We start from the raw sequence: 72089 nt of genomic DNA, 5'->3' as shown, positions 1-72089 counted from the left end.
CTCCTCTCTCTCTCTCTCTCTCTCTCTCTCTCTCTCTCTCTCTCTCTCTCTCGCTGTGTGTGTGTGTTTTATGTTGCTGCTGTAGTTGTCATCATATACCGGCCTCGGTGGCGTCGTGGTTAGGCCATCGGTCTACAGGCTGGTAGGTACTGGGTCCGGATCCCAGTCGAGGTATGGGATTTTTAATCCAGATATCGACTCCAAACCCTGAGAGTGCTTCGCAAGGCTCAGTGGATAGGTGTAAACCACTTGCACCGACCAGTGATCCATAACTGGTTCAACAAAGGCCATGGTTTGTGCTATCCTGCCTGTGGGAAGTGCAAATAAAAGATCCCTTGCTGCTAATCGGAAAGAGTAGCCCATGTAGTGGCGACAGCGGGTTTCCTCTCAAAATCTGTGTGGTCCTTAACAATATGTCTGACGCCATATAACCGTAAATAAAATGTGTTGAGTGCGTCGTTAAATAAAACATTTCTTTCTTTCTTTCTTTTTGTCATTTTAATACCAATGGTCGCAACTGCAACCGCTATTCTGACCTTTTAACAATAATGGACGAAATTCAACCATTATTGTAACTCATGAGAAATAGTCGTCGCAACTGCAACCACTGTTGACAGTGGGTTGCAATAGTGGTTGCTTTTATAGATGTAGCAAATCATAAACAACAGTTACGCCCATTAGACTAAGTGTTCATCTCGGTGATATTAGCGATTGCGATTTTACCCCGTAGTGTTCAAATAGCCGCTAATGTAATAATGACCACTTATCAGTTGCAGTGTTCACTCTTAATGTAACAATATTGACACTAGGCCTAATGGATAACAATGCAATCGTTCGTTGGCATTTTATATTGGTCGGACACCCACATTGGAGGCTGTGAGGTGTGGTGGGGTAACCACACTGTCTGTGGGTTGTGTGTTAAGGCCCATTTTGTAATAAATGACCCATTTTGTAATAGAAAACCCACCTATTGTGTAATAAGTACCAATTTTGTAATACAAAACGACCCATTCTGTAATAAAACTAGGTGCCTATCCTGTAATAACGCTGGGCTCATTGAGAGGTGTTAAATATTTAGTACGTTAAGAATTATAAATAATTTTCCCGTTCCAACCAGTGCTCCACGACATAAAAACAAGGTCGGCTATGTACTCTTTGTCAGTGGGAAAGACATTTTGTGTGTAGTCTTTGTGTTATAATTACCGTGGCAGCTGATTAATAATGCTGAGGCATACGGCAATTATATAATTGAATATATTTATACCGGTATCTGCTAAAATGGACTGCTGACTAAGAGTTTTCCCAACGAAAACATGGGGGAGGGGATAGCCCAGTGGTAAGGCGCTCTCCTGATGCAAGGTCTGTCTCGGATCGGACCCCATCGTTGGAGCCACTGGACTATTTCTCGTTCCAACCAGTGCTCCACAACTGGTAATACAAAGTCCATGGTGTGTACTATTTCTTGCTGCAGCCAGTGCACCAGGACTGACATATCAAAGGCCGTGGTGTGTGTTATCCTGTCTATGAGATGGTGCATATAGAAGATCCCTTGCTGTTAATCGAAAAGAGTAGCCCATGAAGTGGCGACAACGTGTTTTCTCCCTCAACATCTGTGTGGTCCTTAACCATATGTCCGACACCATATAACCGTAAATAAAATGTGTTGAATGTGTCGTTAAATAAACCATTTCCTTTCATCCTAAGACTTCGTGTGAAAACATATGAAATGTTTGACATCCAGTAAGTGATTTATTATTAATCTCTAGTTGTGTCGTTAAACAAAACAAACTATCTCATAATTAAAAAATTTGCAGCCTAATTGCGTCTATAAAGAAGCTTTAGTGCATACAAAATGTCACCCATGCCCATTTCAGAACACATTATTAACGTTTTCAGATATATACCGATTAAATGTAACAACAAAATAAATCATTTCATTTCTTCTGCCAGGCATATAAAATAAACTAACATTACGTGTGTGATGTTACATTCCTAACCTTCCAAAAACGAACTCGTATCTAAGCCACAGCACATGAAACTTTATGGAATACCATTCACTATGAATGGTATGGTACATTTATAATGGAAATTTGTATTAATTAAATATTTTTAAAAATTATTAACAAACTTGCAGGTTTGTTAAAAAAAAAATGAAGTAAAAGCTCAATGAACACATGCAGTTTGCATGGTAACAAACGATGAAACCAAAACTTATAACTCTTCTGAGCTGTTGTTTTTACAAAATGCACTTTATCAGTACGATGAAAATATTCACGAACCCACTTGTTTACTACGGGTAAATGTTATGGATAGTTCAGAAAGAAATGTTTTATTTAACGACGCACTCAACACATTTTATTTACGGTTATATGGCGTCAGACATATGGTTAAGGACCACACAGATATTGAGAGAGGAAACCCGATATCGCCACTTCATGGGCTACTCTTTTCGATTAGCAGCAAGGGATCTTTTATATGCACCATCCACAGACAGGGTAGTACATACCACAGCCTTTGATATACCAGTCGTGGTGCATTGGCTGGAACGAGAAATAGCCCAATGGGCCCACCGACAGGGATCGATCCCACACCGACCGCGCATCGAGCGAGCCAAACGTGAAATGAGTAATTTGTTTGTTCAACCATTTATGGAAGTGAAATTGTGGCATTTGTCGTGAAAATGAAATATGTCAATTTTGTGATATTTGTGGGCATTATGTACAACCCTATACATGCATAACCAAACATAAACTACTAATTAACAATGCGTGTGTGCTTAAGATAATTTTATTTCTATCCTGTTGTTTATATGTCAATTCCTGTGCGTTACCAAAGGGTGTTCACGTCCGGACAGTTGTCAATGATCCACAGCATGGTTATCATCATCCATTGCTCACGACATTGCACATGGCAGTCTGCATTCATTTTCTAAAATAATAATAATAATAATAATAATAATAACAAAACCAAACTTAACGTCACTGACGCTAGTTTGTCATAAATTCACCTTTTCTCTTTTCTACCAGTGGGCGGGATTTAGCTTAGTCGGTTGAGTGCTTGCTTGAGGTTTTTGCGTCGCAGGATCAAACCACCTCGGTGGATCCATTCAACTGATTGGGTTTTTATCGTTCCAACCAGTGCACCACAACTGAACAAAGGCCGTGGTATGTCCTTTTCTGTCTGTGAAAAAGTGCATATAAAAGATCCCTTGCTGCATTAAGAAAAAAATGTAGCGGGTTTCCTCTGATGACTACGAGTCAGAATTATCAAATGTTTGATATCCAATAGCCGATGATTAATTAATCAATGTGCTCCAGTGGTGTCGTTAAACAAAACAAACTTTTTCCTACCAAAGAATGATAGAAATGTTTTATTTAATGACTCACTCAACAACTTTTATTTATGGTTACATGGCATTGGATATAGAGTTAACGACCACAGAGATAACTCGAGAAGAAACACGCTGCAACAGTACCATGGGCTACCTTTTTCGATGAGTAACCATGGGTATTTTGCACCATCCCACACAGACAGGATTGTACATACTACGGTCTATGTAATAACAGTTGTGGAGCACTGGCTCCACCGAGAAATAGTCCAATGGGTCTATCAACAGGAATCGATCCTAGGTCACGTCCCACCCCACCCGCTATTTCGTATCATTTTCAAAACGTTACGCCGCACTGGTCTTCTAGGGAAAAGTACTGCCTCCCTCAGCCGATTACGAACTATCTGGTCAGAAATTCTGCGTAGTCCAGAGATTTGTGTGGCTGTGGTTGTTGCTTTTGTGGTTCGATTTCGAAGATGAAACACCCGGATGTATCGATCTTGAGCGGCGGTAGTTACTCTGGGACGACCTGACCATGCAGGGCTGTAGTTAGCGGAGGGGGGGGGGGGGGCAAAAAATCCGGTAAGCATTATAGAAACTTAAAGAAAATTCTTTTCTTAACTGTTTAAGGAGTTTTAGACTATTAACTACTGAGTTGCGCCCTCCCCCCTCCCCCCCCCCCCCAACAAAAAATCCTAGCTACGGCCCTGCCTTGGCCTGTCATTAACACTTTGAGTGGTGTTGTACCGTGTCCATAAAGCAGAGATGGTCTGTCTGGAGACGCCAAAGTCCTTGCCACAGCTTGTTGAGTTGCCCCTGCTTGCAATCTCCCAATGGCATTATTGCGTTGAGCTGACGTCAATCTTGACATTAATGCGTTACCTACAGTGTCGTTATACGGTCTGTTTGAATCACTGCTGATGTGGCCTTTCATGCCCCACCAACGGAGGGTTCGGCATATAAAATTACAGATCTTCACGATGCACGTGCTTCCCCGAGGGTTGCGCTTTTGCGTTTCAGTACAAACGTTGACTGGCTACGTTTATGCGAATCAAACGTGTTTTATAATGTTTTTGCATCACCATTCACTCACTTACTTCATTCTCTTTACGTCTTTACGATGTCTTTGATTTGTAAAAATAATCTCTCTCTCTCTCTCTCTCTCTCTCTCTCTCTCTCTCTCTCTCTCTCTCTCTCTCTCTCTCTCTCTCTGTATCTCTCTGTATCTCTCTCTCTCTCTCTCTCTCTCTCTCTCTCTCTCTCTCTCTCTCTCTCTCTCTCTCTCTCTCTCTCTCTCTCTCTCTCTCTCTCTCTCTCTCTCTATGTTTCATTACCGGCCATTAAGTTATTTATTGTGACGTATTTGTTAGTAATGTAATTTGCTCGCGTTGTGCTTTGAACTTTTTACGGGTATTTGTTGGCGGCCATATTGGTAAGCACGGCTGTATGGATATTTTCGTAAATATGCAGATAATGCGTTATGTTTATTTGTATATACAATTATAAAGTTTAATTAACTTTTCTGACATTTATTTATTTGCAAGTTGCGAGGTGTAGGGAAATCCGTGATAATTCGGCTGTCAAACCAACTGTTAAATTTCCATTTGGGATATTCACGTTTGTAATAGGGGCTGTTGCGGAACTTAATTGCTACATGAGAGAATTGTAATTTCAAACCAATTTTTATTTTCCAATAGGGATTATGTAAATTGTCATATGAGTTGTGTTCTAAATTACCGATGTTATAGGTTTTCCATGTAGGCATGTGTTTTATATGGTAGGCAATGTTCAGATAATTATAAATGTCAGAAATCTCTGGGTATTAATATTGAAGTAAAATGAATTTTAGGTCAAATTGTTAAATGGGTAGGGTTTTAGGGTGGTACAATCTGACAAATGTTAACTGTAGTTTGTCAAGGGAGCTCTTTGTGTTTGCCTTAAATACATGTTTTAAAACTGTCTGGTATTTTGTTAACTTTGTGGCGGGTGTCATTTGATTATTTGTACAGATTGTATTAAGTATTAGATTGTAGGACATTTTGGGAAGTCCACAACCGAAAGGGTGACCGGACCTCGCGTGGGAATTATATTCTCATTGGGAGTAAACACCGTAACCGATTTCAAACCGATTTCATACGGCTACGGAGACGTCGAGTCAGGTTATAGGCATCCATGGTCGCCCAGTGTATCCACGAACGGTTGTGGGAGTTTAACGTAAAGCCACGACGTCCCTACGTCCGCAAAGTACACCCAGGCGACGTCAACGTCGATTGTAATGGCTGTGTGCACCTGCACCAAATCGGTTTCACTTGGGCCACTGGAGACATGTATTATTTACTGACGAGTCTCTGTCCTCGCTTTACAGGTCAGATGAACGACAACGTGTCTATCAACGTCCAGGTGAGCGATATTCAGACGCGTACGTTAAGGAAAACGAGAGATTTTGGGGGATGGTCTGTTATGGTTGGGCGGTGTTGGGGGGTGGGGGGTGGGAGAGATTTCTCATGGCGTGAGATATCGGGATCAGGTCATCAGGCCTCATGTCCTTCCACTTATCCATGCGCATATCCTTACGTTGCAGCAGGATAATGCATGACCGCACGTTGCGACAGTTTGTCTTAACTTCCTCAACCAAAACAATGCCCCAGTGCTCGATTGGCCACCCTACAGTCCAGATTTGAACCCGATCGAGCATTTCTGGGACGAGGTGGACAGGAGGGTCAGGAAGCGCGTCGACGTCCTAAACAACGTCGTTCAGTTCACGCAGGCCCTTCTTCATGAGTCCACAAAGGACCATAAACAAGTTGATTGGGGCAATGGTAAGAAGAGTTGGAGCGGCGACTGAAGCCAGGTGTGCACACACACGCTATGAACACAACAAAACTTGTCAAAATGAAGAAATAACCTAAAAATGCAAACAATGAAATAATCATCAATAAAACGAAATATTTACCACCGAAAACAAACTTCCGTTAATTTTTTTCCGTCAGTATATATCCTAGAATTTGTACCCAGCACCGGATATTATATATATATACATATATAATATCCGGTGTTGGGGACAAATTCTAGGATATATACTGACGGAAATGATTAATTATCCTCATTTACTGGGGGGGGGGGGGGGGGGGGGGGGGGGACTAACACAATGCTATCGTATGTACTACTTTCCTGATCAAGCGCTTGTTCCTAATGTAAATAAACATTTGCCCTGGTTTGCATCACAGATTTTTTGGGAACCAGCTGTAGTAAACGAACTTATTTAACCTTGTCTTATAAAGTCTGGTTTCCAACAAATTTGTAACAACGCAGGTCGACGCAGACAGATGGATGCATTGTTGAACAGGGTATATAATACGACAAACACGAACATATATCCTGTACTCCTGACTTTGGGGTGCACCCCTACTCCCGCAAACACTGAGTCCCTGTTCCTTAGAGCCTGAACAGTGAGCAATGTTGAACACAGTATGTCACTCATTGACATTGGGTGGGTTGGGTGGGTGGTGTGGTGTGGGTGTCTAACTGAGATCGAGGACGCAAAGCAAAGTTTATAGGATATAATCACCCGTAAAATGTTGAAAACTAGAAATCCAGAAATGCAACTTCCTGCATTCTACAAGTCTTTAGATTTACTACCAATAATATTTTTTATTGAAAATTATTGAGGATGAGGGGCTAGAGCACCCCCCCCCCCCACACACACACACAAACTCCCCACCCATCAAGCCCCCTTCCTCGCTGTGCCTGATTATGGAGTGCTAATTATTATTACCTCTTGAACAAAACAAATGTCGCATGCTTTGTGACAATCATCTCTCCATGGAAAATCTTTCAGCTTCACCTCGTTAGACGACTCGACGACGGTAAGTCCGACAACGACGACGACGACGACGACAAGAACATAGCACACTTTTCCTAACATTGCAGCATCAGATGTATCTCTGAAAGAAACACGTCGTCTTACTAACTGTCAAAGTGCTTATAGGTGTCAAACAATAAACAATGTTATTAGGTGTCTTTATATACTCGTACCAAAAGAATCATTGGGGGAAAAATACGATCACTCCAGATATTTATGATCATCACGAAGGGCGGGGTGTAGCTCAGTCGTAGAGAGCTCGCCCGAGGTTTACGATTGGTCGTACGATAGATCAGCCTCGGTAGATTGCCCTGTTGTTGTTTGACTTTGTTTTTCAGAGGCGGATCTAGGGGGTGGGGGCCCAGCCCCCCCCCTAAATTTTGCGACAGTTATAATTTTATTATATATTAATTTTCATTTTTTTTATGATCCCCTTCCAACACCCCCTCAAAGTTCCCTTGACATCCCGCCTCGTGTCATTGCCCCCACACACCCATGCATTTTCTGGATCCGCCACTGTTTTTGTTTTTGTTTGTTTTGTTTTTGTTTTCGTTTCTCACCCAATCAGTTCCCTGCGACAGGCACATTAAAGGTAACGTGTTTCTTAAATATACAAAACGGGTTCTGAGAGACTTTCTTTTTATTCCTAATATATACCATACTGTCGATACCGAAACACACGAGATTAATAACCTCATCTAATTTCAAGCTTAACACAAAGTCCTTTTTATTCAGTGAGCGAAGGCTGAAATTTGTGGTCAAGGTGAACCCTTCTGCTATACTTTATCATCTCAGAAGGTACAAAATGGTGGTCTGCTCTGCGAAATCCATTGCGAATTTTATATAGAGCATGGGCGTAATTCACTAAACTCTCGCAACTTTGCGATCTCGCAGTGCAATACTAAAAGACTTGCAAAGGGGATGCTTTGTTGTCTGGCAGAGCCTAAGAGACCTTTGTGAATTAGGCCCCATATGTTTAATGGGCACCCTTGAATTTTCTAAAGCTTGTTTTTATAAAACGTTTCGAATTTGTTTATGAAAAGTTGTATCACAAATGATTCAAAATAATAAAATATAATGTTTCAGAGTAGATAAACCATGAGAAAAAAGGTGTTTTGTCTTAACATAGGTAAAAAGCAAAATATACTAGTATATATTATATTTCCGGCGACGTCGGCGACGCTGCCAACGTTTACATTTAGCTCGAACGTTAAATTTACGTTCAGCTCTTTTTCTCGAAAACTATTAGTACTACTTTATTGAAACTTGGTTTATAGTTGTGCCTATGTATGTTTATCACAAGGCAGGTTTAATACATTATTTCAAAGATTTAGATTTTAATTCAAGTACTATTAATTAGCGTTTAGCGCAATGTCACGTTAGCAATATATTTAATTCCGAGGAATTTTAGTATTTTATTGTTGTGTAGATGTCAAGACTGAAATGTACCATTTGTTTAAGAAACGCGTCATGTGTGTTATTAAGGGTGGGACAAATAGTACATTTCAGAAAAAAACAACAAATGTATACGAAAGTGATGCAGCTGTATAAATATGTATTAGGTCTACTGCTTGAAATAATAGTCATGCATCAGCTGTTATTGTTATTATATACGCTTATTCATTATATAACTCAAATATTTTAATATTTTGATAATATTCAAGCAGCCATTCTATGAGTTAACATATATGTAAGTGACGGTGGTGTGGTGGGGGTGGAGGCATGCCTATTTTTACCCAAATAAAAAGAAATGGTCGGATATGGACAACAATGTTTATTCATATTTGTATGACTACCAAACAGCTATGTATGTAGGGTTTCACTTCATATTTTTACATGGCTTCGAACTAACGTTATGAGTAAAATGGTGGAAATACTTAATGGAAGGTTGATGAGTGAACATGCTTGCTCTTGATAACTTGGGGAGGGGGTAAATATCTAGCCACGTTTACTTGGTCGCCTTAAAAGGCACAATGCCGGATAATTCATGGTTTACAACTATTGAGTATTGTGCTAAGCAACATATCTGTTAAGAGTTTTAATATCCACGCCACTCTTGTTTTAGTATGTATTAGTTGTTGTACCTATCCAACTGCCGATGATTAATAAATCAATGTGCTCTACTGGTATCATTAAAAAAAAACAAACGTTTTGTTATACCTACTCTTTCCAATGTGAATGCATCCATACCATATGCAAGTTTGTGGTGTTGTTGGAAATTTGAGGCATCAGTCAAGGAGACCTTATGACCAAATCTGTAGTGATACTGATATATACATGTACAGTGAAACTCCTCTAAACCGGACACCCTCTGGACCAAGTAAAACGTCCGGTTTTAAGAGGTATCCGGTTTAGAGAGGTTCTCTTCTGCACATATATTTAAAAAGGGATGTTGAAAAATGTCCGGTTTAGGGGAATTCCGGTTTACAGAGGTTCCTGTTTTGAGATGTTTCACTGTACATGAAATGTGGGTACTCCCTATTTTAGGTCAAGTCCATTGTGATAAATATCCCTTGTGTACAAGATATGATTCTCAATGTGTTGCTGGACGCTGAACCTATTTATTTCACACATGCAATCATACATTGATGTATCCATGTATGTTAAGAGTTGTACTGGTATATATATATATATATATATATATATATATATATATATATATATATATATATATATATATATATATGTCTTATAAGGATAAACTATAACTAACTTAACACAAAAGCTAGGTGTATCCATGGGGTATAAGCGACACTACTGTGAATAGGCACGAATTTATCAAATGATTAAAATCACAGTTTTTGACGCCTGATATCTGGACACTGTAGTGTCTACTATATGTACGGGGTAGTACTAATCCAAATAACGTACGGCTGAATCAAATTTCGAGGTGCAGCCATCTTTTGGTTGAGGAATTAATACCACAGGTCCTGTCATTGGTGAGTGTGTTTGTTGTAAAAATATTAGTGTCACATGGGCAAAACATTTATGCAATTATATTTCATCTAGTACCACTGTGTCATGCTTGAAATGTATGGGATACCTGTAAAAAAAAGTACTAATATTTTGTGCGGAACTAGGGTAGTCATAGACGCTACCCGTTATCTCTGAAATGAGCAGCTTGACCACCAAGTTTTTTTAAATTATCTTTAAGGGCGAGGGGTGGTAGTATTTATATCACTGGCGTATATGTCGATTGATACGGTGCAGGTATGCGTTTTATCCTCATGTTACTATTGTCGTCTATGGTGGTATACACCCTATAGGCATTCATGTTGTAGCCTACAATACCAAATCACATTCAAGTTCCATCACATAGTGACTGTCCAGCTGCAACTAAGTGTGTTAACTTGTTTTCTGTTTAAATCGCATGGTTTGCCAGATACCTGCTCTTTCAAAGTAGATGAGCACCGTCAGATTGGTAACCATGTATCTGTATCTTAATCAAGAAGTCTGCCATAGGGTTGTTACAACACACACACACACACACACACACACACACACACACACACACACACACACAGATATATATATATATATATATATATATATATATATATATATAACAAATCTGTGCTTTTTACTTTGTTCTTCCTCGCCAAAATATCAATATGACGATTTGAAAACACCTCCAGATCTAAAGTTTCTGGTAATATAATCATGATAGCTCTAAATAGTGCAATGCACGCCATACTCTGTGTATTCAGTGTTAAGTAATAGTTCTCCCAGAAAGATTATATTTAAAAATTCTTGTAGGCAAACCTGTGCATGAGCACGAATATATTCTATGTCGCTTAATCATATGAATAATCATATTGCACACTGCAAATTTCGTTTGAAGGTAAAATAGTATAACTGTTCAAGACACGTATGACGAAGTGATAATACTATTTCATAAATGACTTGGTCACACGTCATAGCAGCTTTGTCTTGCTCAACGTCCTTTGATATCTTAGGCAGTAATCCAGTGGTGTTGTCATTACCTTAAGATTAGTAGGCAATTTGAGGAATATTAGCTCAAATGATTTTACTGTTAAAAACAAATTTAAACTGATTAATACACTTCATGTTGGAGGTGTAATTCCAAATCAGAACCATTTATAATCTATGTGAGAGCTATCTTCATTAAATGCTATGGCAAACTTAGTGGAAAATGGAATAACCAATTTCAATACCCGTGTCAATTTTGTTTGCCTAATAATTTATGTTCTCATGGAAACCTAAATTCGTTTTTGCCGATCATTGGCCATGGCTATTTGGATTACACTAAAATAACAAAACTTCAGATATTTTAGATGATTAACTAAATATGAAATTTATTTGAGTTTGGGTTTGTTATTATGTATGCCTACAGAAAATATTAAGTTTAAAATCACCAAAATCATAGGGCTTGTCATTATTGTTGAATATGAGAATGGTCTTCCCAACTGGAATGAAAAAATGAATTTTAGAATAAAATGTGACACAATATCTTCATCATACTATATTTAATAAACAGTATTTATTTTTAATCATTATATATTTATATCATCTGTTTACATCTTCATTGTTATAATTGTTCATGTTCATACACAGACCAGTGGAACACAAATTTATTAAAATATACAATTTTAATATTATCAAATGTCAATTAAGAAAATATGCCGCAGAAAAATAGGCTCCACAGCCTTTTCCGTGGCAGTTTTGAGGTTAATGTATAAGAGAGCAGTTTAATTTGTGAGTATTACAAAAACAAAATATATTATGAAAAGTGGCATTCATTTTTTTGAAGTTTCACGGCAAATGCCGTGGACAAATGAAAACACCACGGCAATATTGACGGCATTGTCGATTGCCGCTATTAATTGCAAGGGTTGCTATCATAATATTTACTTTAACACAGAAAAGCTGTATTAAATAAAGAGGATTAAAAATAAGATTAAAAAGTTTTAAATGTAAAGACTTGACATAAAGCATTGAAACTTGCCAATGATAATGCATGCAAAATATAGGAGGGGATGTGTTGTGATATGTCACATGACCTGTACAGGTATTTTTTTGTTGGTCCTCTTATTACATTTTATTCTGCTTGAGATAAACTAACATCATGCAAATCTGCTATAACATGTTTTTATAAATTTCTTATTTATAGCTAAAACAGACCAGCATAAGATTACATTTTTATATATTAAAAGCGACCATCTTGTAAAATGGCCGCATTTGCTAGTACACAATATATATTTTTTAATTACTTTTAATTTTAAAGTGCTCCCTATACTATATGCTATGTGTGTTTCAACTTAATATTAAAATTAAAATGTGAAACATATATGGTCTACATGTCTCCAGTTACTATAAGATAACTTCTTTTCGCAATAGAAATTGACTTGTAGTCAGGGGGTCAGGAGCTGAACCTGGAAAGTTGTTCCAAAGTTGTTTTTTCGGTGTTTTCATGTTATATAGGTATTGTTCTTTATGAAACTGCATGATGGCATTCTCCCACCATTGAGCATTTTCATAAATATGCAAATTAGCGACCGCCATTACTGAAAAATCCCTTTTCTACAATATCTCTGTAACAAGGCAAGCAAAGTTGACGTATGAGGGCTCTATACATATGTTTCGAGGGTCAAAGAATATGATTAAGCCATTTTAATAGTGCTCATTGCTATGGTTAAGCGGCTACGAGCATGTACCCTGTTTTGGTGACCATTCATGTTTCCAGGAATCGGTTCGGCACGTGTTTGTTCGAAAAAAAACTTTGGAACAACTTTCCAGGTCCAGCTCCTGACCCTCTGACTAATAATGATACAGTAAGGAGTCTAATGTTTTGTTATACGATCTCATGAACTCAATACTGACCAACTAAATGCTACTCTATGAATACACAATATTTATTGATTTCTTTACGAATTTATATTCAAAGATGACATCAAATCTGGCTACGTAAATGATCTGTATATGATGTACCTACACATAAGTCACTAAACCAGAGTAAGTATACATATCTCTGTGTTTGGTTTTAAAATATTTCTTATAACAAACATCGACAACCATCTGTGTTACTGTCATCATCACTATCTTCCCCTTCTGCACTTATTTCATCATCACTGTCAGGTAATAGATACAAATAAGTCTATAGATATTGGCACACACACGGTTTTTGATACAAGCCTAATCTACAGTCATGCCATATGTCTGCAGGCCAATAACAGGGATATAGACATTTGACGACATGATGTCCCATGAATTGGCTCCACTGCCAACAGCTCTATTTGCAGACTCTGGTGATATGCGGATTTCAGCATCAAAATCCGTCTTGAAAAGAGATATAAAAATTGAGGTGTCATCAAGAGTAGCCCATGTAGAAATTGAAGTCATTGTCATTGATGATTGTGCCCTTCTCTGGATACCTACTTGGCCTGCTGTTGGAAATGTGCAGACATACATTGATGCCTTCAAGCATAAAACAGCAGAGAAGCTCTCCAAATTTGATGTCTATCTAGTCTTTGATAGGTACAACCATTTCAGCACCAAAGAGTCAACACGATTAGCCAGGGGTACTGGCAGGGTGTATCAGTTGACGCCCTCAACACCAATTCCCGCCCAGAAAGAAGTGTTGACTGTTACAGGCAATAAGAAGCAGCTCATCAAACTGATATGTGAGGGTTTGCAAACTGATGAAGGCTTTGTCCAGCACCATACACAGGAGCACACACTTTTTATAACAGGACAGGAGGACACTGTCGCAATTAGCAAGGGCGTTGTTATAGAGAGACAAGAATTGTACACCAGTCATGAGGAAGATGACAATATTATAGTGCAGCAGGCATTTATAGCAGCTTCAGAGGGGGCATCCGGTGTAGCTGTGATGGCTGATGATACAGATGTGTGGGCCCTCCTGCTGCACCACTATCTGGAGCAGAATATTGACATCCCAATTATAATGCAATCTCCTATACATGGAAGAAGTGCCATAGACATCAAGGCAACTGCTGCCAAATATGCAAAAATCATTCCAAACCTGCTTGCAGGACATTCCTTATTTGGATGTGATACTGTGGCAGGAACACCATAAAACAACACTCACTAGGTATGCTTGGAGAAATTGAGGCCCCCTGGCCTGAAATAGTGAAGCAGGCAACTCAATTTGCTGTTGCTACTTATGGTCAGGAAAGCTGCCATTCTCTCTGTGAGGCTAGAGTAAAGATATGGAAAACCAGAATAGGCAAGCGGGGCAGCTCAATGCCAAAACTCTGTTCACTGCCAGCAACTGATGCTGCTTTCCATGAAAATCTGAGAAGAGCACATTTACAAATTTTCTTGTGGTAGAATGCCTTGAAGGTTGAGCCTCAGAAGTTAGACCTGTTAGAGTATGGATGGAGCAAAGATGGGGATAAGCTCTGCCCAACTATAGTTCCTGCAGGGACACAAATGGTCCCTGAGTACATGTACATCAAAGAGATCATCAATTGTGGCTGCTCCAGTGACATGCCATGTGAAAGTAATCACTGTGGATGTAACAAAGCAGGAATGGCATGCTCAGTTTTCTGTGCCTGTCAGCAACAGGATGCAGCGTCAATATGTCACAACAGGATGAATATTCTATTACCTGACAGTGATGATGAAACAAGTGCAGAAGGGGAAGATAGTGATGATGTCAATAACACAGATGATTGACGATGTTTGTTATAAGAAATATTTTAAAACCAAACACAGAAATATGTATACTTACTCTGGTTTAGTGACTTGTGTATAGGTACATGATATACAGATCATTAACGTGGCCAGATTTGATGTCATCTTTGAATATAAATTCGTAAAGAATCAATAAATATTGTGTATTCATAGAGTAGCATTTAGTTGGTCAGTATTGAGTTCATGAGATCTTATAACAAAACATTAGACTCCTTACTGTATCATTATTAGTCAGAGGGTCAGGAGCTGAACCTGGAAAGTTGTTCCAAAGGGTTTTTGTTTTCGAACAACAACGTACCGAACCGATTCCTGGAAACATGAATGGTCACCAAAACAGAGTAAACGCTCGTAGCCGCTTAACCATAGCAATGAGCACTATTAAAATGTCTTAATCATATTCTTTGACCCTCGAAACATATGTATAGAGCCCTCATACGTCAACATTGCTTGCCTGGTTACAGATACATTGCAGAAAAGGGATTTTTCAGTAATGGCTGTCACTAATTTGCATATTAATGAACATGCTCAATGGTGGGAGAATGTCATCACGTAGTTTCATAGAGTACGATACCTATATAAGATGAAAACACAGAGAAAAAACCTTTAGAACCACTTTCCAGGTTAGGCCAAAATATGCATTTGACCCCCTGACTATTGCAGACCAATCAATCCTTCATCCAAAATATCACCAGTTGTTGGCGTTTATAAACAGGAATGTTGGTGTGCTATACCAGCTAATTGATCGTTGTAGTATGATGAGCATAGTTATTGAATGGGTCCGATAGTTCATACAGTTGTAATATTTAGCCTTTTCAGTCATCATTGCGACATCATTTTCATTCTTTTTTTTCAATAAATACTTCAATATTTTAGTAATTTCTTTTCCCAAATCTAGTTTGTTACACTTATTTGTAAATCTGGTGACTCGAGTAAACAAACCCATATTTTGTGAAATGCAACGAAAATTCAGACGTGGCAACACACACACAAACAAACAAACAAACAAACAAACACACACACACACACACACACACAAACACACAGAGAGAGAGAGAGAGAGAGAGAGAGAGAGAGAGAGAGAGAGAGAGAGAGAGAGAGAGAGAGAGAGAGACAGACAGACAGACAGACAGACAGACACACGTAATACTAACGTTTGTTTTGTTTAACGACACCACTGGACACACGTAATGCATAATAACGAAACAAACAAACTAAAATACCAGTGCAGTCATCATGTGCATTATGCCGACTATGACTGGCATAGCTGTTTATGATAAAACAAAATATGAATATACGTAATACAAAAATATACAACAGTTAGAAAATTGCATAATCTGTTAAGATATATATTATGACAATTTTATTGGAATGATTTCAGAATGGTAGGCTGTTATTTAGTAGCCAGTCATCGGATCTCATACAGTTAGTTATTAACATTGTATTCAATTCAGATTATCAGTCACACGAGTATCATAAATTATTCTTACACAACGCAATGCGGACTAAAATGCTGGCCATTAGAAAAACAATGTCTAGGTAGTTAAAATAAAGCAAACAATAACAGAATCGAAACTTACCGACGTAGTAGTGTTTTCTGTAGGTATATAGCTGATATGGCCTCTGACTTATAGCTGATATGGCCTCTCACTTATAGCTGATATGGCCTCTCACTTATAGCTGATATGGCCTCTCACTTATAGCTGATATGGCCTCTCACTTATAGCTGATATTCACTTACTTAATTTTGCAGGCTCTTATATAGTATGCCTAGCTAGTGTTCAGAGACGATGGTGTTAGTCATTCACAACACGAGCACTGTTCAGATTGTTAAACAAGAGTGTCACAGATTGTTCAAACTGAACTTCATGCGGAATTCTAATTCTAATAACGTACTTCGAAAGAGCTCACCCAGTGTTTGTTCTGGTATCTTTGTGTGTGGTTTCTTTCTAATGAGGGCGTCTCTATTTACGAACACAATAACAGCCATACATGCATTTAATCAACGTCTAGCGGATAGCAAACGTATGGTAATTAAAACTGTCTAAAGAATACAAAATATACCAGCTGCCAGTACGTAGGAAATTCTTACCAATTACCAGTAAGTGATCTTTTATGTATATTCGTTCTTCCAAAGAGGGAATGGAATAGAATATAATAGAATAGAATAGATGTTTAAGGACACCAAGCACGAAAACTACATTGGCTAGTGGGTGTTCCAAAGAGGGAGAAATGCATACAACAACATTTGATAAGGTGCGGAACAGCAGTTGGATTGAGTAACAATGGTGGCCATTTTCAAATATAATGCCAGCTGTAGTTTCTGAACATTTTACCAAGTTTGAAGACAGAAAAACGTGTATAATGTTCGTTGATCAAGCGGGTAGTATCAGAAACTCGTAATATATATATATATATAAATATATATATATATATATATATATATATATATATGAGAGAGAGAGAGAGAGAGAGAGAGAGAGAGAGAGAGAGAGAGAGAGAGAGAGAGAGAGAGAGAGAGAGAGAGAGAGAGACACACACACACACACACACACACACACACACACACGTATAACATACTTTGATTGCACTGAAAATGTACATATTTATCATATAATATCTTACGTTTTCAGTGCAATCAAAGTACACTTATGTCACCTTAGTCTGCGCGGCACAAAAGTCTACGCACGTTAATTACGTTACGTTACGTCTTGAAACAAATGTTGGGGTATGTTTCTAAACAAACAAAAAAACGTTAATTTAATTCATAAAACCGTTGTTAAAACAACACATCTTGATTGTGAATATATGTATAAAACTGGCTGATAACAATTTGATGGAAAAAAACACAACTCTGGATTAATGCACTAAAAGTATACTTTTGCCAGCCTCGATCAACGTGTTTTTGTATTACCTGTCAACACGTGTCTGTCAACGCTTTAATGACCAACCTTGTACATCAACTTACATAAGTTTACATAGAAGCCTCAATACATACCTTATTGTAATTTATGAATCAATAAATGACATGAATGTTTTATTTTATCTGTTGACGTAAACATCCAAACATACTTTGAATTTCTCTCCGAGTGACACAATGCAAAATGGCTGCACACAGACTTTGAAGCTTGCACTTACAGCATAGCCTATTTTAGCTACAGTCTGTTTCAAAATTTCAAAATTATCATTGATTGTCCTATATGTCTAACGAACACTATTTGTGCTCATTTAATAATAGTTAATAACAGACAACGTCTTTGAATAATGGTCAAAGGTTTGGCTTTTTTATATTGCCATTTTGTGTAGTCCAAACTAAGGAGCATGGAACACCATTTATATTTATCTCATTTGCATAATCTGAATTTGTCTGAAACAGACTATAACAGGAAGTGTTTGTTGTTTAGAACTTACAAAAATTCGGATCCATTATTTGTTGCTGTTTATGTAAATATTAGCGACAGAAGTGATTGTTTTAATGTTTGCTGTTTGAATATTTCGAATAGCAAATTAGCGAGCGAATATATATATATATATATATATATATATATATATATATATATATATATATATATATATGTGTGTGTGTGTGTGTGTGTGTGTGTGTGTGTGTGTGTGTGTGTGTTTTATGTGTGTGTGTGTGTGTAATAGTAATATATGAAAGCGAAACTAACAAATTAAAATACATTCTGCTGCCAACATGATGTACTGTTGGTTGGCATTTCTTCTCATTTCCTTCATTATTACCATACATGTTTTCCTAGACAGTGACACCTCTTGATACGTCTTAAATTGGCTGTTATTTCCTACATTCCCCTAATGTTTGAAGAGTATATGATATAATATATGATTTGATAAATAAATAACTAGATCATTTAGTGCTAACTGGTAAGATTCGTACTACGGCAGCTGGTTTTTCTGTCATTCTCTAGCCTGTTTTAATTATCATATCTTTCTTTGATATCTAATATTCTATTAAAAACTATCAATGGTTGTTATTCGTGTTGTAAACACAGACGTCCACATTTAGAAACAGAAAGAAAGAAAGAAAGAAAGACGGAAATGAGAAGACTATCTAGCAAAGTACGTCATGAAAGTTTCCGGTCATTAACATCGGTGTTCCGCATTGCGTTATGTAAGAACAACCTGTGACACTCTTGTCTTTGATATCTGAATTGTACACGAGGTGTGGATGATTAACACTGTCAGATCTGAACACTGCCTACAATATAACAGCCCGCAATATCCATACCGATGAAAACCAGAAATAAAACAAAAATAAGTGGTAAGTTTGCGTGTCTTCTAATAATATTGCATTGCATTTTAACTACCTAGTCTTTTTTTTTTTTGAATGGCCAACATACAGTATGCTAATGAATTTAGTATATTTACATTTGGTTACAAAGTTATGCTGGATAAAATTCTAAAGAAATGATCCCACAAATCTACAAGCATGGTCTGTTATACACTATTATACTTGGATTTAATTTATGTATTTTCAATACAATCCTAATTTCGTACATTGTTGTTTTTGTTATTTTGATACACCCCACGGCCCTCACCCCCAAACTTAAGTTATAAGATGGCGAACATGTTGGTTTTAAATCAACATCCATAAATTATGTTAGAAAAGTATGTTGGATATAATCCTAAAGAAATGTCCTCGCATCATTAAATAAGCACTTGTGGGTTTTCTATTTATATTGTACGTACCGCAAGGTTAAAGAGATCAAACGCAAAGACACGATAAATGCCATCTACATACAACCACGCTTTAACTCTTGGAATATTTTAGCTGAATCATAAATGCTGAGTCTATTTGCACTAAAAGGAGAATGTACAATATTTATGAGGTTTATGTTTGTCATATTCATCTTCAAATCGAAGATGGTCGTTGCTCGCCATATTGAAAAATAGAAGATACTGGAACCCTTGAACTAACTGTGATGGGAGAATAAAAGAGGTGTCTATTTTCATAAAACGTGTAGCGGATGTAGCACATTTATTCAGTAGTTTCTGTGTTATAATTATCGTAGCAGGTGTTTTTCCAAGCTTCTTCAGACTTTAGGATATCGTCTATTTCGTTTCGAAACTCCCTGTAGGATGAGTAGGTGGTTGGTATTTCCATAAGTGGTCCACAAGTGTGTGCTATGACGCGTATTTCAAAACCATCCATTGGGCAAAATTAATTTCAATGTTCTTACACTTCGCATGTTAGATCCTATGAAGAATCTTAAAAACCGTGTCAAACCTTTTTCGTCCTGAGCCTTCACATACTGGGTTAAATATTGAAACGTTGTGGTTTCGCAAGGGCTCTTCAGTGTTCGTTTAAATACATTTATCACCCGTAGGTCTGTAGGTTTCCTTTGTCAGAGGAATGATTTGAGCTTTTGCACAGTTTTAAAATGGTTCTTTGTTAGTGAAGTTTGGGCTACAGCTGCCATGGAGTCTAATGCATATTTTGTTACATGAAACAATTAGAATGCCCACGAGCAACGCACCGGAGCTATATCAAAACGAGCCAAAGATTTTTCCAAGGAAGCAAAATAGTTGTTGGTTTTTTCCTGGAGGAACGTCTAGTGAAGTTTGGGCTACAGCTGCTATGGAGTCTAATGCATATTTTGGTTTCTGTATGAACTGCTCATGGGCATTCTAATTGTTTCATGTAACAGTCTATCCTCCTTGAAATAGCCAATCATTTCGTTTAAAATGTTAACCCTGTTCAGGGTGAGAGTCGGGATTGGTGTTGAGATATATAACACAGGAGATTGGCTTGCAGATTTTCTTAATGGTGATGATGATGTGGGTACTTGGGAAGACAGAAAACGTGACAGTTCATCTAACGACTCGTACCCGTCTTGCAGCTCCTGGAAGTGTTCGAGTTCAGTGCTGATAATGGTACTGTTAGGCGTGCAGCTTTCTCTTGCAGTGCAATTCAATATGTCTGGCAACTCGTTCCAAATTTCTTCTTTCGGTAACTCTTGAAATTAGTTTTCTATCTAATTCTTCCATTGTATGTTCTACTTCGGTGACTGACTGTTGCAAAGGTATTGTGTCATTCAAGGTGTTTATTGTGTTGTCATTGGGGACTGGACCAAATTCTATTGTCATGCCATTGTCCTGTGAATGTCCTCCTGGCTGTTTCTTTGTACAGACGTATAACCGTAGCATTTTGACTCTTTTATTCTCATATAATTCTCCAACAGTCGATTTTTCGTTTGTAAAAGTCAGTAATATGACATTCAAAGTTATCTTCGGGTCCTTTCATAGACGTTCCTCCAGGAAAAAAACAACTGTTTTGCTTCCTTGAGTAAATCTTTGGCTCGTTTTGATATAGCTACGGTGCGTTGCCGAGTACCCCCACCCTTTTGGCTGCGAACTTGTTTGTAGTCCGACATATCTTCACTGTAATCCATCCAGCCCAGTTCTATACGCCTGTGTTCCCGTTTTACGTATATATTTCAAATGTTTGAATTAAATCTTGCTTTATGTTCTGCGTTTTTTGTTTGTGTATCATCTAGCGCATCTGGTAGAAGTTTCTCCAGCTTTTTATCCTTTCATTCCTTTGTAAAATGTATTCTGGCGAAATTGCCTGATGCTAGTCTGTCACCATATTTAGGCAAATACTTTGCCAGATCTTCATCAGAAATAATTGCCAGTACATTTTCATCAACCTGAATGAAATTAAATGTACACATTTATTATAAAGTAGCAGAATGGCCTATATTTAACTAGAATGCTGGACTTGTAGAATAGTGAGTAATGCACGACAAGCTCGATTAATCGAAACACCACTTATATAATGTGTGTGTGTCTGTGTGTGTGTTTATTTGTCTGTGTGAGTACGTGTGCGCGTGCCTGTTTTGTCGTATGTGTCTACATGCTATATAGACCAGTAAGTAATTGCAATAGATGGGTATACCCACCTGACAACGTGTTCTCATCTCCGGGCCAATCGCGTTATGGAAGTACACTATTATTACGAGGGAACGCACTATCATTATGAGGGAACATGATATTATTATAAGGGAACACAATATTTATTTTGAGGGAACATAATATGATTATGAGGGAACACAATATTATTATGAGGGAACACAATATTTATTATGAGGGAACACAATATTATTATGAGGGAACACAATATTTATTGTGAGGAAACATAATATTATTATGAGGGAACATAATGTTATTATGAGGGAACATGATATGTCATCTCCGGGGCTCCGTAATCACGTGAGTAATAGTTTGAGAGAGTACTCTGTCAAAGTTCTTGCAGAAAATCAACACGAGTCGACCAAGAACATTCTCAGTTAGCCACCTCAAGTTTCTAATGGTAAGAAAATATATTAATATATGAATATATAAATAATAAACTGTTAAAAATAACGTGTTTATAATATGCATGTAAAGTATATTAAATCTGAACAAAAAGCGCGATTAAAATTGTATCTCTTCACAATGCCGAGTCGAATGAGTATTTGGCAAAATAGTGTTAATTCCATAAACCTCTATCTAGTTTTATTGTACATTGACACAGGTATAAATATATATATATATATATATATATATATATATATATATATATATATATATATATATATATATATATATATATATATTAACAGCGCTCATATATTTAAATATATTTTCTTCTATAAACACCAACAATAATTACGAGAATAATATATATCATTCCTGTATAAAACAATGTTTTTAAATATAAACTAAGACTCGCACATTTTCCAGCATGCAAGCCTGGCAGTGTTAAAATATAGTGCATGTTCTTTGTCGGTTGAGCGCTCGCTTGAGGTGCTTGCGTCGCAGGATCGAACCATCTTGGTGGATCTATTCAACTGATGTTTTTTCTCGTTCCAACCAGTGCAACTGGTCAAAGGCCGTGGTATGTGCCTTCCTGTCTGTGGGAAAGTGCATGTAAAGGATCCATTGCTGCATTAAGAAAACTGAAGCGGGTTTCCTCTGATGACTGCGAGTCAGAAATACCAAATGTTTTGACATCAAATAGCCGATGATTAATTAATGTGCTCTAGTGGTGTCGTTAAACAAAACAATTTTTTTTTGTCGTCTGAACATTACAAGATCTATGCAGACTAAGGTCAGCGAACCGTTTGTTACTTTCTGAACTTAACCCTGTAGTTCGCGCCCTCACAGTGACAGAGTCTGACGCAGTGTGGTTTGTCATATTAAATTTTCGACTGGTACTATACTCACCAGATCACAATCCAGCTTCTGTGTGTTTTGGGCCTTAGAACAAGGCCAGTACAAAATATTATTATCTCGCCTTCGTCTAATATAATTTAATCCCATTGGATATTTACAGAGACGAAAACCCTTATACCCCGCGTAGGTCGAGTCAAATTATATAATACTCCGCCTGTAATTTTAAACACTTATACTGGCGGTGATTATGATTCAACAATCTACACCTGTGAAACAATATAGTTTGAACGTTTTGTGCGTTCAGATCAGGGATTCGATCCTACTAAAGACAGAACGTGTACATTGTAAACAGGGCTAATGAATGGGTAATTTAAGCCTTATACATATGATACTAGTTCAAAATACCGCATGCACGCTTCTAAGTTCTAATATTTGCTGATTTAAAAGATGGTGGAGTATCATTATACAAGATTCCCTTCCTTATTACTGATGCGAACAAATTCACAAGATGAATATCTTTACATATGTAGAGTCAGATTTTATCACGTGCTGTGTTTTGATTGTACTGATGCAAGATTTATTTTGTGTACCTTTATACCTATATTATACCTGTAGATGCTGCAAGGGAAGCAATCCACATTGCTGAATGTATAGATACTGAAATTAACAGGAAGACTGAGTTAGTTCCCTATCACCGTACTACTAGTATATGAAATACCTTTTTTATTTTCTGCTAAATGTTCCCAGTGTTATCTGGAGTTCGCTGTGTTATGACGTATGTGTTTCGCATGTGCCACTGCATGTTCTGCTTGTTTGTCTTTCTTTTTTGTTGTTTTCGTTAATGAAATAAATGTTTTATTTAACGACGCACTCAACACGGTCATATGGCGTCAGACATATGGTTAAGGACCACACAGATATTGAGAGAGGAAACACGCTGTCGCCACTTCATGGGCTACTTTTTTCGATTAGCAGCAAGGGATCTTTATATGCACAATCTCACAGACTGGGTGGTACATACCACGGCCTTTGATATACCAGTCGTGGTGCACTGGCTGGGACGAGAAGTAGCCCAATGTGCCCCCCCGACGGGGATCGATCCCACACCGACCGCGCATCGAGCGAGCGCTGTACCACTGGGTTACGTCCCCCCCCCCCCCCCCCCCCCCCCCCCCCACACTTTCGTCAACGAGAGGGTGTTTTTACCTCTGGTGTATACACGGCCACTGGAACAATGGAATGCTAAGACTTGTTCTCATTTCAACAGCCTGCCTCGCCAGGGTCATCTCGACTGTTCTTTAGCCCTGTCCTGTTTATATTATAACATAATATCTTTAATCTTCATGGATTTGTTTCCCGGTTTAAAAGAGTGCGGTCGTATCAATGATGATTATAACAGCGATCGAACCCGTAGTCGATTAAGTCGGACGTTATATTCTTTCTAGGAGGATGAATATACATGTATTACTCATTTACTTGTCCGACCAGAGAGGCTGTCGTTTTCGTCTCCGTCCTTCTGTCGGTCTCTATGTATTACTCGTTCAAGTTAGTGCACCACGACTGGTATATCAAAGGCCGTGGTATATACTATCCTGTCTGTTGCATAGTGCATATAAAATAGCCTTTGCTACTAATGGAAAAATGTAGTGGGTTCCCTCTTCTTGACCTTATTAAATGTTTGACATCCAATAGCCGATGATTAATACATCAATGTGCTCTAGTGGTATCGTTAAACAAAACAAACAAGCTTCTGTCTGTCTGTCTGTCACACCGTTTTCCGGACTTTTTTTTTCGCAGTGTCTCAAGATATTGTGTATAGATGTATCATGTACTGTTACAGATCAAGTTTGATTTTCATGGAGATTTACCAATTTTGCACAAGAAGGAAGGCAATTGTTTATTTAACGACGCACTCAGCACCTTTTATTTACGCTTATATGGCGTCGGACATATGGTTAAGAACCACACAGATGCTGAGGAAGGAAACCCGCTGTTGCCACTTCTCGGGCTACTCTTTTCGATTAGCAGCAAGAGATCTTTTATATGCACCACCCCAGGATACCACATACCGCGACCTTTGATGTACCAATCGTGGTACACTGGCTGGAGCGAGATATAGCCCTATGGGTCCACTGACGGGATCGATCCCAAACCGATCGCTCATCAAGCGAGCGCTTTTACCACTGGGCTACGTCTCGTCCTTTTGGCCCTTGAACTTAAGAAATATGAAAATTTCTTTTCCGGACTTTTCTTTTCTCAAAACCTCAAGATACTGAGCTGAAATGTTGTGTATAGCTTTATTATGTACACATCAAGTTTGACTTTCATGGCGATTTACCCATTTTTCATAGTAGTTATAGCCCCTGAATTTTGGAAATAGGAACATTTGTTAGGCCCGGTAGGGAACATGTATTGCTTTAGCAGTACTCTCAGAATGCTTGTTTAAACTATGCACATAACACAGGTATATTTACTTAACTATACAACTTGACACATGATTGCGTATTAATATTTGTTTGTTTGTGGTTGTTGTTGGGGTTTTGTTATTGTTGTTTTTGTGTGTGTGTGTGTGTGTGTGTGTGTGTGTGTGTGTGTGTGTTTCTTTTCTTTTTTCTGTTGTTTTTTTGTTTTGTTTTTGTGTGTGTTTTTTGTGTGTGTTTTTTTTTGGGGGGGGGGGGGGGTGTAACATTCTTTGGTTCGGTCTATTTGTTGTTCTATCAGTTGTGGCCTGTGGACAAGTTCTAATTCGGGGACGAGACGTAGCCCACTGGTAAAGCGCTCGCTTGATGCGCAGTCGGTCTGGGATCTATCCCCGTCGGAGGGCCCATTGGGCTACTTTTTGTTCCAACCAGTACACGAATACTGGTATATCAAAGACCGTGGTATCTACTATCCTGTCTGTGGGATGGTGCATATAAAATATCCCTTTCTATTAATGAAAACATGTAGCGGGTTTCCTCTCTAAAACTACAGATCAGAATTACCAAATGTGTTTTAGTGGTGTCGTTAAACAAAATAAACTTTAACTTTAAGACAAACAGGCGTCGAAAATTTGGTAAAAAATGTGTATTTACATAAATCAACAGCTGATTAGTGTTTCCAGATGACTGAAAGAACTCAAGGCAGGAGTATGTATCGGGGGTGGGGTGGGGTGGGGGGGTGAGGGGGGGGGGTGTTCTTTGTGTCATCTAATTTCTCTATAATACGAATATCCCAAATAAAACCAGCAGCCCATGTCAACATCTGACCTGTAAGTTTGAATTTCTACATTTGGCTTTAAAATCTTTTTCTCTTTGGCAGTATTCATTGCAAATATAAACTGCTGGTCTGTGTTCATGATCGCCATATCTAAATATCGTTCTACCGCCTTTCTGTAATCCTATACGGACATCTTCAGAACAGCGTGGACACCGAAAACCATGCCACCACCCACCCACCCACACGTGGTTTCCTTTCATTATCACACCCGTCTGTTCGGACATGTTCACGGTGTTCACTTGATTCATGGCCACTCTGCTTTCGTTTAAGTCACGCGGTGCTACGATCCGATAGTTTGTGTTCCTGCGCTCTATGTACTGGAAGTATCCTAGGTCTAACCACGTGGCGTATTTTGTACTGAAGTAGTCATTGAAAACGGAATCATTCAGACAGTCATATTTTGCGTGCTGGGAGCAGGAATAGTCGGACACAACAGTATTCGGTCTATGCTTAGGATAACCAGGTTTTGAAAATATTTTCCCAATTCTCTCCGCCAGTTTAAATGACCACATGGACTTTCTGTCGAGTCTGATAATGTTCATAATGTTCATACGATTGCTGCGAAGTTCCGTGAAACGCTTTGCGATTTCTTCTGAATCTGTGTAGAATACTGTAGGGTTCTGTAGATATCGGAAAGACTCGGCCCATTTCATGTACGTCCTTGGCTCAAATGGGACTTTACCAGGCTTCGACAGTTTTCCCAGATTAAAGTATGATGTCACTACCGTCATGTCATGATCTCTCGTGTCAACCAGTTGATCCAAGTTAGGAGGCAACTTCCCCAACACACATCTGGGAATCTGAAGAAAAAAAATACACACACGATATACTGACAATTGAAACATCCCTTTTTGACTCCAATTAGTTTCGTGTTGTTCATTATAATAATAATAATGCAATGATCTTTGAAAAATGCTGTCACAAAGACTACTTTAATTAACATAAGCTATCATATTTCCTTTTAGTTAGCAGAAAATGCCGTCTGTTGTCGTGTACGTGATTTATTGTTTATTGTTTTATTGTAACTTGATTTGTTTAAAACCACGGAGATGATTAGAGAGGAAATCTGCACCCGCCACGCAATGGACTACATTTGTTATTAGCAGCGAGGGAATTTTTATATGCATAATCGTCCAGACGCAGAGAATACTAAATGAGCGGCCGTTAGATACCGTTTATCTCAAACGAGTTGTTTCAAAGCGTGCAACCAAACGAAAACGAGTTGGATACGTTTTTAAGCAACGAGTTGTAAGAAAAATGGTATCTAACGGATACGAACGTAGTATTCTATTTCTTATATATCTTCAGAAAACAGTTTTAAAATAAATTTAAAAGCCTTTTCCAACTAAAATATATGTACGGCCCTAGCGCTTATAGTTAATTTGTGCGTCACAGACAAGTCAATTTCAGGTTAGGTAGCAGTATACAGTTAGCTCGCAAAGAGTTCGCTTGTTAGTTGTGCAGATCCATGTTTGAAGGCTAATTATTTCAAATAGGAAGTAAATTCTTAAGCTTAGTGATAGACAAGGAAATGACAATTGGTTTATCACCAGCAGAGCAAACGGTTTAGTTACATAATGAGGCTTGGTATTCATACACCGAGTTTTCCTTGTGATAAAAGTTGGGCGTGATCATTTTGGGTAATTTTCAAACCAGTTGATTTTTTGAAAATTTTAATAGCTAAACCTTTATTCAAGTGAGGGTTTTTGAAATGTTTGATGAGCAAAGTTTCCATAAATAAATGCGTGATATCCGTCAACTCCCGCTTGGGTGTCGTTTATATGGGTGTGAACATTGTCAAAAATGCACCCATAATCATGCAGGTTGGACACATTATGATGAAAGTAACACAAACATTTAACTAAACATATTTCAAATAAGTCCTCTTTATAATTATGACTCGTAAGTGGGCATTTAGAATGCCACGGCTTTGTATGCATAAATCTCAGCTGAAGATTCACAAATAACTGCGGTCTTCTACCTTAAGTTGTACGTATACACCTAGTGTACATTATCTGCCAATATTTAACATTTGCACATTTAAAAGATGTCTACATATAATAAGATAGCCTTTCAGCCAGGTTTATATGCTGCAAATGTCTCTCTTAAAAACATTGCCATAGGCAGGCTCGAAATTGCCGTTGGTGGACTGTAACCCATGGCAATTCTTTTAAAAATTGCCGTGGGAGACAAATGCTTAAGTTCGAACCCCGTTTGTGCTAAATATAGTATCAGGCACATGATTTGTAACTAGATAAATACATGCCAATACCATTGTTTGCAAATGATGTAAAATGTTGTATAAATGCATTCAATGTTTATTCGTATTAATGGATACCTACATGTAACAAGCAAAATTATATTATCTATAGTGATCCAAATGATGAATGTTTTATGATTTGTTTTCTTTCTTATGACATGTCACAGTGTGCTTTAAGTCTGTATCTCAGACCTCAGCACAGATATTTGGTTAGTGATATTTAGTTTTCTTACAAATGTAACAGATTGTTCCATTGCAATAAAAACTTCAATTGAATACACACATTTTTATGTTATGTTTGCTTAATGCTCCAACTTTGAGGGAAGTAGTACTTCACTGGCAGTGGGCGGGATTTAGCTCAGTCGGTTGAGTGCTCGCTTGAGGTGCTTGATGCTTGACCACCTCGATCGATCCATTCAGCTGATTGTTTTTTTTTTCTCGTTCCAACTAGTGCACCACAACTGGTCAAAGGCTGTGGTATGTGCTTTCTTGTCTGTGGGAAAGTTCATATAAAAGATCCCTTGCTGCATTAGAATTTTTTTTAGCAGGTTTCCTCTGATGACTACGAGTTAGAATTACCAAATGTTTGACATCCAATAGCCGATGATTAATTAATCAACGTGCTCTCGTGGTATTGTTAAACAAAACAATCACTTATACTTCACTGGCAAGACCACACATATAGATGTGACATGCATTCATAGGATAATTTAATGGGTAGCCTAAACCCTTCACATTTTTCTCACTTCAGCCTGTGCTCCTCACCTGGTATGTATTAAAGGTTGTGGGAAAGCACGTTATAACCAGATGTTCTCAATTACCATGTGTTTAACATAGGCCTACATGCTATAGGGTACCTGGTGAGGATTTCGTTTTATATCGCAATGTTTATGTGCCAATTTAAAGTCTACAATTTTTCAATCTTTCTATGAATGTCTGAAATGGACTATTCCGATTTACAGTAATTTGTTAAGATGTTACTAACAGAGATTTTTTAACGACTATATTTCCATATTAACAAATGCTATGCAGTAAATATTAGTGGCCCCTGCGCGTGCTGTAACCTCACCGTGGTGCAGGGGTGTAACATCTTTTTGAGAATGGCCAATACAGCACAAATCCCCTTGTTTTTTGTTTTGTTTTTAGATATAATTGAAATTTTGTGTAAAAGTCAGTATCTATTTGTGATATTTTTGTTTTTGCACAGTTCTTTACACTGTTTTTATTTAAATTTTGAATTTTTATATTGATGTTGATCATCACTTTATTTGTTTGCATTATCATAGTTTGACACCCAATAGCCGATGTATTTTTCGTGCTGGGGTGTCGTTAAACATTCATTCATTCATTCATTCATTCATTTATTAGTGGCTGTATATTTAATCATTTGTGATCATACTAGTGTTTGCATAAAGTCATACTTTATTTTATTATCCAATTCAGTGGAACCTATCTAAACCTAAACTTCAAAACCAGCCAAATTTCATTGTCTCAATTTAAAAAAAAAATTCTAACACACGACCCTCTAAACAATAGATCCTGTCTAAGTCAGATAAAAAAAGAAAGAAATGTTTTATTTAACGACGCACTCAACACATTTTATTTACGGTTATATGGCGTCAGACATATGGTTAAGGACCACACATATTTTGAGAGGAAACCCGCTGTCGCCACTACATGGGCTACTTTTTCCGATTAGCAGCAAGGGATCTTTTAGTTGCACTTCCCACAGGCAGGATAGCACGAACCATGGCCTTTGTTGAACCAGTTATGGATTACTGGTCGGTGCAAGTGGTTTACACCTACCCATTGAGCCTTGCGGAGCACTCACTCAGGGTTTGAAGTCGATATCTGGATTAAAAATCCCATGCCTTCACTTAGATCCGAACCCAGTACCTACCAGCGTGTAGACCGATGACCTAACCACGACGCCACCGAGGCCGGTCCTGTCTAAGTCAGATACATATTAGGTCCCTGGCGTGATCTGGTTTAGACAGAGTTCACTGTATATATTATTTCGCATGTATGAAATTATTGAGAGACCAAATCTAGTTTGGGCTTCTTGCAAATATTAGGACAATGGGAAACATACTGATTATACAGACACTGATATTCTAAACAAGAACATATGTTCAATATGTAATTTTAGTTGTTAAAAGATTTTGTTAACCAGAAACGTCCTTCAATGCAGCAAACTCTGGATAGTCCTCTGAATGGTTTGTGATAAAACTAACATGCCTGTACACAATATAACATGCTCTGTCATGTTCCACTGAAGTGTAGTTCATAATAGTAATTAAATATGCAGAATGCAAAGAGTGTTCAGCTAAGGTGTTTGAAGATTTTGTTTTCTTTTTCTTGGTTTTGAGTGGTACTACATGTAGTTGTGCTGTAATCCATTGACATCGATTTTATTTGGACATGAAAACAAATTTATGTATCTAAACAATTATATATTTAACAGAATTAGGAAAATAAATTCTACAAAACCTAAACATATCGATCTTAATGTAGATTAAAATTAAGAATGATACATTAAGTTTCCTATAATTTAGTAGCAGTATAACATAAAAATATGATAGGCTTACATTAGGTTTTCTATAATTTAGTATAAATTACAAAAAAGTATCTTAATACTAAACAAACAACAGAATGGAAGCTGCACTATATAACTTTATTTCACAAATAATAGCTGCTCTTTGAATAACTCTGTAATTCATCACAATACAGGTCACACCAGTTTATTAAGTACTGGTATGATTACTATTAATCTGGTGAGTTTTCGTCCAGGAATGGCGTATGCAGAATCGGTACTACTGTTACCTGATGAGCATTTTTTTTTTAAAAATACATGTACAGTGAAACCCCTCTAAACCGGACACAATCAGGACCAATTAAAATGTCCGGTTTTAAGAGGTATCCGGTTTAGAGAGGTTAAGTTCTGTACTGATTTTTAAAAAAAGTACCGTGAAAAATTTCAGGTATTTTTAAAGAAATACCAGTTTATAAAGGGTCCGGTTTTGAGAGGTTTCACTGTACTAATTCAACCAGTCATTGTAATTACGACTCATAGAAGATACAATTGTCTAGAATATGTGTTTCTTTGTATATTGTGAAACCAAGTCATTCGTATAAGACTAAACTGAAATCACCATATTTTGCACAACAAAAACCAACCAACTAAGACATGACATGCAATTTGCATCCACAGATTCAAGTAATGTGCATGAACTAAATAAACGTGGTACTAAGGATCACAAACAATGATCTTGTTCTAACCCTCCTCACCCATACCAACTCAAGCAAATGTTCTTCTTTTTTAATATAGAATGATTCGAACCCCCCCCCCCCCACCCCCCTCCACACACACACACACACATTTATAGTTTGCTTGCTAAAATTCCCGTGCAGATGCCTACATTTGGGATATAAATGTACTATTGTATTGTTAACATCAATGTAATTAATGTTTATACATATAATTTATAACTCGTATCAAACTGTTCAACTGTGATGCACGCAATTACACACTGGTGCATATTACACACAGGTCTAATTTGGATTCACAAGCTTAATTATGTTAAATTAATTACATGTACTTGTAAGCATTGATTCACAAGCTTAATTATGTTAAATTAATTACATGTACTTGTAAGCATTGATTCACAAGCTTACTTATGTTAAATTAATTACATGTACTTGTAAGCATTGATTCACAAGCTTAATTATGTTAAATTAATTACATGTACTTGTAAGCATTGATTCACAACCTATATTATGTTAAATAAATTACATGTACTTGTAAGCATTGATTCACAAGCTTAATTATGTTAAATTAATTACATGTACTTGTAAGCATTGATTCACAAGCTTAATTATGTTAAATTAATTACATGTACTTGTAAGCATTGATTCACAAGCTTAATTATGTTAAATTAATTACATGTACTTGTAAGCATTGATTCACAACCTATATTATGTTAAATAAATTACATGTACTTGTAAGCATTGATTCACAACCTATATTATGTTAAATTAATTACATGTTGCTTCACAGTAACTGGCAGACCAGCTGTGTATCCAGGACAGCCTACTTTAGTTGCAGATATTCAAGAAACGACCAACCAGCATTGTTGGCATAGAGATTAAGCCAATGGTGAGTGAGTTTTAACAGATTGATGACCGGCCTCGGTGGTGTCGTGGTTAAGCTATCGGACATAAGGCTGGTAGTTACTGGATTCGCAGCCCGGTGCAAGACCTCTACACCCTCCTCCCTCATTAACAACTAATAACTAAACCACTGTCCTGAACAGACAGCCCAGATAGCTGAGATGTGTGCCCAGAACAACGTACTTGAACCTTAACTGGATATAAGGACAGCAAAAAAGAGAGTTGAAAACAGCTTGATAGAATAACTTAAGCTCACTACCCCAATCCTGCATAGAGAGTATAATTAATTCAGGTGCCGGAAACTTAACAGAATAGTAGAAATAAATTAAAATCAATTAAAATGTAATCTTTATTATCAAAAACTGATTGTTTCCAAGTCAAAAAGGTGAGATTGATTCGTCTTCATGTTGAACATTTTAACGACATCTCTGCATAGATGTACCTTCTACCTTTAACTTTTACAATCGACATGATGAACGTTTTAGCCAGCATGTCTCACCGCTAATAAAGCTGATCTGACCCACAACACTAACTAACGACCGCCGGCAGTAGGGGTGTATAGTAGGTGTTGCATATGCCTCTTAACAATGCCGGAAGTAACTACTGAGCACTCCCCGAAGTGGTCAGACTAAGCTCACAGCTAAAAACAGGTGATCGACAAACCCACAAAAGACAAGCACCTGTCGCGGTTGGAGAGACAAGGACTGGAATGTGGAGGTGGACAGCGAAATAAGTTGAAAGATAGGAGGATTTGCCAAATCGTGAAGAAATGATATGGAATTCAAAGGAGTCAAAGGAAAGAGGACAGTTGAATAAATAATAATAATAATAATAATAATAATAATAATAATAAAAATAATAATAAAAACTAGTAGCTTAAGCTGTAAAAGGTTTAACTCTTCTAAAAAGTAGAATTAGAAACTTGAATATACCTATAGACTGTTAGCTTAAATTATTTCAAAGCACAATTGTCCCCATACACCCATATGGATCACAAATCTGGGGATTCGGCAACATCCAAATTATTTAGCAAATATAGCTAAATTTTCTAAGATATATTGAGGGTTAGAATAAATACTCCAATACCAATGCTGTATGTCAAATACGGTATTTACCCTTTAGAAATTAAAATAAAAACTAGAATGCTCAGTTTTGGGGATTCATTGATAACAGGTAATTTAAGCAAAATTGCAGACAAATACATGATAAGAAATGCAACTGAACAAACGGGTATTTTCAAATGGTTAACTTATATTAATGACACTCTAAACAAACTTGGATTGGGAAAGTATTGGCTAAGTCATACTATAACTAGTAAAAAAGTGTTTATAGTTATAGTATCTCAAAGGTTAAAATACCAATATGTGCAAGGCTGAATTCGATGACATTGTATACGTTTGAAAAGCATCTTCTTCATTTACCTCATAAAATGCTAATTATTTTAAGTGGTGCCCAACCAAGTAATATATGATTTTACCTATGGAACCTGCGAGATGGCAAACGAAAAGACAGACTATCTCCTCTATGTAACACCAATCTACGTGATGAATTTCATTATCGTTTTCAGTATCCATATTTTGATAATAAAAGTAAAGTATATATAGGTTATTACTAGGCATAACACCATCAAATGGAAACAACTTTTTACTTCTACAAAGGTGTCCTTTATTTAAACACTATTTATTTAATTCTGTATTTAAAGATATTTTATAAAAGTAGATATTTCGAATTATTGTATATGTATTACACTGTGAAATATATTATGCTGCCAATGTATTACACTATTCCTGTATCTAAAAACGAAACAAAACAGTTTATAGATATTAACCCTTTATTTAAAGGTGTGATTGAAACGTAGCTATTTCGAATTATTGTATAATATATATACTACACAATATAAGCTGTTGTGTTCTACTGTTCTATAGTTTATTGTATATACTATTTTTGTTATACTGCAGCTACACAACATGTTTGTAAATCACCTCCACATATCACCGTATGGTGATCTGACTGTAAATAAAGTTCTGTTCTGTTTTGTTCTAAACGCTATCCGTTATCTCTGAAATGAGCAGTTTCACCGCCAATTTTGTTCTGATTCACTTTAAAGGTGAGGGGTATTTATACCCGTGGTATACATGCCGATTGATACGCTGCATGTAGGAGGGTTAGCTACACATGTTACTACTGTCATCTATGGTATTTGATTTTGTGGTATACACCCTGTAGTAGCTCAACTTTCATTTTATTTTGGAACATTTTGTTTTGGTACATACAAATCTATTTGAAGACCAAATGCGGTTTGGGCTATAAGAAACATTAGGATACAAGAAGCACACTGTATATACATAACCGAATACATGTTACAATGACAGGCAACTCAGGAATATATCTTAAAATAACAGCAATAAAAGAAAAACGAAACAAACAACCTCGCAAAAAACAAGAACCAAACAGCAAACAAAAACAAGAATCAAATTCACACTCTCTCTCTCTCTCTCTCTCTCTCTCTCTCTCTCTCTCTCTCTCTCTCTCTCTCTCTCTCTCTCTCTCTCGTGTGCCACTTTCAAAGTCTCCTGCATATATAAAACTGCCTAGTTAAATAGAATTTAATTCTGAGATATCGACGTAATGATGATCGATTAAATTTACTGAGGTAATATCTGATAACATTATGACGAGCTCGAGGCGTAACTGAACATGGATGAGGACGTTAAGTTTGCGGTGCATTACCAGATTCGTTCAGTATATAAGGCACTGAAACTCCAACTGTGAGCACTTACAACCATCCAGTAACTTGAAACCTTCCTTCACATCCAACGTAAGTGGATATAATATTTTATGTTACGTAGATATATATTCAGTAATATGGCTTGTCTTTCTCAGATGCCAGCTTATTAAAGGGAACTAAATTTGTTCAGGTCACATCCTTCTGTGCGTATTTTGTTTGGGTTTTACGATATATGTTTTGAGATGGGATTAAAAGCATGCCACGCATATCATTGATTTATATTGCTTTATTTAAACCACATATATTATTTCTTTGAAAGGCAGGGAACATTAAACATTCAGGGCAAATCCATTCGACCTCTCCCGCCGTAAGGTTCCATCCAATTGCTTTTGATCATGTTCACAATTTTACTGTCCCAACAAATATTCAATTTATTATTATTCTGTAATTTTAATTATGGTCTTTAGTTGTGATAAACGTGACAACACTAAACATTTAGAATCTACGGATCACATTGTTTCATCGTTACACTAACTCATTACAGGCGTGGGTCGACCCGCTCCCCGTCTCGCTGCAAGCAAAATGTTTTTGTGGGTTTTTTTTACAATGTATTTGTTCGTGGTAACATAACTCCATCCCCCACCCCCCCCCCCCCCCACCCCCAAAAAAAAACCCCCATCAAAAAAACAAAACAAAAATCAACTATTAAATGTCAAACGTGGGGACGGATTTACGAAGTCTTTATATTTTTTAAACGTAGGTGTAACAAAATGTAGGCTTCGCTTCGTAAATTCGGCCTGACCTTTGGAGAGTTAGATAAGAAACTCACTTTAGCCACGATAGTATTGATGTGGGAACTCACTTTAACCACGATAGTAAGGGTGTGGGAACTCACTTTAACAACGATAGTAAGGGTGTGGAAAACACACTTTAGCCACGACAGTAATGGTGTGGGAACTCACTTTAGGCACGATAGTAATGGTGTGGGAACTCACTTTAGGCACGATAGTAATGGTGTGGGAACTCACTTTAGCCACGACTGTAAGGGTGTAGGAACACACATTAGCCACGACAGTAATGGTGTGGGAACTCACTTTAGGCACGATAGTAATGGTGTGGGAACTCACTTTAGCTACGACTGTAAGGGTGTAGGAACACACATTAGCCACGACAGTAATGGTGTGGGAACTCACTTTAACAACGATAGTAAGGGTGTGGAAAACTCACTTTAGCCACGACAGTAATGGTGTGGGAACTCACTTTAGGCACGACTGTAAGGGTGTAGGAACACACATTAGCCACGACAGTAATGGTGTGGGAACTCACTTTAGCCACGACTGTAAGGGTGTAGGAACACACATTAGCCACGACAGTAATGGTGTGGGAACTCACTTTAGGCACGATAGTAATGGGTGGAAACTCACTTTAGCCACGACTGTAAGGGTGTAGGAACACACATTAGCCACGACAGTAATGGTGTGGGAACTCACTTTAGGCACGATAGTAATGGTGTGGGAACTCACTTTAGGCACGATAGTAATGGTGTGGGAACTCACTTTAGCCACGACTGTAAGGGTGTAGGAACACACATTAGTCACGACAGTAATGGTGTGGGAACTCACTTTAGGCACGATAGCAATGGTGTGGGAACTCACTTTAGCCACGACTGTAAGGGTGTAGAAACACACATTAGCCACGATAGTAAGGGTGTTGGAAATTCACTTTAGGCACGATAGTAATGATGTGGGAACTCACTTTAGCCACGATTGTAAGGTTGTAGGAATTCACATTATCCACGATAGTAAGGGTGTGTGAACTCACATTAGCCATGATATAATGTGTTTGGAAATTCAACGACACAACGCATAATGACCGGTATTCAACTTGAAATCCTTGGACTTTTCATTCTACACAATCTTTCAATAAAAAACAGACTTGAAAAAATATATATTTTGGCGGGGGACGTGAGCCATTTAAAAGCGGGTAACTGAAACATATTTCTTTTATTACTTAACTTTACAAAATCGTTTCATACCATATTTTTCAGATTTTCAAAATGATGAAAGCCGTTATTGTCGCCCTTGTCGCCTGTCTGGCTGTCGCCTCAGCCATTGGATACGGATACCCCATGATGTACGGAGGATATGGAATGGGAGGATATGGATACGGCATGGGAGGTTACGGCATGGGAGGATACGGACACGGAGGTTACGGCATTGGAGGTTACGGCATGGGAGGTTACGGCATGGGAGGTTACGGCATGAGAGGTTACGGCATGGGTTATGGAATCGGCATTGGAATCGGCCACGGAGGTTTTGGAGGTTACGGTTACGGCAAATAATGTAAGTTCTACTGAGAAAGTCTATAAGCTAAAGTATTATAGTCTTCACATTGTTAATCAATTTCTTATTTTCTTTTACTTTCACATTAAATTATGAGATTATCAACAGATATAGACTTGGTATTCGTTGTTATCGTTTGTTCATTTGTCGTGAGTTCGTTCATTATTATTATCGATTAAACAGTGACAGCTTTATGACCAACTGGTCGGTAAGCTCGTTGATTAAAATATTCTAAAAATTACACAGTACAAATGCAGACCAAAGCATGTCAAAAACAAATATTTATCTATGTTCCCATGAGTATTTATAATATTCGTACTTACTTATTTTACTTGTTTGTTTCAGAAACACCATGACATATTATTGAAGAGAACCTACGTGTAGTTACGGTTTGTGATTTGTGATACAAGATGGACATTGTCACTGGTTTTGTTGTTATAGTAAATAAATAATTGTAAATACATATTCGTTGAAGTTTATTGCATAATAGGCATATTGTTTTTGAGATATGTGTTCTGACATCTAGTTCATCCTATACCTCCAACTATAATGTGTACATTTGAAGACAAATGCATATATGGTATGTATTCACTGCAAGGGCGAATCATAGGCACTAATTGCTTGCAAAACGCCTATATCAGACTAGAACACCAACGCAGTCATTTGAAAGCGGCAATGGGCGGGATTTGGATCAGTCGGTTGAGTGCTCGCTTGAGGTTCTTGCGTCGCAGGATCGAACCACCTCGGTGGAACCATTTACCTGATTGGGTTTTGCCCCGTTACAACCAGTGGTCCACAAATGGCAAAGACCGTGGTATATGCTTTCCTGTCTGTCGGAAAATGCATATGAAAGATCCCTTGCTGTATTAGGGCAAATGTAGCGGGTGTCCTCTGATGACTACAAGTTAGAATTACCAAATGTTTGACATCCAATAGCCGATGATTAATTAATCAACGTGCTCTCGTGGTATTGTTAAACAAAACAATCACTTATACTTCACTGGCAAGAACACACATATAGATGTGACATGCATTCATAGGATAATTTAATGGGTAGCCTAAACCCTTCACATTTTTCTCACTTCAGCCTGTGCTCCTCACCTGGTATGTATTAAAGGTTGTGGGAAAGCACGTTATAACCAGGTGTTCTCAATTACCATGTGTTTAACATAGGCCTACATGCTATAGGCTAACTGGTGAGGATTTCCTTTTATATCGCAATGTTTATGTGCCAATTTAAAGTCTACAATTTTTCAATCTTTCTATGAATGTCTGAAATGGACTATTCCGATTTACAGTAATTTGTTAAGATGTTACTAACAGAGATTTTTTAACGACTGTATTTCCATATTAACAAATGCTATGCAGTAAATATTAGTGGCCCCTGCGCGTGCTGTAACCTCACCGTGGTGCAGGGGTGTAACATCTTTTTGAGAATGGCCAATACAGCACAAATCCCCTTGTTTTTTGTTTTGTTTTTAGATATAATTGAAATTTTGTGTAAAAGTCAGTATCTATTTGTGATATTTTTATTTTTGCGTAGTTCTTTACACTGTTTTTATTTAAATTTTGAATTTTTATATTGATGTTGATCATCACTTTATTTGTTTGCATTATCATAGTTTGACACCCAATAGCCGATGTATTTTTCGTGCTGGGGTGTCGTTAAACATTCATTCATTTATTCATTCATTTAATTATTAGTGGCTGTATATTTAATCATTTGTGATCATCCTAGTGTTTGTATAAAGTCATACTTTATTTTATTATCCGATACAGTGGAACCTATCTAAACCTAAACTTCAAAACCAGCCAAATTTCATTGTCCCAATTTAAAAAAAAAATTCTAACACACGACCCTCTAAACAATAGATCCTGTCTAAGTCAGATAAAGAAAGAAAGAAATGTTGTATTTAACGACGCACTCAACACATTTTATTTACGGTTATATGGCGTCAGACATATGGTTAAGGACCACACAGATTTTGAGAGGAAACCCGCTGTCGCCACTACATGGGCTACTCTTTCCGATTAGCAGCAAGGGATCTTTTAGTTGCACTTCCCACAGGCAGGATAGCACAAACCATGGCCTTTGTTGAACCAGTTATGGATTACTGGTCGGTGCAAGTGGTTTACACCTACCCATTGAGCCTTGCGGAGCACTCACTCAGGGTTTGAAGTCGGTATCTGGATTAAAAATCCCATGCCTTCACTGGGATCCGAACCCAGTACCTACCAGCGTGTAAACCGATGACCTAACCACGACGCCACCGAGGCCGGTCCTGTCTAAGTCAGATACATATTAGGTCCCTGGCGTGATCTGGTTTAGACAGAGTTCACTGTATATATTTTTTCGCATGTATGAAATTATTGAGAGACCAAATCTAGTTTGGGCTTCTTGCAAATATTAGGACAATGGGAAACATACTGATTATACAGACACTGATATTCTAAACAAGAACATATGTTCAATATGTAATTTTAGTTGTTAAAAGATTTTGTTAACCAGAAACGTCCTACAATGTAGCAAACTCTGGATAGTCCTCTGAATGGTTTGTGATAAAACTAACATGCCTTTACACAATATAACATGCTCTGTCATGTTCCACTAAAGTGTAGTTCATAATAGTAATTAAATATGCAGAATGCAAAGAGTGTTCAGCTAAGGTGTTTGAAGATTTTTTTTTCTTTTTCTTGGTTTTGAGTGGTACTACATGTAGTTGTGCTGTAATCCATTGACATCGATTTTATATGGACATGAAAACAAATTGATATTTAACAGAATTAGGAAAATAAATTCTACAAAACCTAAAAATATCGATCTTAATGTAGATTAATATTAAGAATGATACATTAGGTTTCCTATAATTTAGTACCAGTGTAACATAAAAATATGATAGGCTTACATTAGGTTTTCTATAGTTTAGTATAAATTACAAAAAAGTATCTTAATACTAAACAAACAACAGAATGGAAGCTGCACTATATAACTTTATTTCAAAATAATAGCTGCTCTTTGAATAACTCTGTAATTCATCACAATACAGGTCACACCAGTTTATTAAGTACTGGTATGATTACTATTAATCTGGTCAGTTTTCGTCCAGGAATGGCGTATGCAGAATCGGTACTACTGTTACCTGATCAGCATTTTTTTTTTTAAATACATGTACAGTGAAACCCCTCTAAACCGGACACAATCAGGACCAATTAAAATGTCCGGTTTTAAGAGGTATCCGGTTTAGAGAGGTTAAGTTCTGTACTGATTTTTTAAAAAGTACCGTGAAAAATGTCCGTTTTTTAAGGGAATACCAGTTTATAAAGGGTCCGGTTTTGAGAGGTTTCACTGTACTAATTCAACCAGTCATTGTAATTACGACTCATAGAAGATACAATTGTCTAGAATATGTGTTTCTTTGTATATTGTGAAACCAAGCCATTCGTATAAGACTAAACTGAAACCAACCAAGACATGACATGCAATGTGCATCCACAAATTCAAGTAATTTGCATGAACTAAATAAACGTGGTACTAAGGATCACAAACAATGATCTTGTTCTAACCCTCCCCACCCATACCAACTCAAGCAAATGTTCTTCTTTTTTAATATAGAATGATTCGAACCCCCCCCCCCCCCCCCTCCACACACACACACATATTTATAGTTTGCTTGCTAAAATTCCCGTGCAGATGCCTACATTTGGGATATAAATGTACTATTGTATTGTTAACATCAATGTAATTAATGTTTATACATGTAATTTATAACTCGTATCAAACTGCTCAACTGTGATGCACGCAATTACACACTGGTGCATATTACACACAGGTCTAATTTGGATTCACAAGCTTAATTATGTTAAATTAATTACATGTACTTGTAAGCATTGATTCACAAGCTTAATTATGTTAAATTAATTACATGTACTTGTAAGCATTGATTCACAAGCTTAATTATGTTAAATTAATTACATGTACTTGTAAGCATTGATTCACAACCTATATTATGTTAAATTAATTACATGTACTTGTAAGCATTGATTCACAACCTATATTATGTTAAATAAATTACCTGTAGGGATTGATGTACAACCTTTAAATTAATTACCTGACAGTAAGCAATGCTGCACAATCTTCATTATGTTAAATTAATTACCTGTAACATCATAGATTATTACTTATTAGTTTGATATATGACCTCACTGAGTTCTTTAAATGTCTCACGAATGTGATTTTCCCAATTAAACACAGATTGATAAAGAACCAGGCCAACTGGAACCAGTGTGTGAGGTGGAGTTGAAAAGCCCCCCCCCCCCACACACACACTTGAGAACGAAAATATACCTACTCTAAATAAAGATAAAACTCTGGCTTGTGTCTCCCACCTCCACTAGAGATTGTGACCCTCACTTCAGATATCCTTCCTACGAACCTGTGACTACAATTCAAAAACATCTGTAAATGAAATACTAAAATGTATGTATTTTTCAAGCAATATACATGTAGAAGCAATATAACAAGACACATTATACATTTATATATAAACATAAAGAATACACGAAAATAACAATGTTCACCCGTCTAGATACCAAAGATGATACAAAAGTGCATCATATATTACATATCGAAGGCTGGCATGTGTTGTCCCATCGGTGAAAAGAGCATGTAAAGTTAGTTCTGTTTAGTAGCAATGGATCTTTTATATGCACTTTCCCACAGACAGGACAGTACATCCCATGACCTTTAATATAAACGTACACATAAAGACCCCTTGTATTATTATATTATTGCTATTAATCAGTAGATGTATAATGTGTTGGTATTATTGTTGTTGTTATTGTTGTTGTATTATTGCTATTAATCAGAACACGTTCTGGTCGTTGGTTCACAGTAACTGGCAGACCAGCTGTGTATCCAGGACAGCCTACTTGAACCTTAGTTGCAGATATTCAAGAAACGATCAACCAGCATTGTTGGCATAGAGATTAAGCCAATGGTGAGTGAGTTTTAACAGATTGATGACCGGCCTCGGTGGTGTCGTGGTTAAGCTATCGGACATAAGGCTGGTAGTTACTGGATTCGCAGCCCGGTGCAAGACCTCTACACCCTCCTCCCTCATTAACAACTAATAACTAAACCACTGTCCTGAACAGACAGCCCAGATAGCTGAGATGTGTGCCCAGAACAACGTGCTTGAACCTTAACTGGATATAAGGACAGCAAAAAAGAGAGTTGAAAACAGCTTGATAGAATAACTTAAGCTCATTACCCCAATCCTGCATAGAGAGTATAATTAATTCAGGTGCCGGAAACTTAACAGAATAGTAGAAATAAATTAAAATCAATTAAAATGTAATCTTTATTATCAAAAACTGATTGTTTCCAAGTCAAAAAGGTGGGATTGATTCGTCTTCATGTTGAACATTTTAACGACATCTCTGCATAGATGTACCTTCTACCTTTAACTTTTACAATCGACATGAAGTTGAAAGATAGGAGGATTTGCCAAATCGTGAAGAAATGATATGGAATTCAAAGGAGACAAAGGAAAGGGGACAGTTGAATAAATAATATAATAATAATAATAATAATAATAATAATAATAATAATAATAAAAACTAGTAGCTTAAGCTGGCATTTTATTTCTAAAAAGAACGGTTTAGTTCTATGAGTACCCCCATCCCCACCCAGCTTACCCTATTTCAAAGCACAAAAAAAGCCCCATACCCCCATAAAAATCACAAATCTGGGGATTCGGCAACAACCCCCCCATTTAAAAATATAGCTAAATTTTCTAAGATATATTGAAACATAGAACAAAAACTCCATTAGTATGCTTATGTCGAATACGGTTTAAGTCTTCCAAAAATTAAAATAAAAACTTAAATATCAGTTTACAAAATTCATTGTAACAGTAAAATTCTGTGAAATTTGCAGATTATTATACAATACATTATACTGTTTTGGAACTTTACAAACTTGAATTTTTAAATGGTTGATTACATGGATGTGGACAGAGAAACAAACTTGGACTGGGCAAAGGAAAGAAAGGAAATGGGGCAGTATTGGCTAAGTCATACTATAACTAGTAAAAAAGTGTTTATAATTATAGTATCTTAAAGGAAAAAATACCAATATCTGCAAGGCTGAATTCGATACATTAATAATAAAAGCATCTTCTTCATTTACCTCATAAAATGCTAATTATATTTAAAGTAAAGAGGTGTGGCATTTTATTTAACAAAGAACGGTTTGGTCTATGGAACCTGCCCCCCTCCAAACGAAAAGACAGACAAATCTCCTCTATGTAACACCAACACTAGTGCTGAAGCTAATTAGAGTTTTCAGTATCCAAAATTTTGATAATAAAACTAAAGTATACCTATAGGTTATTCCGCATAAACCATCAAATGGAAACAACTTGTTCCTATACTTCCAAAGGTGTCCTTTATTTAAACAACTATTTACATTATTTAGCGAATTAAGCTAAATTTTCCAGGATATATTGAGAGAATTATTGTATACTGTATTACACTGTAAAATATATTATGCTGACAATGTATTACACTATTCTGTATCTAAAAACGAATTTGCAAAAATACGATATTTATAGATATTAACTCTTTCTTTAAAGGTGTGTTTAAAACGCTAATTATTTTAAGTTGTTTCCGAACAAATACTAATTTGTTTCACCTATGGAACCTGCGACATAGCAAACGAAAAGACAGACTATCTCCTCTACGTAACACCAATCTGCGTGATGAATTTCATTACTGTTTTCAGTATCCATATTTTGATAATAAAAGTAAAGTATACATAGGTTATTACTGGTCATAACACCATCAAATGGAAACAACTCTTTACTATTCCAAAGTTTTCTTTTATTTAAACACTATTTATTTATATTGATAAAATTAATTCTGTATTTAAAGATATTTTTCAAAAGTAGATATTTCGAATTATTGTACATGTATATGTATTAAACTATAAGATATATTATGCTGGACACCCTGTAGTAGCTCAACTTTCATTTTATTTTGGAACATTTTGTTTTCGTACATACAAATCTATTTGAAGACCAAATGCTGTCTTGGGCTATAAGAAACATTAGTTATACAAGAGTTACACTGTATATATATATATATATAACATGTTACAATGGCAGACAACTCAGGTATGTATGTATGTATGTAACAGTATAAATGTAAAAATGTATGTATGTACCTCGCAATATATATATATATATATATAAACATATATATATATAATATATATATATACACACACTATATATCCTTTTGTGGTCGGAGTTTTAGGCACACATGTTACTATTGTCGTCTATGGGATTTGATTTTGTGGTATATACCCTGTAGTAGCTCAACTTTCATTTAATTTGGAACATTTTGTTTTCGTACATACAAATCTATTTGAAGACCGAATGCGGTTTGGGCTATAACAAACATTAGAATAGAAGAAACACACTGTATATACATAGTCGTAAACATGTTACAATGGAAGACAACTCAGGAATACATCTTAAAATAACAGCAACAAAACAAAACCGAAACAAACAACCTCGCAAAAAACAACAACCAAACAGCAAACAAAAAACAAATTCACATTCTCTCTCTCTCTCTCTCTCTCTCTCTCTCTCTCTCTCTCTCTCTCTCTCTCTCTCTCTCTCTCTCTCTCTCTCTCTCTTGTCACTTTCAAAGTCTCCTGCATATACAAAACTGCCTAATTAAATAGAATTTAATTCTGAGATATCGATATAATGATGATCGATTAAATTTACTGAGGTAATATCTGATAACATTATGACGAGCTCGAGGCGTAACTGAACATGGATGAGGACGTTAAGTTTGCTACGGTGCATTACCAGATTCGTCCAGTATATAAGGCACTGAAACTCCAACTGTGAGCACTTACAACCATCCAGTAACTTGAAACCTTCCTTCACAACCAAAGTAAGTGGATATAATATTATATTTTACGTAGATATACATTTAGTAATATGGCTTATGTGTTTCTCGAATGCCAGCTTATTAAAGGGAACTAAATTTGTTCAGGGCACATACTTCTATGCGTATTTTGTTTGGGTTTTACGATATATGTTTTGAGATGAGATTAAAAGCATGCTACGCATATCATTGATTTATATTGCTTTATTTAAACCACATATTATTTCTTTGAAAGGCAGGGAACATTAAACATTAAGTGCAAATCCATTCGACCTCTCCCGCCGTAAAGTTCCATCCCATAGCTTTTGATAATGTTCACAATTTTACTGTCCCAACAAATATTCAATTTATTATTATTCTGTAATTTTAATTATGGTCTTTAGTTGTGATAAACGTGACAACACTAAACATGTAGAATCTGCGGATCACATTGTGTCACCGTTACACTAACTCATTGCAGCCGTGGGTCGACCCGCTCCCCTCCTCGCTCCAAGTGAAATGTTTTTGTGGGTTTGTTTTTTTGAAAGTATTTTTTCGTGGTAACATGACTCCCCTGCCACCCACCCCCCCCCCCCCCCCCCTCTAAAATCAACTATTAAATGTCAAACGTGGGGGCGGATTTACGAAGTCTTTATATTTTCTTAAACGTAAGTGTAAGAAAATGTAGGCTTCGCTTCGTAAATTCGGCCTGTGGTTTAGAGAGTTAGATAAGAAACTCACTTTAGCCACGATAGTATGGATGTGGGAACTCACTTTAACCACGAAAGTAAGGGTGTGGGATACTCACTTTAGCCACGACAATAATGGTGTGGGAACTCACTTTAGCCACGATAGTAAGGGTGGGGGAAACTCAAATTAGCTACGATAGTATGGGTGTGAGAACTCACTTTAGCCACGATAGTAATGGTGTGGGAACTCACTTTAGCCAGGATAGTAGGGGTGTGGGAACTAACTTTAGCTACGATAGTAATGGTGAGGGAACTCACTTTAGCCACGATAGTAAGGGTGTGGGAACTCACTTTAGCCACGATAATAAGGATGTGGGAACTCACATGAGCAAGGATAGTAAGGGTGTGGCAACTCAATTAAGCCACGACAGTAAGGGTGTAGGAACTCATTTGAGCCACGATAGCAAGGATGTGGAAACTCTCTTTAGCCACGATAGTAAGGATGTGGAAACTCAATTAAGCGACGACATTAAGGGTGTAGGAACTCACATTAGCCACGATAGTAAGGGTGTGTGAACTCACATTAGCCACGATATAATGTGTTTGGAAATTCAACGGCACAACGCAAAAAGACCGGTATTCAACTTGAAATCCTTGGACTTTTCATTCTACACAATCTTTCAGTTGAAAACAGTCTTGAATTGTTATATTTTTGGCGGGGGACGTGAGCCCTTTAAAAGCGTGTGACTGAAACATATTTGTTTTATTACTTAACTTTACAAAATCGTTTCATACCATATTTTCCAGATTTTCAAAATGATCAAAGCCGTTATTGTCGCCCTTGTCGCCTGTCTGGCTGTCGCCTCAGCCATTGGATACGGATACCCCATGATGTACGGAGGATATGGAATGGGAGGATATGGATACGGCATGCGAGGTTACGGCATGGGAGGATACGGCATGGGAGGTTACGGCATGGGAGGATACGGACACGGAGGTTACGGCATGGGAGGATACGGACACGGAGGTTACGGCATGGGAGGTTACGGCATGGGAGGTTACGGAATCGGCATTGGAATCGGCCACGGAGGTTTTGGAGGTTACGGTTACGGCAAAAAATGTAAGTTCTACGGAGAAAGTCTATAAGCTAAAGTATTATAGTCTTCACATTGTTAATCAATTTCTTATTTTGTTTTACTTTCACATTAAATTATGAGATTATCAACAGATATAGACTGGGTATTCGTTGTTTTCGTTTCTTCATTTGACGTGCGTTCGTTCATTATTATTATCGATTAAACAGTGACAGCTTTATGACCAACTGGTCGGTAAGCTCGTTGATTAAACTATTCTAAAAATTACACAGTAAAAATGCAGACCAAAGCATGTCAAAAACAAATATTTATCTATGTTCCCATGAGTATTCATAATATTCGTACTTACTTATTTTACTTGTTTGTTTCAGAAACATCATGATATATTATTGAAGAGAAGCTACGTGTAGTTACGGTTTGTCATTTGTGATACAAGATGGACATTGTCACTGGTTTTGTTGTTATAGTAAATAAATAATTGTAAATACATATTCGTTGAAGTTTATTGCATAATAGGCACTAATTGCTTGCAAAACGCCTATATCAGACTAGAACACCAACGCAATCATTTGAAAGCGGCAATGGGCGGGATTTGGATCAGTCGGTTGAGTGATCGCTTGAGGTTCTTGCGTCGCAGGATCGAACCACCTCGGTGGAACCATTCACCTGATTGGGTTTTGCCCCGTTACAACTAGTGGTCCACAAATGGCAAAGACCGTGGTATATGCTTTCCTGTCTGTCGGAAAATGCATATGAAAGATCCCTTGCTGTATCAGGACAAATGTAGCGGGTGTCCTCTGATGACTACGAGTCATAATTACAAAATGTTTGACATCCAATAGCCGATGATTAATTATTAAAATGGTGTCGTTAAACAAAACTAACTTTAACTTTGAAAACGACAAGTGACAGCCCGGAACATCGCTGAGTTGAGGTCAATTAGCAGAAGTACTGCACGTAACCGGTTACGTGATTAAAACCTACGACCATGACTGTTCAGCAATACGTTATCCTGTGATAACGTCACCGACGACGCACCCGGAATGATATAGACCACACTTTAGGTTCAGAAAACCAGACTGTACTACTGTACTTTTAAAAAATAAATAATAAATGCATAAAGGAACAATACAGTCATAAGTTCATGTTTGTAAAATCACCTTGAAACGTCGTTCAGAATTATATCTAATTGGTCTGGAAGAATGTTTTTCATATTCCTCATCGTTCCAAAAGATGTTTTGGTACTAAAAATTAGCTCAATATATAAAATATTACCAGATATATGGCTGTTGTTAATATGGTGGCAGCCATCTTGGAAAATGGCCGCCATTCGAAACGCACGCAGTTTTGAACGTGTCATCAAGTGATTTCATGATCCCCACAACATGCCTAAAGTCTAGCCATGCGAATTAATGTTACTCTACCTGTACCCCCGTCCCCCTCCCCCCAAAAAAAAAGAAAAAAGAAAAAAAGAAAAAAGAATAATAATAAAATAAATAAATAAATAAATAAATAATAATAATAATAATAATAAAAATAATAAAAGTTAACAATAAAATAATAATAAAATAAAATAAAAATTGCAGGACTAATACGCCAACAATAGTGTTGCAATAGGTAAAGTATAAAGTATAAAACTAGAGAAATCAAACAACTGCGGATATGATTGGCTTTAGTCAATGCGACATTGATTTACGAAACTAGAAATACAAATGGAATAATCTTATCCACAGGTCAAAAACCAGAAGCACTTGACGGTCAAAACATACGGAAGACCAGTAAACTGTGTTAATTGTGCAATTAAAACACACGAGGTTTTTATCGATGGGCAAGCGATCGTCAGAATTTGACATGCGACACACGATAGACGTTGAGAGAAATACGCGATAACGAGCTCCGTGTCTCCTCGTGATGCCAGCACTTCCTAACTGTTGTTGGAGTACTCAATGATTAAATCCGCAAATGACGTGAATCCAAATGCAGCACCAAGGATGAAGATTGCCGTACTGACAAGATTCAGATGATTAAGTGCTTGTTAATCGAACGATTCGTAATCAATCAAGTTGTCTTCGTTCAAGTTTAAAATGTTTTCTTAAAAAATGAGATCAAATATTTTCGGCTTTTAAATAGGTACACAGAGCCATTTCTAGACTGAAATAACAAATTCTAGGGGTGTGGGCAGTAACACAATAATTAGAGCACTCTAATAAATATAAACCCCAACCCCCACCCTACCCCACCCCACCCCAAAAAAAGGTAAATGAAAGAAAAAAAAAAAAAGAAAAAAAAAACTAAAAGAAAAAAGAAAAACACGAAAACACTACAAACCCCCAAAAACATTTCAAAATAAAATGGAAGGTTTTTTTTCAGGGGAGGCAACTGTTCCCTCGTTGCCCTCCCACTAAGAAATTTTGTTCGTTTGCTTTGACTAACGACACCACTGGAACACATTGATTAATTAATCATCGGCTATTGGATGTCAAACATGTGGTAATTCTGATACGTAGTCATTGGAGTAAACCTGCTACGTGTTTCCTAATGCAGCAAGGGGACTTTTATATGCACTTTCCCACAGACAGGAAAGCGCATACCACAGTCTTTGTCCAGTTGTGGTGCACTGGTTAGATCGAGAAAAAAACCAATCAGTTGAATGGATCCACCGACGAGGTTCGATCATGCGACTCAAACACCTCAGGCGAGCACTCAACCGACTGATCTAAATCCCTACCCCCCCCCCCCCCCCCCCCCGCCCCATTAAGAAGGCGCGTGGCATTCTTTGTATAAAACCTTTACTGTCTCGTTCCAGCCAGTGCACCACGATTGGTATTTCAAAGGTCGTGGTATATGCTATCCTGTCTGTGGGATGGTGCATATAAAAGATCCCTTGCTACTAATGGAAAAGTATTGATTTCCACTCTATGACCGTTTCAAAATTGTTTGACATCCAATAGCGGATGATTAATAAATCAATGTGCTCTAGTGGTGTCGTTAAACGAAACAAACTGGGTTTTTTTTTTTTTAAACCTTTACTGAAATGTTAGCTAATAAATTTATAATTTTTATCTAAATTAATCTATAAATTAAACTTTCCGTCTCATGTCCGCTCACTGGCCCTGCCAGAGTCCGAACCTGTGAGGGGCGTGCCCGAAACCATAGGGGTATAGGGGCACGTTAACAGAGTTCAGGTTCAGCTCATATTTCAGAATTCGAGCAACATATTAACCTATTATTCATTGCATTCAGTACATTGGATATTTTGAACTAGTGCCGAATCCAGGAAACTGTTCCAGAAGTATTCTACAATGACAGTGCGCTGACAAGAGTCGATCCACGAAATATTCAAGGCAGATCACAGAAAATACAAAGTGACATATGTGACTATTAGGCATATACATCATATACAATTAGGGGCGGGGCGTAGCCCAGTGGTAAAGCGTTCCCTTGATGCGCGATCGGTCTGGGATCGATCCTCGTCGGTGGGCCCATTGGGTATTTCGCACTCCAGCCAGTGCACCACGACTGGTATATCAAAGGTCGTGGTATCAGTTATCCTGTCTGTACATATAAAAGATCCCTTACCATATTTCCGTAAATAAAATGTGTTGAGTGCGTCGTTAAATAAAACATTTCCTTCCTTCCTGAAAATGGCACCACATTCAAAGTATATGCATAGATACTCAATTGAAAAGCGCAGCAGTCAGATTTGTAGTTCGAAAACAAATAAAAAGTATTTGAGTAGCCAATGAATAAGCCAAACATTGTATACATGGGCTATTGTGTGTAAGGATAACAACCTCACACGCTCGATTGCAATAACTGAAAATTGTGTGGTGCGTTTTCCAGTGTATACATTAACTGTTTCAGTTCCTGTAGTCGATGAGTAATAAATCAAAGTGCTCTAGTATTGACATAAACAAAATCATTCTAACCGGTTTCCATTACTGACACATTCAAAAACTGTTGTTAAAGTGTGTTTTGTTTAACGACACCTCTAGAGCACATTTATTAATTAATCATCACCTTTTTTTTCTTCTTTTTTTTCATCTAATGGATGTCAAATATTTGATAATTCTGGCACGTAGTCACCACAGGTAACCCGCTCTCCTAATACAGCCAGGGATAATTTATATACACTTTTCCATAGAGAGGAAAGCACGTACCATGGCCTTTGACTAGTTGTGGTGCACTCAAAAACTGTGGTATGCAAAGAATGAAAGAAGTGTTTTATTTAAGGACCACAAAGAAAATTAGAGAGGAAACTCTTTTTGATTAACTAGCAGCAAAGGATTTTTTATATGCATTATCACACATGCAGTATAATGTATGCTATGGCCTTTGTTACACCAGTTGGGGATCGATCGCAAACCGACGGTTGTGGTATGGTGCAATGCTAGATCAAGCTACCAACTGTCAGCAGAAAGTTGTCCAATTAGTTAACTGAGCCCAATTACCACTCGATCTCGTCGTATAACCCATTAGTTGTTACTTTAATCGTAAGTCGGGAGGTTTGGAAATTACAACGCAACCGTCGAGTTGGTCAGCTTCATCGTGACAGTTGATATTCTGAACCTAGCATTATATATGCATTGATGCTAACTGGTCAGAAGGACAAGACAATAATAATAATAATAATAATAATAATAATAATAATAATAATAATTTTTAAAAATGCAATTTGTTTAAAGTGTGTATTTCTTTGACATGTCACAAGCATAATTGAATCGAAAAATAATTATTTAAAAAAATAATTAAATATTTATAAAATGAATCCAAGTAGTATAGACGTTATGTTTCCCATATAAGAAATTTTACAAAACAAAAAATAAGTAATTTTCTGCACCTTATGGCTAATTCTTTTTAAAACCACTTCTACTCTAACATAATGTATTAATGCTATATTTCATGATATCAAACATATTATTTAATAAGCTGTTTGTTTACAAATTCAGTAGGTATTGTTCACTAGTTATTTAAAATGAACCAAGTGGATTTTTTCTATTTTGTTTTTGCGCCACCAGAAACTCCATATGTATAAACCTGTATGTTTTAGTTCTGAAACCGAACCCCCCACCCCCACCCCCCCCCACCCCAGCCTACTCCCCTGAACATAAACTTTGAATCTTTTGTCAATAAATACCGTGTTTTGTAAAAAAATAAAAAAAGAAAGAAGGCAAAATAATATAAAATTTCATATATAGTAATACTTATCTGAACAGCGACCAAACGCTATATTGCCATTAAAATTTACTTCCATTCTATTATTATTATTAATTATTAAAAAAAAACATTTCTCTAAACTACAAGAAATATATAACAATGCACTCAAAATGGTCATAATAAGCTGTAATATCCACACGTGAAATGATACATAAATCGTCCAGAAATTATTTGACGTACTAACACCGGATGTCCACAACGCCGCCTGTCTGTGTTTCCATTGTAAGTTAGAGTAATGTACATGCCTTTTATTTAGATATGATGCGCATCGGTGAGCCCATCGGGCTATTTCTCGTTCCAGCCAGTACTCCACAACTGGTGTAACAAAGGCCGTGGTATGTACTATGTTATCTGTATGTTCGACGCCATATAACAGTTCTTAGAAATGTGTTGAGTGTGTCGTTAAATAATACTAAAATGTCTTCTTTTTCCCCCATCGCATTTGTTTTGATAATAGCGGGCGGGAAGTAGCCCAGCGGTAAAGCGCTCGCCCAATGTGTGATCGGTCTGGGGTCGATCCCTATCTATGAACCCATTGCCCTATTTCTCGTTCCAGCCAGTGGACCTCGACTGATATATCAAAGGTCGTGGTATACTATCCTATCTATGATATGGAGCAAATAAAAAATCCCTTGTTACTAATTGAAAAAATGTGGGATTCGTCTCTACGACTATATGTCAAAATGTTTAACATTCGATAGCTGATGATTAAAAGAGCAATACGTTCTAGTGGTGTCGTTAAGCCAAACAAACTGTAAGACTCCAAACAGACTGCAAATATTCGTATCACAGTGCCTGCACCGATCTAAAGTAAATTACATTCCTATCGTAATCATCATCACCACCGTCATCATCACCATCTTCATCGTCATCATCATCATCACCATCATCGTCACCACAACCAACATCAATTACATTCCCATCATAATCATCATCATTATCATAATCATCATCGTCATCATATTCAACACTAATCAGTGCCATGGACAATACTGCCAATTAAATATTTTCAAGACTTCTGTTAAATAATTGTCCAACATTTCGGCAGCCATCGATATTGGGCTTCTACAATCACCTTCCTCATGGAAATGCGCGATTCTCCGTTAATCAGTTATATCCACATTAAAACGAGTCATCTAATACTAAAAATAAAACAAAAACTACAACAAAACAGTTAACACAACAACCATTAAAAAAAAGGAATATGAATATATTTTTTGGAAATATTTTATTAACAAAGTGTCATGTTATGTTACTACAAAACTGGATGTTTATTGTCTTTTGTTTCTAAAAATGGATATTCTGGAACAATGCTTAAGGAGACACCCGATGTGACACATACTTGTATCATGTTTCAGGTCGACGTTTTCTGAATTCTTCATTACACGTGATTTGAGACAGAATGGTGTGTCTCTTTATAACAACAGTCCACAAGATTACGAAGCACCCATCTTTATTTTGTACACCTGCGTGTTACGTTTCAAAATAATGGTGTTAATTTCAATACATCGTATTGTTACATGGTTCCTAGAAAAAAGGAAATAAACTGTCTGCTGAAATCCATAGATAACACCAAAATACATTTCTTGCCCATATGCGTTTTTGTTTTCAAATGTAACAAAAAAGTTAAATAAATTTTCGCAGGTGTGTAGTGTAATGTGTGGTTCTACGTTACAAAAGAACTAAAAATATTCAAAAGTGGTATTTATTTATTTATTTATTTTCGTTTCGTTGAATCGCCTGCAATATTAGTGTTTACGAACTTTTGCCGTCTATGTTAAAAATGCTGCCGAGTTTTGAAAAGTGACTGAACAGAGCTTTGAAATGGTTTCTGATGGGATGTATGTAATTGTACACAGTGTTATGTTCTTTGAAAACTAGTCATTTCGTCATATATTTCTCCATGAGGTTGTAGTTCTTGCAGTGGTGTCCCACCCAGATGAATCCCAGGCCGTTCATTCCGGGTCTGCAGATTTTGTTGGCGCAGGTCATCATGAGGTCAAACTGCAAGACAAAACAAAGACAAAGGTGAACAGACGAAACGGCAGCAACAACTACTACAACGACAAACATTCTGAGAGTACACCTAAAGGAATGCATGTCCCCTGCCGGGTCCAGCACATTTTCGTATATCCTATGTTCAACGGCCATAACTCTGTGAGAAAAAGAAAGAAATGTTTTATTTAACGACGCACTCAACACATTTTATTTACGGTTATATGGCGTCAGACATATGGTTAAGGACCACACAGATTTTGAGAGGAAACCCGCTGTCGCCACTACATCGGCTACTCTTTCCGATTAGCAGCAAGGGATCTTTTATTTGCGCTTCCCACGGGCAGGATAGCACAAACCATGGCCTTTGTTGAACCAGTTATGGATCACTGGTCGGTGCAAGTGGTTTACACCTACCCATTGAGCCTTGCGGAGCACTCACTCAGCGTTTGGAGTCGGTATCTGGATTAAAAATGCCATGCCTCGACTGGGATCCGAACCCATTATCTTCCAGCCTGTAGACCGATGGCTTAACCAAGACGCCACCGTAACGCTGTGAGAAATGAATATATATCTCCGTCACTACCACTCCTACTATTACTATTGCAACTACTACTATTACATGGGCGGGACGTAGCCAGTGGTAAAACATTCGCGCGGTCGGTCTAGGATCAATCCCCGTCAGTTTTCCCATTGGGCTATTTCACGTTCCACCCAGTGCTCCACAACTGGTGTAACAAAGGCTGTGGTATGAACTATCTTGGGATGGTGCTTAGAAAACAAAATCCCTTGTTGCTAATCGAAAAGAGTAGCCCATGAAGTGGCGACAGCGCGTATTCTCTCTCAATATATGTGTGGTCCTCAATCATATGTCTGACGCCATATAATCGCAATTAAAATGTGTTGAGTGCGTCGTTAACTAAAATATTTTCGTTCTTCCTTCCTACTAGTATTATTACAACTACTACTATTACCACCACTATTACAACAACTACAACTACTTCGCCATAAACTAAAATCAAAAATAATAAAGCTTGTTAAACGATGTGATCACTTTGGCAACGGAGGAAACCTACTTGGATTTGTTCTAGTCCATAGGCCTACAACTGACATACAGCTTAACCACTACTTTGCAATTAAATACTTAACTCAACTAGCAATTATTAACAAAGTGCATTCGCAATAGCCAGCAATAATACGAGCACACTGTGTTTAAAGGGACAGTCCTGAGTTTGCTGCAATTTTTAAAGGGACATTCCCGAGTTTGCTGTATTGTAAGATGTTTCCGACTAATAAAATATTTCTACGATTAAACTTACATATTAAATATATTTTCTGGTTTAGAATATCAGTGTCTGTATATTCAAAGTGTTTCTGGTCAAAAAGTCTCTGTTAGTCGATAACATGTTAAAAACTGCAGCAAACTCAGGAATGTCCCTTTAAGATGTTATCCACTAACAGAGTTTTTAACGATTGTAATTACATATCAAATATATTTTTCTGCATAAAATATTAGTGGCTGTATATTAAACGTGTTTCTGGTCGTTTTAATATTTATACTAGGTTAATTTGATTTTATTTCCTAAAATATATTTTTTCCGTACGTACGAAATTATTTGAAAACTAAATCCAGTTTGGGCTTCTTACAAATATTAAGACGACCAGAAACACTTTGAATATACAAACACTCACATTCTAAACAAGAAAATAGATTTAATATGTAAGTTGAATCAGGAATATATTTTATTAGTCGGAAACATCTTACGATGCAGCAAAGTCAGGAATGTCCCTTTAAAATATTACCGCTACAGCATACTGCATTACGTGCATATTCATTCGTCCGTTATTTACTGTTGCTGTTTTAATCTCTACGCTGACACAAACAATAATTATGAACTCTTACCGGAGCTGTCCCGAGGCAGTACACAAGTAACGTGTTTCCTGTCAACACAATTATGGAATAATAGTTGGTTATTAGTGGGCATCACAGCATACCAGAAAACCTGTACAGAGTTCACGGTGATTGTTGTTGTTTTTAATCAAAAGAAGGGGAAAACGTTTTAGCGGCACCTCGGCATACCATTATTGGAAATTACGGCTATTTGGATGACTAATATAGTTATTTTGTCACTTGACCAAGAGTCAGAGATGAAACCCGCTGTCGCCTCGTAGTAGGTGGTGGTAGTAATAGTAGTATTTCTGAAGTACGTAGGAAGTGGACTAAGGCGGAAATGAATCACCCAACTAAATTTTATTGGCTCAATAATACATGTTGTCTTATTAACAACACTGTAAAATCATTGTTCCTCAGCGGTTATCAAACCATAATTGGGTTTTGTACTGCAACAATTAGCAATATTAGCAGTGAAGCGTATTTTGTGAGTAATTTTGAAAAGACATTGCGTCGCATACCACAAAGTAAAGTACATGTGCAATAAATCTCTACCCCACTGGGAACATGCAGGTGATATTAAAATAGTATGTCTATATGCACAGAGTAACAATATGACCCTATAGCATGGCATCGCGATACAAGGTTCGCAATACGATGCATCGATTTAGGGAAGCTGTATCGCGATACATACTATACATGTATTTTCTGTCTGGAATAAAATACATTTTGAGCTACTATAAACATCGGCACGGCCAGAAACACATTGGATTACAACTAATACGGTAAATAAATACAGAACTACACAGTTGTTGTTTTTGCTTCCTATTTATTGCACTTATTTTTATTTTTATTTATTTATTTTATTTTATTTTATTTTATTTTATTTTTATTTTATTTTATTTTTTTATTTTTATATTTTTTTTGGGGGGGAGGTGGGGGGTGCGCAAGAACATTTATATGGTTTTGCGCAAAATATACAAGTACAATAAACAGGAAGCAAAAACATCGTATGTGAAATTCTGTATTTATTACATACTTTTTTTCTGTTTTTTTTCTTTTTCACTTTAACGTCATAACTGCACTAAATATTTCTTAAATCTATTATTATCAATACTCCTTTCATGCATGTACTTAACGTTAAGAATCAATCTTTGTGGAAATCTTGTGTAATGTTTCAATTACGATGCGTCGTAATTTGTAAATCATATATGACGTACGAGTAAGTAACAAAAAGGCGCTAACTCCAGGAAAAATAAAAAGGGAATTCCCCAATTAAATGTTCCGGTCCAGATCGCAATTTATCCCACGGTTTGAAAATGTCTCTATCAATATAATATGAAAGACATTTGCTTAATACCAGCTCGTGTATCCTACCGAACAGAAACTACCATGCCTCCAAAGTTACAGAATGCATTAATAGATTTTGGTCTGAACATACAGTAACCTGGAAAAGATAAAGAATCACTTTCACCACAATGTGTTTCTGCAAAACAGATAATGTCAGATTTAAAAAGTGTGCATCATCTAGTTTGCAAATCCGCTAGCCGCCAAAAAATTTATAAGCTCCACCTATATTCCAAAACAAAATGGATATGTTTATGAAATATCTTATTATATCACTAAAGTCAAATGAATTCTGTTTACCAAATAACACACAGGAAACATATAATCAACACATTAATAAACTCGAACACAATGGGCCGAATTTTCAAAGCCTGTTTTTTTTAAACGGAGGTGTTTATGCATTGTAAATGTATGTAGTTACACGCGTGTAACCTTAAACCAGGCTTTGTAGATGTATGTAGTTACACGCGTGTAACCGTAAACCAGGCTTTGTAGATGTATGTAGTTACACGCGTGTAACCTTAAACCAAGCTTTGTAAATGTATGTAGTTACACGCGTGTAACCTTAAACCAGGCTTTGTAAATTCGGCCCATTATGATTAAAATACATAAAGAGTTATATAAAATCTTTTGACTAAAGTCATAAAGTGTATCTTGTAAATTGCTGGTTCATATTTGAAAGTAATCTAATCCATAATCTACAAGCCCTGTTAACTGCTAATTTTAATTCAATTTCCCGCCTGTCAATGTTATTGAATAACGTTTCAAGGCTATGGATGAAGTTGGTAATGGTGGTTGAGATATTAGCTTTTTTGGTGACGTTTTGAATGATCACGGCCTGACCATGTTTTATGATTCCAGTGTTAATGTCTCTTAGAAGAACTACTTCTTTCCTGATTTGAGAAAATTGGTGCTTTGGTTCTAATCAGCGTAAGCAAGAAGCCCAAGCAGTTGATTTAGGGTGTTTTTGTGATGTTGACGAGACACAGAAGACCAATGTGATCCTGGTGAACACCATCATCTTTAAACATGTTGTGTTTGGTATCAGACAGTGGAATAATGTTAACCATGAGACCATGTAGTGCTTTGTTGAAGTTTTCCACCTTCTCGTTTTAGGCACTTGAAATATTGACAGAAAACCTCAACATTGTAGATCGCTGGCTGCTGTAATTTAGACGACAAATACCAATTAGTGTTGAGATCAACGAGACATCTATCGACATCATGACTTGCAAAATTGCCTCAGAGTATGATTCTTTACGTTAAGCAAATCCAGAGGCGTGCGGACTCCCATTTTTGTAGGAGAGGCAGATTGATTTTTGCCCGAATAAAAATACTCGAATCTAGATAACAACATTTATTTATATTACCATTACTGCCAAACAGTTATATATGGTTGAATACGACTCATTGAGCATTTTGATATGGATAACAACTAATATTGTTGGTAGAATGATGGAAATACATGGTGAAAACGTTTCAATCTAGCTAATTTTGCCCGAATTTCTCTATCGTATTTGCCCGAATTTGATGGTTTTCTCCCCCTACCTGCACCCCTGTCTCGTACGCTTATGAGCAAATCCACGAGTATTGATTATAAATTTAAGAAAGTGTAGCTACGACGATAAATTATTAAAAACAAAATTAAATGCCGTTTTTGTAATAAAATAAAATAAGGCATGCAATAAAAATATACAAAACTCACATACGTTGTTTTCGCTTTCTATTTTATTGCAGTCGTTTGTTTTGCGCAAAAACGTACCACTCAACTGCTACTGGGTCTCGCGATATATACTGTTTCGCAAAATAAATTCGGACAATAAACAGCGAAAACAACGTGTGTGAAGTTTTGTATATGCAATTGTTGGAAATATAATATACTATCTAATACCTATGGTCAGTGTATATCGTACTGCAGCGAGTGTCAACGGGCGCTCGAACACGAATGTATGCAAACATAGGTACCATAATGTTATGCACGCTGTTGGTTTAGGATCGATCCTCATCGGTGGATCCATTGAGCTATATATCGTTCCACTCAGTGCACCACCACTTGTATATAAAAGACCGTGGTATGTGCTATCCTGCAGTAGAGAATGCACGCCATAGTGTATTCGTGAAAACAAAACTATTAGCTGGTCCTAACAAGTCTCGTTAATTCCTTTTCATTAATTCACAATTTGGAGTGCATTCTCCAACTTAATCTAGTATAATGTTAACGTGACTGCCAAATTAGCTGATATTTTACATTATTTAATGGAAAACTTTGTTAACATATTTACAAAACCTATAACCCAAAACGACAGGATCCTATGAGGCCTAACTTGAACGATTCGACCAGTAAATACGCACACAATAGAGACCATGCCCACTTCACTAGAGAGTATTACCCCACTCCAGATATCGTTCCTACGGGCATGTGGACGCACGCACACACACATCCACAGGCTTACATACATACATATATGGGACAATTTGTGAAGCCAGAAATGATTTAATTATCCCATGCGCCAGTGCGTTAATATCTATGTATGTAATAGTCAACGACGACAAACATACAATATATAGATATTCATACATCAATACATACTAGCCAGTGCCGAGTTTGCCCAATGTGTCATGCACGTAAGCGGAATCGACCGCGTAGCATGTCGGCCCCATGCATATGGTTGAGTTAAACAGCATCCTTTTTATGGATGTCTGGATAGCTCAGAACGTATCGTGCCAAGTCTGTAAGTTGCGGGCGATTCGGTGCCGTAGGTTCGAGTCCCAGCAACGGCACGGGACAATTTGTGAGGCCAGAAAGGATTTAATTATCCCCTGCGCCAGTGTGTTAATATCTATGTATGGAACAGTCAACCTCGACATATATGCAATATATAGATATTCATACATCAATACATACATACATACATACATACATGCATACATAACGGTACCCTTATAACAGGAATGGGTGTCCAGTTTAGAGGGTTTTCATTGTATGGTTTACAATTAACGGCTAAATAATTATTTATTATTTCATACTGTTTTTATGGCATAGGATTTTATATCGCAGGGGTCAAATGTAGCAGGTTTTCTTTCTAAGACTGTATTTCATATGTTTAACATCCAAAAGCGACTGATTAATAAATCAAGCAAACAGATATACACGGATTGCTCTGTGATTGTTATTACCAGTATCTTACCCAAAATAGTTGAGAATTAGACATTATTAAAATAGTATATAAACCGTTAAAGCAAAGTTCTTGATGCATAATTCAAGATAGATGTGAGTAAAAATGAATCAGTATGTTATTAAAATTGTAATCATTTGCAATCATTGACAACACAATATATGACACACACACACACACATACACACACACACACACACACACACACACACACACACACACACACACACACACAAACACACACACACACACACACAATCACACAAAGAAAAACATCACACTAGCTCATTCAGAAGTGGATGTCAATAATGTATTTAGACCGTGATAACAATATTTGTTAGCGGTATTATATTACGTGTGGAAATCCCTAAGCAGGTTGTACTATTCCACTGATGAATCACCCAGTGTTAGTGTGCGTCATACTATTATTTATGTATGTACATCAGGGCATCTGCGCTCCTCGTGGGCGTATTGTTACTAACTACGCAACACTATTGATGAATAAATTAGAAAGATGAAACGGTTGATATTAACATAGACCATTCTGATCAGGTCCACCCGTGGGGATGTGCAGAACAATTGCATTGCGTTCAGTGGTAGCAGAATAACCGATCACCTTCCATTGGCTTATACATCATGGTCCGAAATAGAGTAAATAGCCGAAATTACGACATATGTTTCAAAGTTAAGGTTTGTATTGTTTAGCGACATCACTTCTGCGCATTGATTGATTAACCATCGGCTATTAGATGTCAAATAGGGTATTTCTTGCTTCTAATGGGGAAAAAAAGGTAACGGATTTTCTATCTAAGACTGTCAGAATTCCCAAGTGTTTTTAACATCCAATAGCCGATGATTAATAAATCAATGTGCTCTAGTGGTATCGTTAAACAAACAAAGCCCAAAACACTTTGACGTAGTCTTTAGACTAAACCACCTACGTGTTTTTCATTAGCAGCATGTATATGCAAATTCCTACAAACATGATATCAAATACTGCGGCCTCTGATGGATGTACCAGTCTTGCTGGGCACTGGTTGGGAAAAAACAATAAAATGGGTCCGCCAATGAGATTCGATCTTACGACCCGAGCACCACCATCGAGTGTTTACCGACTAAGCTAAATACCATCTCGTTCTTTGCTTAGAGCGTTCGCTTGATGCGCGGTCGGTCTATGATCGATCCCCGTCGATTGGCCCATCAGGCTATTTCTCGCTCCAGCCAGTGCACCGCGATTAGTATATCAAAGTCCGTGGTATGTGCTATCCTGTCTGTCGGATGGCTCATTTAAAAGATCCCTTGCTACTAATGGAAAAATGTAACACGTTTTCTCTCTAAAAGTATACATCAAAATTACCAAATGTTTGACATCCAATAGCCGATGATTCATAAATCAATGTGCTCTAGAGGTGTCGTTAAACAAAACAAATTTTTTACTTTAGACTTAGTGACGCTGGCCTGAACGACAATTGATCAAAATGGGTCGACTTTAACTTTGCAGCGGTGAAAGGATCGGCGTGTACAGGCTGGCCCCGTGTGATTTCTGAGACGTAACTACATGTACTTGGCTTTTTTTCCCATTCCAACCAATTCCCCACGACTGATATATTACATGTACTGTGCATGTGTAATCTGGTCCGATCAATCTGGGGAAGTTCAGTCTTCCTAATGACGACCCTTGCAGCTAATCGAAAAGAGTAGCCCACGGAGTGACGACAGGCGGTTTCCTCTCTCAATATCTGTGTTGTCCTTAACCATATGTCCCACGCCATATAACCGTAAATAAAATGTGTTGAGTGCGTCGTTAAATAAAACATTTCCTTGCTTCCTAATGACGACGTTTGAATGGTACATCCTCCTGTGACAGCGTACAGAAAAAATCACCTGCCGGAGAAAACATGTACCGTTACGGCCTTGTCGAAACAACCTTTGAAGTCTGCTTTGTGCAGAGACACGAGAATACATGTGTTAATGATTTTGTCATTCAGATAGGGAAGTTTCATCTTAAAGGGACATTCCTAAGTTTGCTGCAATTTTTAAGATGTTATCGACTAGCAGAGACTTTTTGACGACTGTAATTACATATGAAATATATTTTTCTGCATAAAATATTAGTGTCTGTATATTAAACGTGTTTCTGATCGTTATAATATTGGTACTAGGTTAAATTTCAATTTATTTCCTAAAAACTATTTTTTCGTATGTACGAAATTATTTGAAGACAAAATCTAGTTTGTGCTTCTTACAAATATTAAGACGACCAGAAACACATAGAATATACAGACACTGATATTATAAACAAGAAAATATATTGAATATGTAAGTTTAATCGTAGAAATATTTTATTAGTCGGAAACATCTTACAATGCAGCAAACTCGGGAATGTCCCTTTAAGAAAAACCGTTGGTGATTATGTTGTGGCAGCGGATCTCAAACTCTAGACAACGAATCGCAATTGCAATATAGTAGACCCCTCATAACGCTTGTTTAAACTACATTTCCCCCCCCCCCCCCCCCGAACTTCTCTATAAAGCAGATTGTAGAACATCAGGGTCGTACCTAAAATGAAGGGGTGGGTGCCGGAAATGTATTTCGCAAAAATTCAGAGCACAGTAATATAGTGCCTTCGCCATGTAGACAAATTAAAAACGGACAATTTTGTATGGTGCGGGTCCCTTGGATATTTAAGTATTCTGATTTCGTGGGCATGTCGTGTGGTAGAGGGTGATCAGTGACAGAATCGGTCGCCATCGGTTGACTTATAACTGACGTTTACACCGTCCCAACAAGTGGACCTCTACTATTATCTCCCCTGTAGCATATTTGAGAGTGGGCGCCCTCTCCGGATTCTCCTTATACTCTCTACATTAATAAATTAGAAGTGTGAGACCACCCCTTGACATTTCGAAGAGGGCGATCTTCCATTCTCGTGTTGTTTTCAAAAATAAAATCTGGATAAATTATTATTATTATTATTATTATTATTATTATTATTGCAAACTTGACTTATTATTATTATTATTATTATTATTATTATTATTGCAAACTTAACAAACTTGACAAAATTCGTCACATAGTAAACATATCTAAGGTATGTACAGACCACGCTGTCTAAGGTCTAATTATAATGTAAGCCAACGCTTACGCCAAGTAATAGAATACAACTAAAGCTGAAGACATATATCGAGAATAATACATGAGTGGCCGTTAGATACCATTTATCTCACAACGAGTTGTTTTAAAATGGTACCTAACGGACACGAATGTAGTATTCTATTTCAAACAGGTTTTAAGCAAATTATAACATCTTTTTCGACTAAAAGTTATTTACAGCCGTTGCAGCTGACTTACACGTCACAGACACATGATTGCCAGGTTACCTATACGTCACAGTGTAATCGATTTCAACCGTGCTGTTGTTGTTTGTTTTTTGTGTGGGTTTTTTACTGGACGTGTGGCACTGGTGACCTGGTCATCACCTAGGAGCAGCCAGTGGTATGTCTTGAAATTGTTAACACACGTACGTGTGTAAACAAATATGTGTTATCAAAAATAACGCATGGTGTTCTCACCAGCAGGTGTGCAAGAAACGCCAGTTAACAATCCTTTTTTTGTTTGTTTTTGTTTTGTCGGATTTGATTGCGGCACGTTTTGAACAGTGCTCGAAAATGTTCCAAAAAGACGACGCTACACAATACGAGTGACTCGTATGAGGCTATTCACGAGAATAACCGAGCAACCGATGAAATCTTGATATTGTCTTGTCAATCGGCTAGTCTCGTGGTTATCGTACGAAGCACTCGTGTCGTGTGGCGTCGCCTTTAACGGAGAAAGGATTCTCATATTATGACGTCATTTTGGCGATGACCCGGTATTAAAGTGACATTCCCGAGTTTGCTGCAATGTTTTCAGATATAATAAAATATTTCTACGATTAAACTTACATATTAAATATATTTTCTTGTTTAGAATATTAGTGGCTGTATATTAAATGTGTTTCTGATCGTTCTAATATTTGTACTAGGTTAATTTTCATTTTATTTCCTAAAATATATTTTAAAAACCAATTGGGGCTTCTTCCAAATATTAAGACGACCAGAAACACATTGAATATACAGACACTGATATTCTAAACAAGAAACTATATTTAATATGTAAGTTTAATCGTAGAAATATTTTATTAGTCGGAAACATCTTACAATGCAGCAAACTCGGGAATGTCTCTTTAAGAATTGTAGGTTTGTAGTTTCGGCCCTGGGATAAACAACTGCTGGGAAATTGTTATCGCTTAACTGTAAAGATCGCAATTAGCACTGTGTGAGGTTGTCTTTGCATACTTGCATGTTTTATGTATTCCTGTAGTTTAGAACATAATATAATCAGTTTTCACTTGGTCTCATTGATGTTAAATTGTGTGGAAGCGTTCAATGTTATCCTCCATAATCATGGTTTTACGGAAATGATTTCAGATAAATTTTTCATGGTTTAACAGATCAGTTTTACGGACATATGTGCCGCTAGCTTAAAGGGGATATGACGGAATACACGCTACCCTTTGAGACATACGACTATGTGAAATAAACTGTAAATGGTTCAGTAACCAAGCTTTTATCTGTCTAAACATTTCAAATTATTTTTGTTGTTTACCGTGTTGCTTTTTTTTCATTGCCTCACATACAGTAATACATAAATAGTAATAGAGATGTTGCGATTCCCATCTTGCACATGTATGTAGGTATATCGCGAAGTGTACACGTACACAGATTTTGGTTACCTCATAATATAGTGAGTACTGTTATGAATACAATATTGTGTTTTGTTTTTTGTTTTTAAAGTACAATTTTATTACAAAATCAAATAGATTTCTTGCTCCGTTCGCACCTTCGAGATTCTTGGAACATTCTTAAACTGACATATCACATAATAAATTCCACTTCCGTATGTTAGTCTCAGACCTACTAACTGTCACGCCAATTCTCTGACGATATCACGACTTCTATGACTGCCAAGTTAATAGTCGAGCACTCTTACAACTCGATTCTCATCGTATACAACTCATACGATGTTCATCTGAGCGCATCCGTCGAAAGTTGTTTTTACCGGCCTCGGTGGCGTCGTGGTTAGGCCATCGGTCAACAGGCTGGTAGGTATTGGGTTCGGATCCCAATCGAGGCATGGGATTTTTAATCCAGATACCGACTCCAAACCCTGAGTGAGTGCTCCGCAATGCTCAATGCGTAGGTGTAAACCACTTGCACCGACCAGTGATCCATAACTGGTTCAACAAAGACCATGGTTTGTGCTATCCTGCCTGTGGGAAGCGCAAATAAAAGATCCCTTACTGCTAATCGGAAAGAGTAGCCCATGAAGTGGCGACAGCGGGTTTCCTCTCAAAATCTGTGTGGTCCTTAACCATATGTCTGACGCCATATAACCGTAAATAAAATGTGTTGAGTGCGTCGTTAAACAAAACATTTCTTTCTTTCCGTCGAAAGTTGGGAGTGGAAGAAATTACAACGCAACTGTCGAGTTGTCCAACTCCGCCGTGACAGTCGATAGTCTGATGCTAGCATTACATAGATCCCACTTCAAAAGCAACTAAAGTACCGTTTATATACAATTATGTTTGTAGCAACTTGCAACACAGAGATAGTTTGTTTTGTTTAACGACACCACTAGAGCACATTGATTTATTAATAATCGGCTATTGGATGTCAAACATTTGGTAATTTGGACATAATTATAGTCTTAGAAAGGAAACCTGCTACTTTTTTTCCGTTAGTAGCAAGGTGGGGTTTTTGTTTTTGTTTTTATTTTTTATTTTTTTTATATGCACCATACCCACATAGATGATAGCACATACCACGGCATTTGATATATCAGTCGTGGTGCAGTAGCTGGATCGAGAAATAGCCCCACGGACCCACCGACTGGGATCGATCACAAACCGACCGCGCATCAAGCGAACGCTGTACCACTGGCCTACGTACCGCCACACACAGAGAGGAAAACGTTAACATGAAAAATGCATGTCTACTGTTCTAAAGTAATATGTCCACGTCCACGTACGCTTTGGGAATCGCCCCTTCCCTATTGTCTAGACATCAACTTACGTGTCCATCAAAGCAGATGTTACAGACGAACAGACAGGCGTTGTCTGCGCTCATGTCCGTCAGACTGATACCCGGATGTACAGGCGTCGAGATGACCATACCGGCCAGCATGAAGGCAACCAGTCCACACAGAGCTTTATTCGCGGCCATCTTGTCCAGGTTCGCTGATAAGTACCTGCGGATATAAACGTTCACACTGCATACAAAGAGATAATAAGATAGTACCACCATCGTTACCATTGCCATCACCGACATCACCGCAATCTCCACTACTACTACTACTACTAGTAGTAATAATAATGTTACGACCGCTACTATCGCTACTACCACTATTGCTACTACTACTACCGCTACTACTACTACTACTACTAATACTGCTGGTGTTATTACAACTATTACTACTGCTGTTGCTACTACTACTACTACAATTACTACTGCTGCTGCTGCTACTAGTGTGTGTGTGTTTACGCGCAAAACGCGATATATCCATTTTTCATTTTCAGTAAAAATTATATTTTTAATTGGCGTATATCGCATTTTTATTAAAAAAAACGGGATTTACCCAATACAATGTCCTAAGGATCAGTCACGTTTTGCAGCAAATCAGCGGGCTTACGATTAACCCTTACTGACATACAATAATGGCTTTAACTAAAAACTAGAAAGAAAATGGTTTATATCACGTTTTGCGCCTGAACTCTTCATTATTATATATAGAGAAAGACAAGCTCAGAAAAGGAATTGATACATATATATTTTTTAACGCAGATTAGTCCACATAAAAGTAATTGTTTGAAAATAACGTGCAGGCTATGATTAAAAAATACTCTGAATGGCAAATTCGACTATTCTCTGAAATATTGCTGAAACTGTCTAGCAAATTAAATTTCAGACATGATGAAATAACTGTCTTTACTATACGTACGGTTTCAAACGAGGGCTTCGTAAAGTGATACTCCCCAGTATAAAATGATATATTCCAGCTGTCTCCCGTCAACAGAGCGTTGTCCCGTAATACTGCTATAGTCTCTCTCGTGTCGTACAGCAGACTGGAGACAGTTTCAGCAATACTTCGGAGAATAATTATGCTTAATCCTGTGGGATTTGCCATTCAAATTATTTTATAATCATAGCCTGCACGGTGTTTCAAACAATAACTGTCGTGTACCCATGTCGGTTAAAGGTGTACCGGCTTCGATGGCGTCGTGGTTAGGCCATCGGACTGCAGGCTGGAAGGTACAGGGTTCGCAGCCCGATACCGGCTCTAACCCAGAGAGAGATCTTAAGGGCTCAATGGATAGGTGTACGGCCACTACACCCTATTCTCTCTCACTAACAACTAACCAACTAACAACTAACCCACTGTCCATGGGCAGACAGCCCAGATAGCTGAGGTGTGTGCTCAGGACAGCGAAATTGAACCTTAATTGGATATAAGCACGAAAATGAGTTGAAATGAAAGGTTTGGGGTAGATTAGTGCACAGAAAATAGGTTGTGGGTAAAACAAATTGGATAATTATTATTTAAGGATTAGTTGCTTGTGTGTGTGTTAGTGTGTTTGTGTGTGTGTGTGTGTGTGTGTGTGTGTGTGTGTGTGTGTACAGAACCAACAGGAGTGGTGGTTGTAGTATCAGCAGTAGTAACATCATTACTATTGTTAGTATTAGTAGCATTAATAGTAGTGGTAGTGGTAGTAGTAGTAGTAATAATAATAGTAGTAGTGGTAGTTGTAATAGTAGTAGTAGTGGTGATAGTGGTAGCTGTAGCAGTAACAGTAGCAGTTGGAGTAGAAGTAGTAGTAGTAGTAGTAGTAGTAGTAGTAGTAGTAGTAGTAGTAGTAGTAGTAGTAGTAGTAGCAGCAGCAGTAGTAACAGTATTATTGTTATTATTATTAGTAGTAGTAGTAGTAACAACAGTAGTAGTGTTGGTAGTAATAGTAGCAGCAACAGTAGCAACAGCAGTTGTAGCAGTAAACAATAAGATATTGAACTAGCTAACAGTATATCACATCCAATTTATGTCCCTCTTCTAATAATTGTCATTTTTCATTCGTCGATAAATTGGTGACATGGGACCTTTGTTTCTCTTGAGGCATAAAGATAAAAGGAAACTCAATCGTGTTGGAAGTGACAATCTCGCCTCACCGTATTACAACACCAGTTAATAACCCTTAATACAAATACGCCTACGGTTCTAATAAACGTGTGTGTTGTCGCTTATTGTCTTCTGCATTCATGAAATATAATTAAAAATAATAATATTTTACATCATCATATAACGCAAAACAGTGGAATATCGCAAAGCTTCTAGGTTTTCGCCTTGGAGCATAATAGGTTACATATTATATTATTATTTGACGCATAGTATTTGACGATTATGGCCATTGTTATTAAATATTCTCTTTTAATATTCAGTATGAGGATAATATTTGTTATATTATTCTTAATAAATGTCAGAAACGGGGTATTTGTTTAACGACATCACAGCGCATTCTGATCAAGACTAACATACGGCAATTGCGACACTTGCGAGCGGGTCCTGTTAAAGGGACATACCCTAGTTTTTAAACACTAAGGCATATGTTTTTACTATTAGAGCCGTTTTTGATAACTGGACTCATACTTTACTTAGATTTTATTGTTTAGATTATCCCTTTCCGTACATTCGAAGCGTTTTTGGTCATCCTGGTATTTTTAATATCACAAAATGCATTTCTCATATTTTTAAAAACGCACGTGCGCCTGAGAGGTAACAGTTATGGAGTCGAGTTTTAGTCCATTTTTAGAGGATATTTCACCATTTCAAAGTCACAGACTCATGTTTCACTCAATTGTAACTTTATTCAAATGTTTATAGATTAATGAAACTTAGTGTTAATTTTCATGGCCTGAAACTAGGGTCTCTCCCTTTTAAAAAATCGAAATACATTAGTTTCAAAAGGCATGTGACCAGCCGCAATGAAATAATCGCATATGCAGGAAATGTTTTATTTAACGACGTACTCAACACATTTTATGTAATAGTTATACCCACACTTTACGAGGTGTATCGGTGAATATCCCAACAGTTTTAGTCGTGGGGCCTCCGAGGAGAAGCCGATAAGGTTCTCATGACCAAAACTATTGGGATATTTACCGATACACCGAGTAAGTGTTGGTATAACTGACTTATACCCCACTTACGGTCGATTGAATTATTATATTAGTTCTATGGCAAATAAACTCAATGACTAGAAAGTAGTAAATAATGAAACGAAAATAACATGGACCAGACGTCGTGAACCTCACATTTTGTTCTGGAGCAGTGAAGCCGTCTGTTTCAGTTGTTCGTGTCGCACGTACAAAGAAAGAAATGTTTTATTTAACGACGCACTCTACACGTTTTATTTACGGTTATATGGCGTCAGACATATGGTTAAGGACCACACAGAGTTTGAGAGGAAACCCGCTGTCGCCACTACATGGGCTACTCTTTCCGATTAGCAGCAAGGGATCTTTTATTTGCGCTTCCCACAGGCAGGATAGCCCCTAATTGTAGATCATGTATAAGCCTAAGACGCAAGCCGCAGACGCATCAATCGCAACAGTTGGGCAGCACACACGCACCGCATCCAGTCTTTATGAGGATGTGGAAAGATGTGAAAAATCGCTGTGAAGCAGCTAAGGAGATTAATGTTGCCTAGATATTCTCAATATTAGATAATTTAACATCACAAATAGTCGAGACTGCAGCCTTAATATCCTAAAAGAAAAATAAGATTGTTTTGTTTAACGACACCACTAGAGCACATTGATTTATTAATCATCGGTTATTGGATATCAAACATTTGGTAATTTAGACATATAGTCATAGAGAGGAAACCCGTTACATTTTTCCATTAGTAGCAAGGGATATTTTATACGCACCATCCCACATAGTCGATACTGAAGTAATAGTGTCCTAAAAGAAATACACTGTATAGTCAAATTTCCAAAGTCGAACTGAACGTTTTCGAAATCAATCGCTTACATCTTTAAAACTGATCGGCTATTTCACATTTTCACAAACTGATTGTACAATAAATATTTCTATCATAGGTTTTTCTAAATATTCAAGGGACATTCCTGAGTTTGCTGCAATTTTTAATATGTTATCAACTAACAGACCTTTTTTAACGATTGTAATTTTCTGCATAACATACTAGTGGCTGTATATTAAACGTGTTTCTGGTCATTCTAATATATTTACTCGGTTACATTTCATTTTATTTCCTTTTTTGGGCTTCTTACAAATATTAAGACGGCCAGAAACAAATTGAATATACAGACACTGATATTCTAAAAAAGAAAATATATTTAATATGTAAGTTTAATCATAGAAGTATTTTATTAGTCGGAAACATCTTACCATGCAGCAAATTCAGGAATGTCCCTTTAAACTTATGTTTAATTGATAAATACTGCTGGTTTTAATACCTTTTAACAATATAGTATAGTATGTGTGTGTGGGGGGGGGGGGGGGGGGGCTGTCGTTCGTCTTTCTTCGTACTACACCACGAGTGGTATATCAGAGGCCGTGGTATGTGTTGTCCTGTCTGTGGGAAAGTGCATATAAAGGATACTTTGCTACTAATGAAAAAAAGACGGAGACTGAGACTATATGTCAGAATTACCAAATGTTTGACATCCAATAGCCGATTATAATAAATCAATGTGCTCTAGTGGTGTCGTTAAACAAAACAAAACTTTAACCTTTTCTTCGTACTAGACGTTTCTTTAATTGTTAACATTCTTTAATAAGATAAACATTCAAGTCAACTTTCTTTTGGCAAGGATACGCGAACCAT

The 72089-nt window shown here is 37.2% G+C and overlaps 2 protein-coding genes across 2 annotated transcripts; one reads left to right on the top strand and one right to left on the bottom strand.

The window, feature by feature from the left end:
- The first annotated feature begins 47246 nt into the window (after positions 1 to 47246).
- On the top strand, positions 47247 to 47576 carry LOC121369926 (keratin-associated protein 19-2-like). The gene has a single exon (XM_041495009.1). The coding sequence runs from the start codon at positions 47247 to 47249 to the stop codon at positions 47574 to 47576; it is 330 nt and encodes a 109-aa protein (XP_041350943.1).
- A 6376-nt stretch (positions 47577 to 53952) lies between these two features.
- Positions 53953 to 68303, bottom strand: LOC121372149. Its single transcript, XM_041498420.1, has 3 exons — positions 68189 to 68303; positions 67264 to 67438; positions 53953 to 54745 (listed from the first exon to the last, which is right to left on the bottom strand). The coding sequence occupies exons 2-3, from the start codon at positions 67411 to 67413 to the stop codon at positions 54623 to 54625; spliced, it is 273 nt and encodes a 90-aa protein (XP_041354354.1). The 5' UTR covers positions 67414 to 67438; positions 68189 to 68303; the 3' UTR covers positions 53953 to 54622.
- Between the last annotated feature and the right edge of the window lie 3786 nt (positions 68304 to 72089).

This window comes from Gigantopelta aegis, chromosome 4 (assembly GCF_016097555.1).
Source record: "Gigantopelta aegis isolate Gae_Host chromosome 4, Gae_host_genome, whole genome shotgun sequence".
NCBI lineage: Eukaryota > Metazoa > Mollusca > Gastropoda > Neomphalida > Peltospiridae > Gigantopelta > Gigantopelta aegis.
Note: the sequence above shows the minus strand (reverse complement) of the source record. Positions and strands in the feature narration are given on the sequence as shown.

Coding starts and splice junctions, on each gene's coding strand:
- LOC121369926 (XM_041495009.1), top strand. CDS start 47,247: ATGATCAAAGCCGTTATTGTCGCCCTTGTCGCCTGTCTGGCTGTCGCC.
- LOC121372149 (XM_041498420.1), bottom strand. CDS start 67,413: ATGGCCGCGAATAAAGCTCTGTGTGGACTGGTTGCCTTCATGCTGGCC. Junction 54,746..67,263: donor ACATCTGCTTTGATGGACAC/GTAAGTTGATGT, acceptor TTTGTCTTGCAG/TTTGACCTCATGATGACCTG.